The following is a 72089-nucleotide window of genomic DNA, read 5'->3' as shown; positions in this document are numbered from 1 at the left end:
AAAACTTTCCAAAACTAAAAAGCTACCAAATGAAGGAGAGAGATCTCCTATTTATACAAAAAGATGAGAAGTCATCTCATTAATGAGAGTCCATGAATCTCTCCCTATACCTCTAGATTTCTAATCAAAATAGGAAATGATAAGACACATGTCTCCTTAGAGTTTCAATACAAATAGGAAATGTGACACATATCATCATGATCTCGTGATCCTCTCCACTCAAATTCGAATTTGGCCTTAGGGTGCTACATAAAGGTCTTCTAGAAGCCTCCTTTTGACCTACACATGTCAACAATATCAACCCACTTGTTATGTATAAGCATATGCACATTATTTTCTAATTTTTAACCACAAATTCACTTAAAAAGGCTAAGAATTAATAAAGTTTGGAAAAACATAAATGTGACCCAATGATCATGAAAGTGAGATGAATGTAGTGACATGGTAGTGAAATGGAGGTGATATAATGGACATAATAGTGAAAGTTTAATGGAAGTGAATGACAATTTCAAGACCCAACAATCATCTTGTGCTTCTTCAGATTAATCACCCCATTCATGTCAATGGCCCAATCAATTCCTAAGAGCCCGGGGTAGGGATTGTTGTCATCAACAATCTGTATCACTTCAAAGTTTGCCAGTGCGCTTGCTCCCTCAATATCCACAGTGAGTCCCTGCAATCGCCCCATGGGTATTATCTTTTGCTGGTTCTCCATTCGTAGCTGAATAGGAGACCACTTTAGCGTAGGCCTCCCCATGCTCTCCCATGTCTGCTTCAGCAAAAAATTCGTGTCCGATCCTAAATCCGAAATTACTTGGTCCATCTCATATTCTCCAATCTGCGCAGTTAACCTCATTTCTCTTCCCGTCCTTCTCTTATGTTTTCCAATCTTCCGGATTACGCTTGGTTCTCTTGGCGCAGTCCCAGCGCATCTGTTAATGAGTTCTTGTCATCCTTTTACGGCCTTATTGTCATGCAGTAACATCATGCATGTTTCCAGGAATGTCGTAAGCATATATGGGTCCATATCTAGCTCTGGTCTATCTTTGCTTCCTGAAGTGGAGGCATCAGCGAAGCTCTTCTTAGCTTCCATGAAGGTTTCCCAAGTGCACTCCAAATCAAACTCCACTTCTTTCGCTAGAGCTTTGCGCTCCCAAGTACTATCTTCTGGTTATTTTCCCTTATCATCTCCCATCGTGATTCCACTTCGGAGCACAATGTTCATATTTGGATCTTCCTCTCGCAGCTCAGACATCATCATCTGCAGGTTCTCAGTCAGGGGAGGCGATAGCGCTCCTTTGTCACGTATCCTAGCTATCAGCGTAGGACAACATTCCATCTCATGATCAAACAAGTTACAATATAAACATGACGGCCATGTTGGATTCATACAATCATAGACATAATGTCTTGGCCCTCTGCAATTGTAGCATATCATCTGTCCGCAACCTCTTCTAGGTCCTCCTCCACCTCGGCCTCGTTCGCACCCCTGAAATCCTATTCGTGCCACTCCTGCATTCTGGTCTAGAGGCCGTGATTCAGCATGAACTCTATAGGTGGGATTTCTCTCTATCATCAACTCATAGCTCCTACAAGTGTGCTCATCGTGTCCCACTGACCTACAAAAGTTACAGAACAATTGCTGCAAATTTTGTGTATACTTTTGTAACAAATGAAAGTTGTCCATAGCGTGTTTTCCACCTAATTAACAAATCGTGCACCACAAAGTAGGCACCGCGCTAGGTCCAGCTTGTGCTTCTGGCCTTAACAGAATTGGTCCTCCTCCTGTGAGGTAATTTTCAAACACCGAGAAATGGTCCTTATCATGACCCTGACCCTTGCATTTTACGCACCACACCTCTTCGCATACTTCTAGTCGAGTTGTTCTGTCCTGTTTCAGAATCTGCATCTCAAGGCATAAGTTTTTCAACTGCGTGTGGATTTGTTCAACTCCCAAGTTAGGATCCTGCATTGGGGTCTCATGAAGCCTCATTGCGATCTCTAAGGCCTCTGCCTGAGTCGTTAACTTCTGCTGCAATAACACGCTCCTTAAATGTTGTGTTAGTGATGCTACAAACCATTTGTGATGTTTTCCATCTGTCAGATTCATATTAGCTTCGTGAATCGTACACTTCAACCTCTGATCCAAATCCCAAGGAGTCTTGCCTGGTAGCATCATGATTTCTTTAAATCCAATGATCGACTGTGCTTCAGACTTTAGCCTGCTAAATTCTCTATTTAGCACTGCTTGGATATCCGCGATTCCCACATTTGGATTATCATTGGAGTGCTTAATATACCAGGTCAGCGCATGGTCCTGCAAGGTGCTAACTAGTGTCGGTTTCTTTATATTATCATTTGTAACTCCCTACACTCCCATACGGCTCTTACCACGAACCAAAATTGGTCTGGATCCTCATTTCCCAATCCCTTGAAAATAAGCAACTTTATCGTGCTTGCCATATTGACTGGTGGTGGGCTCCAGTATTGTAGCAATAATGCTACAACTCCTGGGACTCCCTTCTTTAATCTTATCAACCCGGTAGTTCGTAACAAACTTGGAAGCGACGGTGCTTTATGCACAAGTACTAGCTCTTGCCGCAGCTGTCACTTGGTCAGCTGGCACAAGTCCGCTAGGGGCTCAAGCCAACTTCTATGAGCTCTTAGAAGAAGCTTTTTAATTGATGGATGAAAGCTACTCAAAGGAAGCTAATCTACTTGCGGAAAGAACCTGAAAGCCAAAAAGAACCACAAACCCTAGCAAGCCCTAATTCTACCAGCTAGTCCTATTGATGCAAAGAGGAGAATGAAAACTACAGAGAGATGCCATTACTTTCTATGAAGGTAAGATACATGTGTCTAGACTACCTCTACCTGAAGAAACTTTTTTTTTTTTTTGTATTTTTGAATAAGTTGTTAGAATTAGCATGCTTGTGCTTTTAACTGGCTTTTTACTGTGCAGAGATGGGTCAAGGAGGAGAAATTCTTGGAAGAGGTCAGGAAGGTTCAGAGAGGGTCTAAGGAGTCCCTAACACCCTTCCATAGAGTTTCACAAAGTTTGGATATCAAGAAACCTCATTTGTGAGCTTCTACAGGAAGTCTGCAGGGGTTCTACAGGATGTTTTAGAATTTCTACAGGATGTTCAGAAATTTCTACAGGATGTTCTACAATTGGATTTTGGATGATGGGTGAGTGAAAGAGGATGCATGAATGGATAGGGAGGTAGGATAGGGGTTTGTAATGACTTAGTGACAAAGAGATGAAGTGATGAGAGGGTGTGGAAAGCTAGCTTGTCTTAAAGAGGGCAGAGGAAATGGAAGGCCAAGAAGGTAGGGTGATGTGGGAAAAAGAGTAGTTGTGAGACAAGGGATCTAACTTGGAGATGAGCAGTTGGCATGGACGAAGCTTAGATGGACGAGAGAGTGATGGAGATGCACCGCACAGTGTAAACTTAACCAAATCAACCACGTCCTGCACATAATCAAAATATTAACTAATCTATCCTAACTGTTAATGGAACCAATGAACAACACATTATTTCTAAAGAGAACCACGTACATTACTGAAACAAAGAAACATCCCAAGAGGTCTGAATGCATGAATAACTCCTACAAATGAAAACACTTCACCGAAGATTGCATGGGTAAGCAAACTAGTGTTTTTGTTGGGCAACACTGTCTGCAATTCCAGCCCCTAGGAAGAGGTGAAAATGAGAGTGCAGGCAACCCTTTTCTGGAGCTTTTATCACTTCTTATCTCATTACTCTATTCTAGATGTCTGAAACAACTCTATTCTTCAACAATGACCTACTTAACCACACAACGAAATCTAACTCAACAAACTGCGTTTCAAATGCATGCAAAGAAAATCATAATGCTGAAAGGAAAGATATCAATACAAAGAAGGAGGCCCTAGGCTCTCAGGTTGGGCCCAACCCCGAGAGCTATGGCTCCTCTAGAAACTCAGAGCTGAGATCAAATCTGACTGCTTCTCATTAAAAAATAATAATCATAAGTCAAGAGGTATGCCAATGATAGCTACAAAAGAGCAAAAATAGAGCTGGCAGCTCTTAGTGCAGAATGTGCAAAAGTTTTTCCAAAAAGTCCTTTTCGAAGGCTGAAGCCTTATCATTTATACATCATGAGGCCCCAAGCTGGCCTCCTAAATCTATGGGACTTGGCTGACCAAACTGGGAGTGAACAACTGCTTCCACAAAATCTGTTTGGCTGCCTTCTAGATTCGGTTTTGGTGGCTTTTGGAGCTCGGAGTTGGGGGTGAAGATCCGAGGAAGGCTATTTAATGCCGTGGACAACCCCCCTATGAATCCTCAATCCCAGCTTGGCTATCTCCTAGCCATTGTCTGCTCGGTTTTGCTCCAACATGTATCAAAAATCCTGAAATGAGCACGTGTTAGCCACCTAGGAATAGTGACTACCCTTATTCGTACAAATGACATAAACATACTAAAAAATGATGCATAAGTTATGAAAAATGAAGGATTGACCAAGGGTAGTTAGGCCCAATGAGCCCAAAATGTTACCAAATTTGGGGCTCATCATCACCCCCCAGCTAAAATGATTGCTCATCCCTGAGCAACTAATCCAGCTTCTTGTCCTTCATTGCTTTCACCACCACTCTCACATCCCAGGCTTCTGAAGTAGTATCCTCCTCACTGGCATGGAACCCAGCCTTCCTTTCCACCTCTTCCCACTGCTTATGCTCTTCTTTTTCTGTGCTGCCTTCCATCAATCCTAAAAACAAAGGTGGGCTTAGCTTGAGGCCAATCCAGCTGGCTTGGAGGTTCTGTATGGACTTCTTGTAGAGGGGCACCCGTACTAGAGTTTCCCTCATTCAAGTTGGAGTGTGATATTCCCTGATTTTGAGGCTGTGGGACAATGTGTTCCATCGACGGGTTCAAGCATGAACACAATTGTCCCCTAATAGTTGCTCCATATCCTCGAAATGTGCTATAGCCTGAGCCTGCCGATCCATGTATTTCAATAAAGCTTGAGAGTCAGTTGCTAAGTGTTGGTGGGCCGATATCAATGCAGTGGGGTCCCCTGGCTCTGCTCTAATCAGCAGTGGCTCATGTAACTCTCGGTTCATGACCTCTTTGACCTCTGTTGCTCTCTTTTCTTCATGGTTCAACCATGAGGCAAATGCCATCAACTGCATATCTCCTACGACTGTGTTGGGATCCCATGAAGTCACATTAGGAAGGGCCAAATTATGGAGATAGAACTCCGATAGCTTGGCCTTGTCCTCTGATGAACTGCTATTGCATAACTCTGTGAACTGCTGGGGGTCTTGGATTTGGGAGATACCCCTCTGTGCTAATGCATTAATTTGGAATTGCAGCCACTGCTCTCGTAGGTATAGGCCATAAGATTTGGCCGGTTGTCTACATTGTATAGCATCCATGGCCCAACTAGCCATGTAGGCCAGTTGTGCCTCTTTTTGTTGTAACTGTTGTTTGAGAGCTTGTATCTCGATTTGTGCTTGCAATTCCCTTTCCTGTAGGTGCTGGTTTAGCTCCCCAAGACCAACTTGCAGTCCTTCTTTGCCTTGAGGTTCTGCTGTAGTGTCCCCTGATGCTGTGCCCCTTTCTTTCCTCTGTTCCTGTAGCTGCAGTTTGAGTTTCTCATTCTCTTCCTGTAGGAATACCCGCTGGCAGTTTCCCACGTGTTTGGCCATAGCTAATTCTCTTCGTGCCTCCTTGAGTTGTTCCTCCAAGGGGCCTATATCTGCCACTCCTTTAGATTTAGCTATCCTCATCCATGTGTGGGTTCTCACTCTTTCTTCCTCCAACGCAAAGAAAAGTGGCACTGTGAATTTCTGTGGAATAATTTTTCCAGCCTCCAAAAAGTTATAGTACGAGCTCAAGATTAGCTGGGGACTAGGTTCCGGAATATGCTCTACCTCTTCTTCCCTCGGTGGCTCTACTCCGTCTTCCCTTGGTGGTGATGTGGCTGCCTCTCCCTCCATTCTTTCGGTTTCCTTGAGCCTGGCCAATGTTTCCTGTAGAACGGCCTCAGCATCCTGTAGAGGGGTTTTTGAAGCCAACCTTTCCATCCTCTCCTTCCAGGCAGTCGTCTTCGGGCTCCCCCGCTCATAAGTGACTGATATTTTTGAGGGGGACCTCTCCCTTGGCGAGGTAGGGGTGTCTTCTATGGTAATTGGGTCGCTGGATGGAGGTTGGGGCCTGCCTATTTTGATTCTGACACTTCTCCTTGCTTTGAAATACAGAGGGGTCTCCCTCTTTCGTTTTTCCTTTGGCTTGGGAGGGGTACTTAGGGTGGCCAGCACAGCTGCTGCCTCCCTAGCAAGGATTTCGGCTGTCTTCCCCTTCTGCGTTCCTTTCTCAGGACTTCCTGTAGAAAGCCTTGTAGCGGCTGATTTCTGGCTTCCTGTAGAAGCCGTTTTTGATTTTCCTGTAGAAAACCCCGCATATACACTACGACGACAATTCTCATGCAGAAGTAAGATGACGCTTGCAAATTCATGCGCAAACTGTAGTTCTAATTTTTTAGGACATCGACTTCGCCACCCTTCGAACCAATTGCATGGGAGGACTAGGTTCAGGCTTACCTCATTCCAACTTGCCACCTTTGACGTGAATAGATTAATTTCCTCCGTAGTGGTGAGCTTCCTGTAGAAGTCGTGCACGAGTTCTGGAGAGCGCGTCAGTGGTTTTGGGCCTTCTATGCAACCACTGGACGTTTGAACAGGCCGAGGACTCGGAGTAACAGTCTTCAGGAAATTTCGGATGCTTACTCGACTGCAAGGCGGTTGAGGATAAATGAGTGGAGTGCCATACGCGATCTAGCCGGTGGATTTGAATTCCTGCGGAACTCGTGGTGCGGGGGTGAGCTGTCCCTGCCGGACCGTTGGACGACGTCACCTGTTATCATTCCACTGTAAGTCTGCCTGACTGCCGAATCATTCCCTGCATATTTACCGCCGCCATTTCTGTTAGATCGCCGCTTCTCCCCGACTGGACGCTTCCCACGTGTCCATTTCCTGTCTTGTTTGACACAACCAACGCTTTCCGAATCGGACGAGACCATCAGACTGGTCGTGGTGGCCAGTTGAATGGCTACTCGACTGGCTCAACCCATTCATTTCCATTCTCGCACACATTTTAGAGCATTGTTCATGTAATTTGACGAAAAAGGGTGAGGCACTTACCTGTGCGGCCGCGACGTTATTTTCATGCTTCAGGACGAGGGTGACGGATCCGCTTGCTGCTGCTTCATGCACAGGCACGGGAGTTCCTTCTTGCCGACTGCTGCTGGTTACGAGACCGGTTACCTGGCTGCAGATGGTGCATGTGCTCGCTCTATGAGTTGCAGGTGCCTTCATGTGTATGTTCTAGCCGGATCAACTGCTACAGGATTCCTGTAGGATATCCTGTAGCCGTTTCTCCTCCTCGGGTGCATGCCGAAACAGTGGAATCACGGTTAGGATTGCAGGGTCCTCGAATTGCTTTGATAAGTAACACATTAGGCCTCTGCATACTTTATTCCATTTGAGAATTGTTCTTCTGAAAATCCAACGTTCTGATTTGACTGTGCAGGTATTTCCATTGCATGGTAGCAGGGGTGGTAGAAGGAGGCGACAACAGTGGGTGATGGAGAAAAACATTGGTTTTCATGCCTCCTTATTGGACTTCGGGCTTCAAATTCTTCCACACAGTCGGTCCTGGGCCGTCCAAAGATTCTACAGGAAGTTTCCTGTAGAAATACAGAACTTCCTGTAACTTCCTGTAGAAGGCTAAACTGTGATCAAATCGTGCCCAGACCTTGGAAGAGATGAGTGTTTCTGGAGGGAGTGCTAGTGAGGTCACCTGGTAGCATAGTAGGGACCCTTGTCCTTGAGTTGAGAGACCTCCTTTTCTGCATGGAATACCTGCAACCTGCATGAATTGTCAAATCTTGAGCCTGTTTTCCTATTTCTGTTTCCTTCTTTTCTGTTTTCCTTTTCTTTGTTTGTTTTTTTTTTCTTTCTTCCTTTCCTTTTTTCGAAAGATAACAGGGGCACCTCAGTGAGGTTTTCACCCTTACCATCTGCCTTGAGCACCTCAGAGAGGTTTTCACCCAAGGGTATTTTTTTTCAAAAATTTTCAGAAAGATAGCAGGGGTGCCTCAATGAGGTTTTCACCCCTACCATCTGCCTTGGGAGCCTCATAAAGGTTTTCACCCAAGGATCTTTTTTTTTTTGTTGAGATGTTCAGGGTATGCCCAAAACAGAGGCAGAACCCTTCTCTATGACCAACACTGATTTTTCCACAGTTTTGATGAATTCTTGCCTTGAAAGAGGTTTCTTGTAGATCTTTAGTCGATGCCCATTGACGAGCATGGGGATGGCTTTCTCATCAATGGTTCGAACAAGAACAGACCCATTGTCATTACACTTCTCCACTGCATATGGTCCCAACCATCTTGTTCTCATCTTCCCCTTAAAATCCTTATGTCTGGAATCGTACAACAGTGCCCAATCTCCCGGCTGGAATTGTTTGTCATTGAGGTGCCGGTCATGCCATACCTTCCTCTGAAGTTGAACCACCTCTGAGTGGAGAAAGGCCTGCATTCGGTGTTCATCCAGCCCATTCAGCTGCAATAACCTTTCTTGTTGGGCATGGCTGAGATCTAGGTCCAGCTGAGCTGCCATCCTCAAGGTGTTGTACTCGAACTCAATTGACAGCAAGACTCTCTTCCCATAGACCAGCTCATAAGGTGTGAAGCCGGTTGTGGTCTTCCAAGTGGTGTTGTAAGCCCAAGTGGCCTCAACCAGGCGATCTGCCCAATATTTTCTACTGCTTCTCACCACCTTAGTCAAGATCCCTTCCAATGCTTTATTGGTGACTTCCACCTGCCCATTTGCTTGAGGATGATAGGGGGTGGAAGTCCTATGCTTTATTTTGTGATGAGCGAGTAGGTCTTCAATTAAGTTGGAGGTGAACTGGCTTCCTTGATCGGTGACTAGCTCTCTCGGGTAGCCAAATTTGTAGAAGATGTTTTCTCTTAAGAACTCGGCCACCTTTTCTTCTGTCGCTGCTTTGATTGCCTTGGTTTCTGCCCACTTTGTCAGGTAGTCTGTGCACACAATGATGTAAGACCTTTGCCTTGAAGGAGGATTGATTGGACCCACAAAATCCATACCCCACTTCTCAAATGGCTCAAGAGTCACTTGAGGTTGGAGAGGCATTTCGTCCCTTGGAGTCGGTTTCCCCATCCTTTGGCAGTGGTCACATTGGCTGATATATCTTCTGACATCTTGATGAAGCGTGGGCCAATAGTAGCCTACCTGTAGGATTTTGAAGGCAGTTCTTTTGGCTGCAAAATGTCCTCCACAAGGCCCGTCATGATAGGTTAGGAGGATATCAAAGACTTCCTCCTCCCTTACACAATGCCTTAAGATCTGATCGGGGCCAAGCTTGAACAGGTTGCCCTCGATCCAAGTGAATGAGGCACTCTTCCTTACGATTCTGCTCTTCTCTCTTGAGGATAGGTGCAGAGGGAACTGTGCTGAGACAAGGTAGTTTGGTATATCAGCAAACCATGGAGAGAGTACTGAGATAGCAAACAGATGTTCATCTGGCATCTGGTCATCCACTGTTCCATCCTCACCTGCAGGTAAATCCAATCTAGACAAGAAGTCAGCAACAACATTTTCTTTACTTGGTTTGTCAACGATAGTGAAATCAAACTGCTGCAACAAAAGTAACCATCTAATAATACGAGCATTCACATCTGGTTTATTCATTAAATATCTAATTGCAGCATGATCAGTATGTACAAATGTTTGATAGCCAGTGATATAATGTTGGAACTTGTTCAGTGCATGGACCACGACCAAGAATTCTTTCTCAGTTACAGTATAATTCAGTTTTGCCTTGGATAAGTTTTTGCTGACAAAGTATATGGCGTATGGAAGTTTTTGTTCAACTTGTCCTAAGGCTGCCCCTATGGCTTTGTTCGAGGCATCAGTGTGGATGTGGAAAGGTAGGGCCCAATTTGGACCTCTCAAGATTGGGGCGGACACCAACTTATCCTTTAATTCATTCAGAGCCTTCTGACAATCGTCAGTCCATTTAAATTCAACATCTTTTGCCAAGAGGCCAAACAATGGCGAGGCTAGCTTACTGAAGTCTTTAATGAATCTCCTATAATACCCTGCTAAACCTAAGAAACTTCGAACATCTCTTACCTTCTGAGGAGGTGGAACCTTTTTGATGAGAGCAATTTTTTTAGGATCCACCTGTAACCCTTGGCGAGAAATGGTATGTCCTAGCACGGTTCCTTCAGTCATCAAGAACTCACATTTTTCAGGACTAAGGGACAGGTTCATCTCAATGCACTTGGTTAGGACTTTTCCCAGATTGGACAATGCTTCCTGGAAGTTGGACCCATAAGGAGTGAAGTCATCCATATAGATTTCCACCGAGTCATGGACCAGCTCAGAAAAGATGCTCAAGACGGCTCTCTGGAAGGTGGCAGGAGCGTTGCATAGTCCAAAGGGAAGAACTCGGTAAGCAAAGGTACCCCAAGGACAAGTGAAAGTGGTCTTATCTTGGTCTTCCGGGCTGATTTGGATCTGATTATACCCTCTAAACCCATCTAGGAAAGAGAAAAACTTCTTTCCCGCCAGTCCATCCAACACTTGATCTATGAAGGGTAGAGGAAAGTGGTCTTTCTTGGTGGCTTTGTTTAGTTCTTGGTAGTCCACACAGATTCTCCACTTCCCGTTTTTCTTGGGAACCAACACCAGAGGGGACACCCACTCGCTATCCGAGATGGGGTAAATGAATCCCGCATCCAACAGTTTTTGCAATTCTTCCTTGACGATGTCCTTAAGGGCTGGATTCATTCTCCTTTGGGGTTGCCTGACCGATTTACAATCTTATTTGATGTAGATGTGATGGGTACAGACCGAAGGATGGACTCCTTTCATCTCCTTATAGCTCCAAGCAAAAACATCTAGATGACTGGCCAACAAACTACACAACTCCTTTTCCTGGGAAGGAGATAGGGAGGAGCTTATCTTTAACGTTCTCTCAGGGCCAAACTCCACATTTTTTACTCTGGGAGTGGTTGGATTGGTCACACAAAGGTCCACTAAGGTGCTGGCTCGGGTATCCTTCACCAATTTCTCTAAGGACGATGCACTGGGAGGTGGATTCTGAATCAAGGTCTCAATCAAATCATCCTCGGTTTGAGGACCTCGCCTGGTGGTTTCTAAGGTGCACAAGGGTGCAGAGTACACCTCATCCTCTTCCCATTCTTCCAACCAAAGCGGTAAGTCATGCTCTAATAGAGGTTGGGCAGGAGGATATAGGACTAGCTGCTTGGACATGGGACCATTTTTAATGGTCATGTTTCCTGCACGGCAGCTTATGTAAGCATCCGCAGTGGCTAACCAAGGCCTTCCCAAAATAAGGGGGTATCCAGTAAGCTTTGCCTTTGGTTGAAGAACCAAGAAGTCTGCAGGGTACTCCCAAGAGTCAACAGAGAACAAGAAATCCTCTACAATCCCTTCGGGAGTCATGGTGGAGCGATCTGCTAGTTGCAGGATTGTCGAGGTCTTTCTCAAGGAACCCTGAAGGTTGAGTTTGAGCATGGTATCTCTGGTCATCACATTAATGGCAGCCCCTAGATCAATCAACGTGTGGGGTATGATGGTGCCATTGATGTGGACATCAACTACAGGACTCCCAAGATCCAAATACTTTGGGCAGATTACTTGCCCCAACATAAGATCAGACAGCTGTCCTATGACGTTGGTGGTTGAGGCTTCTCTTTTTCGCCTGCCTGGGTGTCTGAAACACTTTTCCTTAACCAGTTTGTTGTATATCGGTACATCTTTGATGGCTTGGAGAAGTGGTATTCTCACACACAACTGTTTGAGTTCTCCCAGAAGCTCATCCTCCTCTGGGTTGGGTTGTGTGGTTGCTGTTAGTCTCTCAGGAAAGGGTGGAATGGCTTTTGGTTCACTTTCCTATTTATCTTCCTCGTCCTCTGGGGGAGGAGGTTGGCGATCCGGAAGAGTCTTCCCAGATCGTTGGTTGATCTCCTGGATCTCCAGAGCATAGGTAGGGCATGTTATTTCCGTATATACCTGCTGGGCCTGTCGGTTGTTGGGATTCGGGTTCGGTTGAGCAGGCATTTGGGGTTGTCTTGGAGGAGCAGGAGGTAATGGTTGTGGTTGAGCTGGTGGTGGAGGCAAAATGGCGGGAGGAGTATTGTACTGGGGCCTCCACCCCGGTTGAGGTGCATTCCACTGAGGCTGTGGCTAGGCATGTGAGTGAAACGAATGAGTAGTGGGCTGAGTATGGTACTGAGGTGGGTAAGACCATGGGGGAGGTACAGACTAGGAAGGATGAGCAGGGGGACCCCAGGAAGGCATAGGAGCAGATTTGTTGGGGCTATAATAAGCTTGGGATGTCCCTTGCATCCCCTGCTGGTAAGGTCTCGGTCCATGTGGCCTCCTTTGGTTGAGGAAATAGAGAGGTTCAGTGGGTGCCTCCGTTCCTTGGAACATGGCTTTAAGCCCAGGTAAGGTTGGGCATTGGTTTGTGGGGTGGTCCTCCTCACAAACGAAACATACCTCTACCGAATGTAATGGGCACTCATTCTTAGGGTGCTTCCTTGTACACCTAGGGCAGAAGATAGCCAAAGCCCTCTCAGCTTCCTCTTTCTTCTGCTGGATTTGGAATGTATCAAGTTGCATGGCAATGGTCTGTCTCACCTCACTCTTGAGGTCCTCTAACTGATTTGCAAACTCATGTTTGGAGAAAGGAGTATTAGCTGAGAGGGGGTTTCCTCTACCTCTTTTCCGGGCTGCCCTAGAGTGGTTCCTAAACACAGTCTTTATATCCTCATAAGGTAGTTGGTAAATATCTCCTCTAGCTAGCATGTGAAGGGTATCTAGAAGGTCTTCAGGGACTCCTCGGAGCAGGACCAACTTGAGAGATTCAGGGTCAAGTGTGCACCTGGCCCGTTTATAGCTAAGTTGGAACCCTTCCTTGTAATCTTCTAAAGACTCATCATTCCCCATGGTCATCCGAAAGATTTCTCCCTTGGCTTCCTTGGACCTACAGTAGTCCCGGTATTTGGTATTGAAAGCTTGCTGCATCTGAGCCCAAGTGGTGATACTGTTCCCAGGTAAGCCCATGAACCAGCGTAATGCTGCATCCTTAAGGGTAGAGGGGAAGAGTTTCAGTTTTTGCTCATCTTCGGTATAGTCATAGGTTCGACAAAGGATGGCAAACTCAAACAGGAAGGTATCAGGGTCTTCAGTAGTCAGTCCATGGAAGTGAGGTAAAGTGGAGGGGTTTATGTTTTTCATTTTCATGTCTCCATTGGTCTCTCGGATGGGAAAGGCACCTTCTATTCTCTCATCTTCTCTTCTATTGTCAGCCATGGCTTCAGATGGAGTGTTCTCTAACTCTTCTTCTGTTATAGGATCTTCGTATATCTCAGGAGGCTCGCCTATAGGTTCTTCTGGATCACTGTCACCAAAGAAGAGAGAAGGGTGACTCAGTGACGTGGTGGGGGTGTTGGGTAAGAATTTGCCTGTTTTATCTCGATTTCTACGAGGCATGAAATGGAAAGACTTTTGATTGCTTTTGTTCTTTTTTCTGGTACCTGCAAAACTAAAATAGATTGAACTGCAACTAACTATCTTGCTGAAATGGAAATGCGGAATTGAAATGAAAGCATGAAAGAACTAATCTATTTTGCTCAAATGAAATTGCAGGAATGAAATGCTAATCTACGCTTGCAGAAATGAAATTGCGGAATTGAAATGCTAATCTATGAAAGCAGGAAATGTCTATGCTACTTTTGCGGAAAGGAAATTGCAGAATGGAAATGAAATAAACTACTTAGCAGAAGGCGAGAGTAGGAAAATAGAAGAAAAGCAACAATCACCAATACTCTGACGCTTCCCCGACAACGGCGCCAAAAAGATGGTGGGCTCCAGTATTGTAGCAATAATGCTACAACTCCTGGGACTCCCTTCTTTAATCTTATCAACCCGGTAGTTCGTAACAAACTTGGAAGCGACGGTGCTGTATGCACAAGTACTAGCTCTTGCCGCAACTGTCACTTGGTCAGTTGGCACAAGTTCGCTAGGGGCTCAAGCCAACTTCTATGAGCTCTTAGAAGAAGCTTTTTAATTGATGGATGAAAGCTACTCAAAGGAAGCTAATCTACTTGCGGAAAGAACCTGAAAGCCAAAAAGAACCACAAACCCTAGCAAGCCCTAATTCTACCAGCTAGTCCTATTGATGCAAAGAGGAGAATGAAAACTACAGAGAGATGCCATTACTTTCTATGAAGGTAAGATACATGTGTCTAGACTACCTCTACCTGAAGAAACCTTTTTTTGTATTTTTGAATAAGTTGTTAGAATTAGCATGCTTGTGCTTTTAACTGGCTTTTTACTGTGCAGAGGTGGGTCAAGGAGGAGAAATGCTTGGAACAGGTCGGGAAGGTTCAGAGAGGGTCTAAAGAGTCCCTAACACCCTTCCAGAGAGTTTCACAAAGTTTGGATATCAAGAAACCTCATTTGTGAGCTTCTACAGGAAGTCTGCAGGGGTTCTACAGGATGTTTCAGAATTTCTACAGGATGTTCAGAAATTTCTACAGGATGTTCTACAATTGGATTTTGGATGATGGGTGAGTGAAAGAGAATGCATGAATGGATAGGGAGGTAGGATAGGGGTTTGTAATGACTTAGTGACAAAGAGATGAAGTGATGAGAGGGTGTGGAAAGCTAGCTTGTCTTAAAGAGGGCAGAGGAAATGGAAGGCCAAGAAGGTAGGGTGACGTGGGCAAAAGAGTAGTTGTGAGACAAGGGATCTAACTTGGAGATGAGCAGTTGGCCTGGACGAAGCTTAGATGGACGAGAGAGTGATGGAGATGCACCACACAGTGTAAACTTAACCAAATCAACCACGTCCTGCACATAATCAAAATATTAACTAATCTATCCTAACTGTTAATGGAACCAATGAACAACACATTATTTCTAAAGAGAACCACGTACAGTACTGAAACAAAGAAACATCCCAAGAGGTCTGAACACATGAATAACTCCTACAAATGAAAACACTTCACTGAAGATTGCATGGGTAAGCAAACTAGTGTTTTTGTTGGGCAGCACTGTCTGCAATTCCAGCCCCTAGGAAGAGGTGAAAATGAGAGTGCAGGCAACCCTTTTCTGGAGCTTTTATCACTTCTTATCTCATTACTCTATTCTAGACGTCTGAAACAACTCTATTCTTCAACAATGACCTACTTAACCACACAACGCAATCTAACTCAACAAACTGCGTTTCAAATGCATGCAAAGAAAATCATAATGCTGAAAGGAAAGATATCAATACAAAGAAGGAGGCCCTAGGCTCTCAGGTTGGGCCCAACCCCGAGAGCTATGGCTCCTCTAGAAACTCAGAGCTGAGATCAAATCTGACTGCTTCTCATTAAAAAATAATAATCATAAGTCAAGAGGTATGCCAATGATAGCTACAAAAGAGCAAAAACAGAGCTGGCAGCTCGTAGTGCAGAATGTGCAAAAGTTTTTCCAAAAAGTCCTTTTCGAAGGCTGAAGCCTTATCATTTATACATCACGAGGCCACAAGCTAGCCTCCTAAATCTATGGGACTTGGCTGACCAAACTGGGAGTGAACAACTCCTTCCACAAAATCTGTTTGGCTGCCTTCTAGATCCGGTTTTGGTGGCTTTTGGAGCTCGGAGTTGGGGGTGAAGATCCCGAGGAAGGCTATTTAATGCCGTGGACAACCCCCCTACGAATCCTCAACCCCAGCTTGGCTGTCTCCTAGCCCTTGTCTGCTCGGTTTTGCTCCAACATGTGTCAAAAATCCTGAAATGAGCACGTGTTAGCCACCTAGGAATAATGACTACCCTTATTCGTACAAATGACATAAACATACTAAAAAATGATGCATAAGTTATGAAAATGAAGAATTGAGCAAGGGTAGTTAGGCCCAATGAGCCCAAGATGTTACCAAATTTGGCGCTCATCAACTGGCGGTGGTGGCGAAGGCAGTACAGGTGAAGATGGAGGTGAAGGCAGTGAAGCCGGTGGTGGTGTGGGTGGGGGTGGTATTCGCGGAATTCTTTTCCTTATCAGATGGATCGCACTTCGCGGTGAGACCTTCGTGAGTTCTACCTCGTCGCCTCACGGTGGTGAAACAAGGGGCTAGTTTCTAGTCCCTTATTTCCTTCGTTCCTATAAGTTTTTCCACTTCGCGTAGCCCAGAAAATCAAGGTAATTGCATAACCCTATTTTCACACAATAACATCTTAATCCAAATATTCAAATACTTTACGTACTTACCTCGTGGTCCCTTGAGAAAGTGTCACTCTGCCTCCTTGTAGCTAACTGAGGTGTCAACCATGAACTCAGTAATGAATCCTCCTATAGTTCAATCGAGCCAGTGAATAACGGCACACGCGATCTTATCCTCCAATGCTTCCAACCTTCGCACTAACTCTGGGGTCCACACAATAGGATTGTCGAGTTTCCACCTTCCTTGGCTATCTTCTAGCTTCGCGATCCACTCGTACAACTTGGTAGGAAAAGACGCGCAGAAGATTTCGTGGATATCTGTGTACAGGTAGCAGTGTAACCACTCTTCTTTTGTCAGTCGCGTGTTCCTGTTCTCCTACGTCGCAAACTTGTAAATCCTCCTGTCCAACCAACCTTCAATTTCGTTCTTAGTTGGATTCCAATGATACAACATCAAACATCTCTTTGTAGATTCTAATCTCGACAACGGAACCATTTATTGTCTTGATGGGGCCTGACCCAAGTTCGGAGTTAATTAGCCAAACAAATCCCTACACTACTGGCCCTTTCGGCATCATCCCGCGGTGCACGAACTAAAGTCTCACCTGAAACAGTATGGGGGTATGCTGGAACCAAATTTCCGCACCCTGGAAATGTCTAAGGGGTCAATTTAATCCAACTGTGCCTACCTTCGTGCAAGTCACTTCGCACACTATCTTGACCCGCGAGACCTTCGTGATCTGTTAGGATCACCTTTTGCACAACCCTAACCAGGGGCTAAGATGCTTTCGCGCTGCTAGGGTAGCGATCTGCGCTATTTCCCCAAGTTACACCACATATCTTACTTATCTTCTTATAATTGTTATTTAACATCACGTAAACAAGTACCTTATCTCACATTTACTTAATCAACACAATTAGATATGTTCACGCACCATATAGACAACAGAAATGCAATTTATACCCAATATATTCGATACAAAAAACATGAAATAAATACACAGAATTGATGTAAAAATTCTATTTATTAATGCTTCAATAGTTACAGAATCGACTCACCCTGCGGACTACTAGGCCTCTGCGCACTCAGCTGCAGAGCCTTTTCCTACTCTATGACCCAAAGACTCAACTCTATGCTTAGATCTTCCACTATCCTTCTATTCCATCATCATTCCTTCTAATTCTATTATCTCTCAACTACTTAGAGCCTTGCTCTATTTATTCAATCCCATGGTTCGCGGACCAAGGGTAGATCTCTAAAGCCGACATTACATTACAAAATTGAAGGTGGACAACCCTATGAATCATTTACAACTTCGCGCTCTGTGGCCAGAACATGTGGAGTCTTTACATCGGATTTACAATTTTTAACCAAAAAAATGGGCTTTAAGCCTCAAAACTTCCCTTGGGGGATCCCGTTCCCAACATATGCATGTAACCTTGAGTTGGAATATGGTAGGATGATGGCCATGGTGAGTTTACTTTACCCTTCAAGCTGCAAAAACTTGGTTCTCGCATCCCCCTATAGGTGCCTCGAGTGAGATCTCGCATGTTCCACAGGTGTTTCCATAAGGGACAATACTTAGTGAGGATTTTATTGAGTGCAATACATGAAATAAATGAGGTCGGAAACAAGATAGCACCAACAATACTCAGTCTCCATAGGCATCAACAATAATAATGCAATGAAACTCATTGACCTAGCCACTAAGCTAGAAATCACATGAGCACAGGGGTACTCCAAAATTTTTGTGGAAGGCGATTCTCAGCTAATCATTAACATGCTCTACAAGCTACATAATTCCACCCCTGTTCATAAATACTCTATAATTTAGCATCTATAAGCACTCATCTGCAAGGCCTCATCCCTTATAACACACAACCTGGTCATTATCCCCTCCCACGTCCAATGGATAAGCAAAAAAGTGTGGATATGTTAGCTAACCATGGATGTATAGACTCTCGAAACAGTCTCCTCCACCTTGAAAATATTATTGAATTCCCCCCTTAAAGGCATGTGCTGGAAGCTCATTAAGTAGGATACATCTATCCCATATGGGTTTCTATGTTTCGATGGGGGTGGGGGAGGCTCCCACCCTCCCACTTGGCCAAGCGGATGAGGGGTGTGGTATCATGCCTGTTATAGACATTTTTGGGCACTACAACCCCAAACATAAAATGTCCATAAACCAAGGGCTCCTAAGTCCCTAAAAGTGTTGTTCCAACCCCTAAAGGAACAAGGTCAATTGATTACAGCTTCTCCCAGAACCTCTCCATGAAAAACTACTCAGAACTGGATCATTTCACCTGCTTCGTAGGCAAAGTGCCTTGCATCTCATCTAAATACACACAGTGGGTGTGTTGCATTTGAAAAATCCCTTCTATGGGGTGCGATGGGCGAGAAAGGACAAATGGCAGTGTCAATCCGCAAGGTGGAGAAGCATGGAATCTTCCAGAAACTTCTCCTGTGACACTTGCTCTCTGAATTCGACCAAGGATGAGTAAGAGATCATCAATCTCCAAGTGGAAGCAAGAACTATCAGAGGGAAGACACTAATCAAATCACAAGCTGACTCATCTCCCTTACAGACATATATATATGGATCCCTCATCCCAGAGATCCTGAGGCTGGAATTTTGCATCTTGTAAGGAATTGCTGTTGGTTTCTTGAGGAAACATCATAGTGTTGGGTGATCTAAGCTTTTCATGAGGTGAAGAAGGGCTCACTTGTTGAGAGGATGATGCTAGGTCAGAACAACTGGTTGTAACTCTTTTGGCTCTTTCTTGATTATCAATAAAGCTATTCAAGTTTTCCTCCATACTCTTGTGTCATTTATGTTTTATGCATTTGTATGGTCAATTTACATCTGATCCTAGATTGTTTATGATAATAGATCCATGTTCTCGTATAGTGTTATGCTGCTTTGATTCTATAGGTACTCTGTGAAGCTGGGTATACAAGAAAGCGAGTAGCAAAGGACTATCAGAAGAGAGAGGAATCGAGCAAGAAACCAAGCGCAAGACAGAGGTTGGTCTCCTTTATTCTTCTCTCATCTATCTTTCATAAAGGAAAACGAAAGTAGTTTTACTTTGTTTGTTTCTAAGGTAGCTACCCGCCTTAATGGGATTAGCAGTTCTGCATAGACACTTTTCCCTATTCAGAACTGCTAATCCCACTAAGGCGGGTAGCTACCTTAGAAACAAACAAAGTAAAACTACTTTCGTTTTCCTTTATGAAAGATAGATGAGAGAAGAAAAAAGGAGACCAACCTTTGTCTTGCACTTGGTTCCTTGCTCGATTCCTCTCTCTTCTAATAGTCCTTTGCTAATTGCTTTCTTGTATACCCAGCTTCACAGAGTACCTGTAGAATCAAAGCAGCATAACACTATACGAGAACATGGATCTATTATCATAAACAATCTAGGATCAGATGTAAATTGACCATACAAATGCATAAAACATAAATGACACAAGAGTATGGAGGAAAACTTGAATAGCTTCATTGATAATCAAGAAAGAGCCAAGAGAGTTACAACCAGTTGTTCTGACCCAGCATCATCCTCTCAGCAAGTGAGCCCTTCTTCACCTCATGAAAAGCTTAGATCGCCCAACACTATGATGTTGCCTCAAGAAACCAATAGCAATTCCTTACAAGATGTAAAATTCCAGCCCCCTCGATCTCTGGGATGAGGGATCCATATATAGATGTCTGTAAGGGAGATGAGTCAGCTTGTGATTTGATTAGTGTCTTCCCTATGATATTTCTTGCTTCCACTTGGAGATTGATGATCTCTTACTCATCCCTGGTCGAATTCAGAGAGGCGTCACAGGAGAAGTTTCTGGAAGATTCCATGCTTCTCCACCTCGCTGATTGACACTGCCATTTGTCCATTCTCGCCCATCGCACCCCATAGAAGGGATTTTTGAAATGCAACGCACCCACTGTGTGTATTTAGGTGAGATGCAACGCACTTTGCCTATGGAGCAGGTGAAATGATCCAGTTTTGACTAGTTCTGAGCAGTTTTTCATGGAGAACTTCTGGGAGAAGCTATAATCAGTTGACCTTGTTCATTTAGGGGTTGGAACAACACTTTTAGGGACTTAGGAGCCCTTGGTTTATGGACATTTATGCTTGGGGTTGTATTGCCCAAAAATGTCTATAACAGTTGCCCCCTAAAGCATTAGGTCGTTGATCTTTTTTGATGTCGGGTGAAATGCTTTATCATGAGGATCCGAAGTTCTTTCAAGCTGGAAGGAGACCTGTAATAAGATACAATACAATACATTATCTTCATAATATTTTCATGATCTAGCTGAGTCGGGCATTCCCATGCTCAGCTTTATAAATTCATTTTCATGTACATAGGACAAACAATCGTCTGAGTGTAGACTGATGATTCTGGTAGAGCCATCATCCCTTTGATTGGATGATTATCTGTGCAGCAACGATGTACATTTGATGTCTTTATTTTCCTGAATATATATCGCAACCCGGATGGATGAAACTAGATCCGGGGTCTTCAATCTCGTTTGATCTTCACTCAAAGTACAAGTCGATCCATGTGAGAGATGTTCTGGAGTCGAACATGGAAAGACATCGCCTGATTACTAGCCAATGATGTAAGCTGTTAACAGGCGCGAGAGGAATCACCAATAATGATAATGATCCTCAAGGTACTGCAGTACAATTCACGTGGTGTGAATAAGGGACTTGGCGTCGAACACCATGCAAAATCTTTCGGTCGAAGGCCATTGATGTAAACCTGTCGCCGGAAGTGAGAAACTTGCCATTGAGGCATGCAAGCTTCAAAGTACTGAAATGGGTGTTCCTAGATCGACTTCTTGGATAATGAGTTGATGTCGACAAGAAGCGATTCGTCACAGGAGGGCCTTAATGAATCCCACATCAATGACACGGAATGGAGCAAATGATTTTAATGGAGGTGAAAATGATCTGGTGATATAAGGTTCAGGGTGGCGGTCATGAAAGAATGGAGCGTAAATGTGTTGCAGCGGGTGAGACACAGGTGAATTCTCTGAGTGACTTCTCTTGAACATATCGACGACACTGACATGATGGATTGGTAGCATTAACCCCAAATGTGGATGGTGTGATGTGACCATGGTGATGTGGCCGGTGAATGAAACAACCCAACCCGACTTGGATGCGGAGTGAAAGTGTCATGTTCAAGAGCGACTTGCTACCAACAAAGTTTCTTCAAGTTTTCTTCCCAATTTTTCCCCAGTCGTTGCTGACCAGTACCTCTTTATTTTTGTCAATCTTGAGGAGGATAACATAAGCTTGTTCTATAATTTTCCCTTCGGGCAAACCCATCGCTATGTTTTAACGAGTCTAGCGATAGTGAAACTCGTTCTTGTCTACTATGGACAAGTTCGTCGCTATTAGGTTTTAACGAGTTTAACGACAAAGATAACTCGGTCCTTTTCAATTTTAGAGAGTCTGAAAAGGGACGTAAAGGAAACCCCAAAAATCCTTTTTCGTCATCTAATCCCTTAAGTCCGAAAAAGTATAAAACAATACAGAAGGGATGAATTTTCGATACTTTTAACGAGCCGAACAAAACAAGCGCTCAATCTTTTCGTGTAATAATCCCTCAGGTCCAAAAAGATTAAAATATAAAGGAGGGATAGCACTTCCGGTCCCTTTAACGAGTTGGAGAGGCCAATGGCTCGGCAATCTTTTCATATTTTACGAGTCAGTTGAAAAGAGCTTAAAGGAGACTCGTTTTTTGAGGAATGAGTGATAAATTCAGGTAGCAGTTGATTCGAGGTAAGGTTTGGAATTTCCCAATCACGACAGTGTTACAAGGATGGCTAATAGGATCACTCTTCGCAGTTGTTCCTCAAAAGGGGTAAACAATCAAATGGAGGTGAATGATCGGCCAATACGGAGTGGAGGTGATGATGAGAACACGACCAAGGCTTTAAAGGCTAAAGTACTACATTCACGAAAGTTATTTAACGGAAATTGGTTCATTTTTTATTGAGCTTAAACGTTGGGGGAACATTTGCTCATTGCTTATGTTTATTTTTTAATGAGCATGAAGTCCGCGTTAAAACTACTCGATTAATCCAGTAGCATAACAAGGATGTCTCATATATAAAAACGACAAATTTTCAAATCTTTGCCCCACATCCTTTCTTTATGGAAGTTCGGAAACGACCAATCCTACGAGTTTAAAGGGTTAGAGGACTTACAAATTTAAAAAAAAAATGGTCGCTCTTCGCTTGCACGCCAAAAGGTTTGCATGCCCCCAGGTATAAAATAGAGTTTCAAGGTCACCTCTCAATCTACCGACAAAACATTTGTTTTATCGGGAAAGGTTTACCTCTTTCAGGTTACCAAAGATTGTTTTATCTGCACCACAAACAAAACACTTCTTCGGTGATGCCTACTGAAATAGACAAAGAAAAGTGGCGCAGATGCCTCCACTCACGTAACTTTGACAAGGGAATCTTATTCCAGTCCAACCCTCTTTTCCAATCTTGGACGGAAGTGCCAGACTAGTCATATATCTCTCGCGGAAACCTATCCTATACCTGAAGTTTTCCTACCTAAGCAGACCAGGGTGCATGCCCCCTGGGTTTCAGTCATGTCCCTCGAATCACTCGCGCTCATCAGGTGGATGGACTGGGGATTGATGAGACATTCCTTGTGTGAAAAGACCATTCAGGGATGGTATATGACTATTTTCCATGTGTGAACTGGGAAATGAAAGCTGGTCTACGAGCTTGACCACTCTTCCTTCGTATGGAAAACACATTACTCTAAAGAGTGATGAGACAATGGCTCCCATGCAATAAATATAGTCTCGTCCAAGGAGTAGATTATAATCCAGGGGTCCTTAGACTACCATTACGTTCATTTGAATGGTTTTCCCTCTGAATGTTATGGGCACATTGGGAAGGATCCCTAACAGTCGACTGGTTCCTTTGTCAAAGCCTGTTAGATTTCTCATCTCAGGCAAAAGCGATGGCGAACCAAGCGCTTTCCAAGCAGTCGAGGAAAGGATACTCACAGAAGCCCCTTCATCTATGATGGTACCGGCCATAACCATTCTATATATTTGAGCAATGATTCAGAATGGTACACTAGCCGGTAAACGGGGTTTGCCTAGTTGATTCCAGTCGAAGGAGACAACCAGGTTGCTTGGAGGTGGGACCGAATAGATGGCCGGGTACGACTTTGACGAAATTCCTTCCTGTGGTAAAGGAATGGGTAAATTGCCCCCATGTTCATCGGAGTCTGTGTTTACGAAAAGAATTTGGACGGTGTCATCCTTGTTCTCTTCGGTGACTGTATCATCTGAAGATGGAACCTCTGAAGGCAAGACCGGGTCAACTGTCGCCTCGACCTTTTGACTTTCGTCTGGTATGGGTTCAGATGGTTTATCTTCAATGATAGACACTTCGGCCGACCACCTGGGCAGGTCAGCCAGATTTTCAACTAGTGACGGACTCGGCAAGAGTTTTTTTATATCCAGGAGGAAGTCGTAATGGTGAAACCAGATGATCGTCCAAAACTCTTTTAGCCTCATCTAAGAAGGGACAATGGTGGACGGCGTGGTCGCCTTCACACAGTTTACAAGGAAATTTGCACTTTCCTTTTTGTCCAGGGGCTTCACTTTCATTAGTCGACGGTGTGTTTTCAACATGATCATTAGAGGTTGACGACACCGGGTTGTGCAAACGAGGAGACCAGACCCTTAAGATTCGAGGGATGCAAGGACAATCTCTATGATATTGGTCTTGTTTGCAAATTACACATGGCGATTTAGGCCTGGTTGGTGCAGTGTGTGGATTTTCGCTAGACGACGCTTGGTTGCCCCTTTTCGCCTTTGGCTCCTTCTTCTTCTTCTCTTTCTTCTTCTTTTCCATTTTCTTCTCAGGTACATGATTTTTGGCTTTACCAGCCTCACCAAGCAAAGAGGAAGGAGGATAGGAAGAATTGGACGAAATAGAGGGTTGGGGGTAACTCTGGAATTGTCTAGTTACTGACTCGATTGTTCAGGAATTGCAGTGTTCTGAACGGCAGAGGTTGAGAAAATCCATACGGGCAAGCCGATTGTCAATCCTGGAAGCGACAATGTGGCCATATGGGGTGCACCAACATCTCCCCAAGAGGAGAAGGGACTAGGATTTCCTCCAAGGGGAATTCCTTGGTTGGTGGACTCCATTTTCTCAACCTAAGACCAACGTAGGAAAGGTCATGATTGTTCCGTTTAAAATAAATTTTAGACGCTTTGATACAACTTGTTTTTTCAATTTTAAAGAGTCGAGAAAATACAAAAGATGACTCTAGTCGCCTTCGATTTTTAATGAGCCTGAAGTGACAAGTGCTCAGATGGATCTTTTCCGTTAAGGAGTCTGAAAAGGAACGAAAGGGACTGCTCTGGAAATCTAGGCAGAGGGATTACCAAACCAATCGCAAAACTGCAGAATACTTTTTACGGTACGACAGTCAATCTTCCCGAATGCTGTGTTCAGTGCATTGCGATCGATAGGGCGACAGACACGACTTCCTATGGATAAAGGATTAAGCCTATTTTTGTCTCCCAAAATATACTCGACGGTACGTGGGAGCACAAGTCCATACTGGCACTTATCGTCTCAAAGTGGAGGAATCACCCAACCAACAGTGAGAACAACAGTTACCAGGCTTTACGACACCAGAATACATCTCTAGCCTAGACTTCTAGATGTTGTACGTTAGGTTCCAAAGCGTTGTTAGATTCATTAAATTTATTTTATAGTTGATCTTGCTTAAGAAATTTGCCTTTCAGGTTCACCGCGTGATGTAGATGTACAATTCCTAAAATGCAATCTAAGATGATAAACAATCGTTTTATCGTCTTTGTGCAATGAAAATCCTAGCTACTAAGGAAAGAGAGATAGTATTCTTTCAACAAAGAGCAAAGAGCACACACTATATGCACCGTCCTAAATCAAACCAATCAAACAGTCTAAATGCAAATGCACATGCATGTATTTGTTTTCAGCCTTCTTAATATGTGAATGATAAAAGAAAGCTAATGCGCAAATTTGAATTATTTTTCAAAGCGACAATTACTAACTAGTTTCTTTTCAAAATCAAAATGAAGACAATGACAACACTTTGTGATTTGGAAACGAAAACTTGCTTTTGACACTAGAAAAACTACTAATTCAGATCAAATACAATAGTAACAGGGTAATCGACTATCAAGAACAATCAGATTCTCTTCTATGACTGAAAACGACACTTGCGACACTTACAAATCAAGAAATGACAGTACAATTACGTTACTTCTTTGTAAGGGAGAACTGAAAATGACTCAACAAATACATAAAAACATTTACAGTTCTTTGCACAATGGAGGTGGAATAACAACAAGGAAATGGGTTTCAAACAGAGGTGTACTGACTACAGGCAACAAAACTCCTGAATAGATCTGAAAAGAGTGAACACAGAAACCAAAATTCAGGAACAAGGCCTTGTCTGATCAGCGCACCTGTAACACAGTGAATTTGAAATGCAGCACACCTACTACACTCGGGAAGTGCGCTGAATTTGAGATTCACAGAACAGACAGTGCGCTGGACCAAGGATGAGACTTTGATTGGGTTCTGGGTCACAGTTTGCAGTTCAGTTCAGGGATTTTGGCCGAGCAAGTGGTAATCAGTAAATCAATCATAGGGGTAGATCTAAGGAGATTACTAGAGCCACCACAAGGGAAATTAGAGAGTTCGTAAATCAGTTGTTTAATTCATAAACAAAACCTGGAGATTGACTGAAGCGACATTTATCTACTTTGGATTTGCATAGCAAATGCAGTTCGAAGGCTACCTGGCTCAACTTCAGGCTCCACCTGTAAGTTTATAAAGTAAATAAATGTAGATAAACAAACAACCTAGTCGCTCCCCAGTGGAGTCACCATTTTGTTATAGGGAAAAGTGTCTATGCAGAACTGCTAATCCCACTAAGGCGGGTAGCTACCTTAGAAACAAACAAAGTAAAACTACTTTCGTTTTCCTTTATGAAAGATAGATGAGAGAAGAATAGGAGACCAACCTCTGTCTTGCGCTTGGTTCCTTGCTCGATTCCTCTCTCTTCTGATAGTCCTTTGCTACTCGCTTTCTTGTATACCCAGCTTCATAGAGCACCTGTAGAATCAAAGTAGCATAACACTATACGAGAACATGGATCTATTATCATAAACAATCTAGAATCAGATGTAAATTGACCATACAAATGCATAAAACATAAATGACACAAGAGTATGGAGGAAAACTTGAATAGCTTTATTGATAATCAAGAAAGAGCCAAGAGAGTTACAACCAGTTGTTCTGACCCAGCATCATCCTCTCAGCAGGTGAGCCCTTCTTCACCTCATGAAAAGCTTAGATCACCCAACACTATGATGTTGCCTTAAGAAACCAACAACAATTCCTTACAAGATGCAAAATTCCAACCTCAGGATCTCTGGGATGAGGGATCCATTTATAGATGTCTGTAAGGGAGATGAGTCAACTTGTGATTTGATTAGTGTCTTCCCTCTGATAGTTCTTGCTTCCACTTGGAGATTGATGATATCTTACTCATCCTTGGTCGAATTCAGAGAGGCAAGTGTCACAGGAGAAGTTTATGGAAGATTCCATGCTTCTCCACCTCGTGGATTGACACTACCATTTGTCCCTTCTCGCCCATTGAACCCCATAGAAGGGATTTTTGAAATGCAACACACCCACTGTGTGTATTTAGGTGAGATGCAATGCACCTTGCCTATGGAGCAGGTGAAATGATCCAGTTTTGACCAGTTCTGAGTAGTTTTTCATGGAGAACTTCTGGGAGAAGCTGTAATCAGTTGACCTTGTTCCTTTAGGGGTTGGAACAACACTTTTAGGGACTTAGGAGCCCTTGGTTTATGGAAATTTTATGTTTGGGGTTGCAGTGCCCAAAAATGTCTATAACATTTTCCCCCTAAAGCATGAGGTCGTTTAATCTTTTTGATGTCGGGTGAAATGCTTTATCATGAGGATCCGAAGTTCTTTCAAGCTGGAAGGAGACCTGTAATAAGATACAATACAATACATTATCTTCATAATATTTTCATGATCTAGCTGAGACGGGCATTCCCATGCTCAGCTTTATAAATTCATTTTCATGTACACAGGACAGACAATCGTCTGAGTGTAGACTGATGATTCTGGTAGAGCCATCATCCCTTTGATTGGATGATAATCCGTGCAGAAACGATGTACATTTGATGTCTTTATTTTCCTGAATATATATCTTAACCCGGATGGATGAAACTAGATCCGAGGTCTTCAATCTCATTCGATCTTCACTCAAAGTACAAGTCGATCCATGTGAGAGATGTTCTGGAGTCGAACATGGAAAGACATCGCCTGATTACCAGCCAATGATGTAAGCTGTTAACAGGCGCGAGAGGAATCACCGATAATGATAATGATCCTCGAGGTACTGTAGTACAATTCACGTGGTGTGAATAAGGGACTTGGCATCGAACACCACGCAAAATCTTTCGGTCGAAGGCCATTGATGTAAACCTGTAGCCGGAAGTGAGAAACTTGCCATTGAGGCATGCAAGCTTCAAAGTACTTAAATGGGTGTTCCTAGATTGACTTCTTGGATGATGAGCTGATGTCGAAAAGAAGTGATCCGTCATAGGAGGGCCTTAATGAATCCCACATCAATGACACGGAACGGAGCAAATGATTTTGATGGAGGTGAAAACGATCTGATGATATACGGTTCAGGGTGGCGGTCATGAAAGAATGGAGCGTAAATGTATTGCAGTGGGTGAGACACAGATGAATTCTCTGAGTGACTTCTCTTGAACATATCGGCGACACTGACATGATGGATTGGTAGCATTAACCCCAAATGTGGATGGTGTGATGTGACCATGGTGATGTGGCCGGTGAATGAAACAACCCAACCTGACTTGGATGCGGAGTGAAAGTGTCATGTTCAAGAGCGACTTGCTACCAACAAAGTTTTTTCAAGTTTTCTTCCCAATTTTTCCCCAGTCATTGCTGACCAGTACCTCTTTATTTTTGTCAATCTTGAGGAGGATAACATATGCTTGTTCTATAATTTTCCCTTCGGGCAAACCCATCACTACGTTTTAACGAGTCTAGCGATAGTGAAACTCGTTCTTGTCTGCTATGGACAAGTTTGTCGCTATTAGGTTTTAACGAGTTTAATGACACAGATAACTCAGTCCTTTTCAATTTTAGAGAGTCTGAAAAGGGACGTAAAGGAAACTCCAAAAATCCTTTTTCGTCATCTAATCCCTTAAGTCCGAAAAGGTATAAAACAATATAGAAGGGATGAATTTTTGATACTTTTAATGAGCCAAACAAAACAAGCGCTTGATCTTTTTGTGTAATAATCCCTCAGGTCCAAAAATATTAAAATCTAAAGGAGGGATAGCACTTCCGGTCACTTTAATGAGCTGGAGAGGCCAATGGCTCAACAATCTTTTCATATTTTACGAGTCAGCTGAAAAGAGCTTAAAGGAGACTCGTTTTTTGAGGAACGAGTGATAAATTCGGGTAGCAGCTGATTCTAGGTAAGGTTTGGAATTTCCCAATCACGACAGTGTTACATGGATGGCTAATAGAATCACTCTTCGCAGCTGTTCCTCAAAAGGGGTAAACAATCAAGTGGAGGTGAATGATCGACCAATATAGAGTGGAGGTGATGATGAGATCACGACCAAGGCTTTAAAGGCTAAAGTACTACATTCACGATGGTTATTTACCGGAAATTGGTTCATTTTTTATTGAGCTTAAATGCTGGGGGAAACATTTGCTCATTGCTTATGTTTATTTTTTAACGAACATGAAGTCTGCGTTAAAACTGCTCGATTAATCCAATCACATAATAAGGATGTCTCATATATAGAAACAACAATTTTTCAAAGTTTTGCCCCACATCCTTTCTTTATGCAAGTTAGGAAACGACCAATCCTACGAGTTTAAAGGGTTAGAGGACCTACAAATTTAAAAAAATAAATGGTCGCTCTTCGCTTGCATGCCAAAAGGTTTGCATGCCCCCAGGTATAAAATAGAGTTTCAAGGTCACCTCTCAATCTACCGACAAAACATTTGTTTTATCGGGAAAGGTTTACCTCTTTCAGGTTACCAAAGATTGTTTTATCTGCACTGCAAACAAAACACTTCTTCGGCGATGCCTACCGAAATAGACAAAGGCGAGTGGTGCAGACGCCTCCACCCACATAAATTTGACAAGGGAATCTTATTCCAGTCCAACCCCTTTTTCCAATCACGGACGGGAGTGTCAGACTAGTCATATATCTCTTGCGGAAACCTATCCTATACCTGAAGTTTTCCTGCCCAAGCAGACCAGGGTGCATGCCCCCTGGGTTTCAGTCATGTCCCCTGAATCACTCGCGCTCATCAGGTGGATGGACTGGGGATTGATGAGACATTCCTTGCGTGAAAAGACCATTCAGGGATGGTATATGACTATTTTCCATGTGTGAACCGGGAAATGAAAGCTGGTCTACGAGCTTGACCACTCTTCCTTCATGCGGAAAACACATTACTCTAAAGAGTGATGAGACAATGGCTCCCATGCAATAAATATAGTCTCTTCCAAGGAGTAGATTATAATCCAAGGGTCCTTGGACTACCATTACGTTCATTTGAATGATTTTCCCTCTCAATGTTATGGGCACATTGGGAAGGATCCCTAACGGTCGACTGGTTCCTTTGTCAAAGCCTGTTAGATTTCTCATCTCAGACAAAAGCGATGGCGAACCAAGCGCTTTCCAAGCAGTCGAGGAAAGGATACTCACAGAAGCCCCTTCATCTATGATGGTACCGGCCATAACCATTCTATATATTTGAGCAATGATTCGGAATGGTACACTAGCCGTAAACGGGGTCTGCCTAGTTGATTCCAGTCGAAGGAGACAACCAGGTTGCTTGGAGGTGGGGCCGAATAAACGGCCGGGTACAACTCTGACGAACTTCCTTCCTGCGGTAAAGGAATGGGTAAATTGCCCCCATGTTCATCGGAGTCTGTGTTTACGAAAATAATTTGGACGGTGTCATCCTTGTTCTCTTCGGTGACCGTATCATCTGAAGATGGAACCTCTGAAGGCAAGACCGGGTCAACTGCCGCCTCGACCTTTTGACTTTCATCTGGTATGGGTTCAGATGGTTTATCTTCAATGATAGACGTTTCGGTTGACCACCTGGGCGGGTCAGCCAGACTTTCAACTAGTGACAGACTCGGCAATAGTTTCTTATATCCAGGAGGAAGTCGTAACGGTGAAACGAGACGATTGTCCAAAACTCTTTTAGCCTCGTCTAAGAAGGGACAACGGTGGATGGCGTGATCGTCTTAACATAGTTTACAAGGAAATTTACACTTTCCTTTTTGTCCAGGGGCTTCACTTTCACTAGTCGACGGTGTGTTTTCAACATGATCATCAGAGGTTGACGACACCGGGTTGTGCAAACGAGGAGACCAATCCCTTAAGATCCGCGGGATGCAAGGACAATCTCTATGATAGTGGTTTCCCTTGCAAATGACACATGGCGATTTAGGCCTGGTCGGTGCAGTGTGTGGATTTTTGCTAGACGACGCTTGGTTGCCCCTTTTTGCCTTTGGCTCCTTCTTCTTCTTCTCTTTCTTCTTCTTTTCCTTCTTATTCTCAAGTACTTGATTTTTGGCTTTACCAGCCTTATCAAGCGAAGAGGAAGTAGGAGAGGAAGAATTTGACAAAGTAGAAGGTTGGGGGATAACTTTGGAATTGTCTAGTTTCTAACTTGATTGTTCAAGAATTGCGGTGTTCTGAATGACGGAGGTTGAGAAAAGCCATACGGGCAAGCCGATTTTCAATCCTGGAAGCGACAATGTGGCCATATGGGGTGCACCAACATCTCTCCAAGAGGAGAAAGGACTAGGATTTCCTCCAAGGGGAACTCCTTGGTTGGTGGACTCCATTTTCCTCAACCTAAGACCAACGTAGGAAAGGTGATGATTATTCCGTTTAAAATAAATTTTAGACGCTTTGACACAACTTGTTTTTTCAATTTTTAAGAGCCGAGAAAAAACAAAAGATGACTCTAGTCGCCTTCGATTTTTAATGAGCCTGAAGTGACAAGTGCTCAGATGGACCTTTTCCGTTAAGGGGTCTGAAAAGGAATGAAAGGGACTGCTATGGAAATATAGACAGAGGGATTACCAAACCAATCGCAAAACTGCAGAATAATTTTTATGGTACGACAGTCAATCTTCCCGAATGCTGTGTTCAGTGCATTGCGATTGATAGGGCGGCAGACACGGCTTCCTATGGATAAAGGATTAAGCCTATTGGGGTATCCCAAAATATACTCGACGGTACGTGGGAGCACAAGTTCGTACTGACACTTAACGTCTCAAAGTGGAGGAATCACCCAACCAACAGTGAGAACAACAATTACTAGGCTTTACGACGCTAGAATATGTCTCTAGCCTAGACTTCTAGATGTTGTGCGTTAGGTTCCAAAGCGTTGTTAGATTCATTAAATTTATTTTATAGTTGATCTTGCTTAAGAAATTTTCCTTTCAGGTTCACCGCCTGATGTAGATGTACAATTCCTAAAATGCAATCTGAGATGATAAACAGTCGTTTTATCTTCTTTGTGCAATGAAAATCCTAGCTACTAAGGAAAGAGAGACAATATTCTTTCAACAAAGAGCAAAGAGCACACACTATATGCACCGTCCTAAATCAAACCAATCAAACAGTCTAAATGCAAATGCACATGCAAGTATTTGTTTTCAGCCTTCTTAATATGTGAATGATAAAAGAAAGCTAATGCGCAAATCTGAATTATTTTCCAAAGCGACAATTACTAACAAGTTTCTTTTCAAAATCAAAATGAAGAAAATGACAACACTTTGCGATTTGGAAATGAAAACTTGCTTTCGACACTAGAAAAACTACTAATTCAGATCAAATACAATAGTAACAGGGTAATCGACTATCAAGAAAAATCAGATTCTCTTCTATGACTGAAAACGACACTTGCGACACTTTCAAATCAAGAAACGACAGTACAATTACGTTACTTCTTTGTAAGGGAGAACTGAAAATGACTCAACAAATACATAAAAACATTTACAGTTCTTTGCACAATGGAGGCGGAATAACAACAAGGAAAGGGGTTTCAAACAGAGGTGTACTGACTATAGGCAGCAAAACTCCTGAATAGATCTGAAAGAGTGAACACAGAAACCAAAATTCAAGAACAAGGCCGTGTCTGATCAGCGCACCTGTAACATAGTAAATTTGAAATGCAGCGCACCTACTACACTCGGGAAGTGCGCTGAATTTGAGATTCACAGAACAGACAGTGCGCTGGACCAGGGACGAGACTTTGATTGGGTTCCTGGTCACAGTTTGCAGTTCAGTTCAAGGATTTTGGCCGAGCAAGTGGTAATCAGTAAATAAATCACAGGGGTAGATCTAAGGAGGTTACTAGAGCCACCACAAGGGCAATTAAAGAGTTTGTAAATCAGTTTTTTAATTCATAAACAAAACCCGGAGATTGACTGAAGCAACATTTATCTACTTTGCATTTGCATAGCAAATGCAGTTCGAAGGCTACCTGGCTCAACTTCAGGCTCCGTTTGTAAGTTTATAAAGTAAACAAATGTAGATAAACAAACAACCTAGTCGCTCCCCAGCGGAGTCGCCATTTTGTTACAGGGAAAAGTGTCTATGCAGAACTGCTAATCCCACTAAGGCGGGTAGCTACCTTAGAAACAAACAAAGTAAAACTACTTTCATTTTCCTTTATGAAAGATAGATGAGAGAAGAATAAAGGAGACCAACCTCTTTCTTGTGCTTGGTTCCTTGCTCGATTCCTCTCTCATCTATCTTTCATAAAGGAAAACGAAAGTAGTTTTACTTTGTTTGATTCTAAGGTAGCTACCCGCCTTAGTGGGATTAGCAGTTCTGCATAGACACTTTTCCCTGTAACAATGCCCCCATAAAGTGTCTTTATGGTTGTCAAGTTCTCAAGATATCACCTCAGGCGAGTTCACAATAATACCTCTAATCCAATGCCAGATCATTACCATGTTATTCAGTACCCACCATCTTGTCAGACCTATCACATCTTTGCTTGTGTTACGATTATTTTCATTCTAATGCAACTCAAGGATGTCTCCTTCATAATGTTACTCTCATTCAATGTGGCTAGGTATCAAACTTCCTTGTCTGCAAAATTCCTCTTAGATATCGTCAATATGAACTAAGGGCTTTGGTCAGCCGAATTTTGTAAGCTTTGGCTAGGCTCTGCCTTTCTACTTTAGGTATTCTATGGCTGCTTCAAAATTAACAGGTCTCCCCTCCCCATCTGTTACAGGGAAAAGTGTCTATATAGAACTGCTCTATCCCACTAAGGTGTGACAGCTGCCTTAGAAACAAACAGAGGAAAGATACTTTCGTTTTTCCTTTATGAATTATAGATAGGGAGGAATAGAAAGACCAACCTCTGTCTTGCGCTAATCTCCTGATTTGATTCCTCTCTTCTTTGATAGTCTTTAGCTACCTGCTCCCTTGCACGCCCAACTTCACAAAGTACCTGTAAGATCACAGTAGCATAGCACTATACAAAGACATGGATCTATAATCATAAACAATCTAGGATCAGATGTAAATTGACCATACAAATGTAGCAAACATCAATGACACAAGAGCATGGAGGAAAACTTGAATAGCTTTTATTGATAAAAAAGAATTAGCCAAGAAGAGTTACAATCAGTTGTTCTGACCCAGCATCAACCTCTCAGCAAAGAAGCCCCTCTTCACCTCATACAAAGCTTAGATCACCCAACAATCTGATGTTTGTCTCAAGAAACCAACAACAATTCCTTACAATATGCCAAATTCCAGCCTCTGGATCTCTGGGGTGAGGGATCCATATATAGATATCTGTAATGGAGATGAGTCATCTTATGATTTGATTAGTGTCTTCCCTCTGATAGTTCTTGCTTCCACTTGGAGATTGATGATCTCTTACTCATCCTTGGTTGAATTCAGAGAGGCAAGTGTCACAGGAGAAGATTCTGGATGCTTCCATTGCCTCTCCACCTCGCGGAATGACACTGCCATTTGTCATTTCTCGCCCATCGCACCCCATAGAAGGGATTTTTGAAATGCAACGCACCCACACAGTGTATTTAGGTGAGATGCAACGCACTTGGCCAGTGGAGCAGCTGAAATGATCCTGTTTTGACCAATTATGAGCATTTTTTCATGGAGAACTTCTGGGAGAAGCTGTAATCTGTTGACCTTGTTCCTTTAGGGGTTAGAACAACACTTTTAGGGACTTAGGAGCCCTTGGTTTATGGAAATTTCATGCTTGGGGTTGTAGTGCCCAAAAATGTCTATAACAGTTGCCCCCTAAAGCATGAGGTCGTTAATCTTTTGATGTCGGGTGAAATGCTTTATTATGAGGATCCGAAGTTCTTTCAAGCTGGGAGGAGACCTGTAATAAGATACAATACAATACATTATCTTCATAAGATTCTCATGATCTAACTGAGGCGGGCATTCCCATGGTCAACTCTATAAATTCATTTTTATGTACATAGGACAGACAATCGTTTGAGTGTAGACTGATGATTCTAATAGAGCCATCGTCCTTTTGATTGGATTATTATCTGTGCAACAATGATGTACATTTAATGTCTTTATTTCCCTGAATATATGTCGCAGCCCAGATGGATGAAACTAGATCCGGGGTCTTCAATCTTGTTCGATCTTCACTCGAAGTACAAGTCGATCAATGTGAAAGCTGTTCTAGAGTCGAACATGGAAAGACATCGCCTGATTACCAGCCAATGATGTAAGCTGTTAATAGGCGCGAGAGGAATCATCGATAATGATAATGAACCTCAAGGTACTGCAGTACAATTCACGTGGTGTGAATAAAGGACTTGGCGTCGAACACCACGCAAAATCTTTCGGTTGAAGGCCATTGATGTAAAACTGTTGCCGGAAGTGAGAAACTTGCCATTGAGGCATGCAAGCTTCAAAGTACTGAATGGGGTGTTCCTAGATCAACTTCTTGGATAATGAGCTGATGTCGACAAGAAGCGATCCGTCATAGGACGACCTTAATGAATCCCATATCAATGACACAGAACGGAGAAAATGATTTTAATGGAGGTGAAAACGATATGGTGATATAAGGTTCAGGGTGACGGTCATGAAAGAATGGAGTATAAATGTATGGTAGTGGGTGAGACACAGGTGAATTCTCTGAATGACTTCTCTTGAACATATCGGCGACACTGATGTGATGGATTGGTAGCATTAACCCCAAATGTGGATGGTATGATGGGACCATGGTGATGTGACCGGTGAATGAAACAACCCAACCCGACTCGGACACGGAGTGGAAGTGTCATGTTCAAGAGCGACCTGCTACCAACAAAGTTTCTTCAAGTTTTCTTCCCAATTTTCCCCAGTCATTGCTGACCAGTACCTCTTTATTTTTGTCAAGCTTGAGGAGGATAACATATGCTTGTTCTATAATTTGCCCTTCGGGCAAACCCATCGCTATGTTTTAACGAGCCTAGTGATAGTGAAACTCGTTCTCGTCTATAGACAAGTTTGTCGCTATTAAACTTTTAACGAGTTTAACGACAAAGATAACTCGGTCCTTTTCAATTTTAGAGAGTCTGAAAAGGAACGTAAAGGTAACTCCAAAATTCCTTTTTCGTCATCTAATCCCTTAAGTCCGAAAAAGTATAAAACAATACAGAAGGGATGAATTTTCAATACTTTTAACGAGCTGAACAGAACAATCGCTCGATCTTTTTGTGTAATAATCTCTCAGGTCCAAAAAGATTAAAATTTAGAGGAGTGATAGCACTTCTGGTCCCTTTAACGAGCTGGAGAGGCCAATGGCTCGGAAATCTTTTCATATTTTACGAGTCAATTGAAAAGAGCTTAAAGGAGACTCGTCTTTTGAGGAACGAGTGATAAAATGGGTAGCAACTGATTCCAGGTAAGGTTTGGAATTTTCCAATTACGGCAGTGTTACAAGGATGGCTAGTGAGATCACTCTTCGTAGCTGTTCCTCAAAATGGGTAAACAATCAAATGGAGGTGAATGATCGGCCAATGCAAAAGTGGAGGTGATGGTGCAAACACGACCAAGGCTTTAATGGCTGAAGTACTACATTCACGATGGTTATTTACCGGTGAATAGTTCATTTTTTAATGAGCTTAAACGCGGGGGGAAACATTTGCTCATGTCTTATGTTTATTTTTTAACGAGCTTGAACTATGTGCTAAAACTCCTCGATTGATCCAGTCATGTGATAAGAATGTCTCATATAAAAACGACAACTTTTAGATTTTTGCCCCACATCCTTTCTTTATGCAAGTTAGGAAACGACCAATCCAAAAAACAGATAAATGATCACTCTTTTCTTGCACTCCAAAAGGTTTTCATGCCCCCAGGTATAAAACACAGTTTCAAGGTTACCCCTTCTTTCTTCCGTTAAAACATTTGTTTTACCGAGAGAGGCCTACCTGCTACAGGTTACCAAAGATTGTTCTATTTACAGCGTAAACAAAACACCTCTTCGGCGATGTCTACCGAGATAAACAAAGGTGAGCGGCGATGCCCGCCAACTCACATAACTTTGACAAGAGGATCTTATTCCAGTCCAACTCCCTTTTCCAATCACGGACGGGAGTACGGAGGTCATATACTCTCGCGGAAACCTACCCTATACCCGAAGTTTTCCTGCCGAAGCAGACCAGGGTGCATGCCCCCTGGGTTTCAGTCATGTCCCCCGAATCACTCGCGCTCATCGGGTGGGTGGACTGGGGATTGAGACATTTCTTGCGTGAAAAGACCATTTAGGGATGGTATATGACTATTTGCTATGCGTGAACCGGGGAATGAAAACTAGTCTACGAGCTTGACCACTCTTCCTTCGTGCGGAAAACACATTACTCTAAAGAGTGAGGAGACAATTACTCCCATGCAATAAATATAGTCTCATCCAAGGAGTAGATTGTAATCCAGGGGTCCTTGAACTACCATCACGTTCATGTGAACGGTTTTCCCTCTCAATGTTATGGGCACATTGGGAAGGATCCCTAACGGTCGACTGGTTCCTTTATCAAAGCCTGTTATATTTCTCATCTCAGGCAAAAGCGATGGCAAACCAAGCACTTTCCAAGCAGTTGAGGAAAGGATACTCACAGAAGCCCCTTCATCTATGATGGTACCGGCCATAACCATTCTATATATTTGAACAATGATTCAGAATGGTATACTAGCTGGTAAACGAGGTCTGCCTAGTTGATTCCAGTCAAAGGAGACAACTAAGTTGCTTGGAGGTGGGACCGAATAGACGACCGGGTACGACTCTGACGAACTTCCTTCTTGCAGTAAAGGAACAGGTAACTTACCCCCATGTTCGTTGGAGTCTGTGCTTATGAAAAGAATTTGGATGGTGTCATCCTTGTTGTTTTCGGTGACTGTATCATCTGAAGATGGAACCTCTGAAGGCAAGACCGGGTCAACTGCCGCCTCGACCTTTTGACTTTCGTCTGGTATGGGTTCAGATGGTTTGTCTTCAATGATAGATGCTTCAGCTGACCACTTGAGCGGGCCAGTTGGATTTTCAACTAGTGACGGACTCGACAAGAGTTTTTTATATCCAGGAGGAAGTCGTAACGGTGAAACCGGACGATCGTCCAAAACTCTTTTAGCCTCATCTAAGAAGGTACAATGGTGGACAGCATGATCACCTTCGCAAATTTTACAAGGAAATCTATATGTTCCTTTTTGTCCTGGGGCTTCACTTTCACTAGTTGACGGTGTGTTTTCAACATGATCATCAGAGGTTGACGACACCGGGTTGTGCAAACGAGGAGACCAGTCCCTTAAGATCCGAGGGGTACAAGGACAATCTCTATGATAGTGGTCTCCTTTGCAAATGACACATGGCGATTTAGCCCTGGTTGGTGCAGTGTGTGGATTTTCGCTAGACGACACTCGTTTGCCCCCATTTGCTTTTGGCTCCTTCTTCTTCTTCTCTTTCTTCTTCTTTTCCTTCTTCTCCTTAGGTACTTGACTTTTGGCTTTACCAGCCCCATCAAGCGAAGAGGAAGGAGGAGAGGAAGAATTAGAGGAAGTAGAAGGTTGGTGGGTAACTCTGGACTCGTCTAGTTGCTGATTCGATTGTTCAGGAATTGTGGTGCTCTGAACGACAGAGGTTGAGAAGAGCCATACAGGCAAGCCAATTGTCAGTCCTGGAAGCGACAATGTGGCCATATGGGGTGCACCAACATCTCCCCAAGAAGAGAAAGGACTAGGATTTCCTCCAAGGGGGATTCCTTGGTTTGTGGATTCCATTTTCTCAACCCAAGATCAACGTAGGAAAGGGGTAATGGATATTCCGTTTAAAATAAATTTTAGACGCTTTGACACAACTTGTTTTTTCAATTTTTAAGAGTCGAGAAAAAACAAAAGATGACTCTAGTCTCCTTCAATTTTTAATGAGCCTGAAGTGACAAGTGCTCAGATGGAGCTTTTCTGTTAAGGAGTCTGAAAAGGAATGAAAGGGGCTACTCTAGAAATCTAGGTAGAGGGATTACCAAACCAATCACAAAACTGCAGAATACTTTTTACGGTACGACAATCAATCTTCCTGAATGCTGTGTTCAGTGCATTGCGATCGATAGGGCGGCAGACACGGCTTCCTATGGATAAAGGATTAAGCCTATTGGGGTCTCCCAAAATATACTCGACGGTACGTGGGAGCACAAGTCCGTACTGGCACTTATCGTCTCAAAGTGGAGGAATCACCCAACCATCAGTGAGAACAACAGTTACCAGGCTTTACGACACCGGAATACGTCTCTAGCCTAAACTTCTAAATGTTGTGCGTTAAGTTCCAAAGCGTTGTTAGATTCATTAAATTTATTTTAAGTTGATCTTGTTTATGAAGTTTGCCTTTCAGGTTCACCGCGAGATGTAGATGTAATTCCTAAAATGCAATCTAAGATGATAAACAAACGTTTTATCCTCTTTGTGCAAAGAAAATCCTAGCTACTAAGGAAAAGAAAGACATAATCTTTTCACAAAGAGCAAAGAGCACACTCTAAATGCACTTCCCTAAATCAAGCCAATCAGATTGTCTATATGCAAATGCATATGCATGTATTTGTTTTCGACTTTCTTAGTATATGAATGCTAAAAATAAAGTTGATGCACAAATCTGAATTTCTTTTCAAGCGACAAATATCAACAAGTTTCTTTTCGAAATAAAAAATGGAGACGATCACAACACCTTACGATTTTGAAATGAATACTTGTTCTTGACACTAGAAAATTACAAATTCAGACCAAAAACAACAGTAACAGGATAATCGACCATCAACAGCAACCAAACTCTTTCCTAGGATTGAAATCGACACTTGCGACAATTTCAAATCAAAGGACGACAGTACGATTATGCTACTTTTGCAAAGGAGAACTGAAAATGGCTCAACAAACACACAAAAACATCTACAGTTCTTTTGTACAAAGGAGGCAGAATAACAACAAGGAAAAGGGGTTTCAAACAGACATATACTGATCACAGGCAACAAAATTTAGGAATAGAACTGGAAAGAATGAATCACAGAAACCAAAACTGCACAGAGCCTAGTCTAATCAGCGCACCTGTAACACAAAGAATTTGAAATGCAGCGCACCTTTTCCACTCGGGAAGTGCGCTGAAGTTTAGATTCTCTGAACAGTACCTGCGCTGGGCCAGAAACGAGACTCTGTTTGGGTTCCGGGTCACAGTTTGCAGTTCAGTTCTTGGGTTTTGGCCGAGCAAAAAGCAATCAGTAATGCAACAATCAGGGGTAGATCTAAGGAGGATCTAAGAGCTATCACAAGGGCAATCAGATAGTTTGTGAATCAGTTGTTTAAATCATAAACAGATCCAGTAGATGGATTGAAGTAGCATTTATCTACTTTGCATTTGTTATGGCAAATGCAGTTCGAATGCTACTTGTAAGCTTATGAAACAGACAACAAAGAATGATAAACAAACAAACTAATTCTTCCCCAGTGGAGTCGCCATTTTGTTACAGGGAAAAGTGTCTATATAGAACTTCTCTATCCCAGTAAGGTGTGACAGCTGCCTTAGAAACAAACAAAGAAAAGCTACTTTCGTTTTTCCTTTATGAATTATAGATAGGGAGGAATAGAAAGACCAACCTCTGTCTTGCGCTAATCTCCTGATTTGATTCCTCTCTTCTTTGATAGTCTTTAGCTACCTGCTCCCTTGCACGCCCAACTTCACAAAGTACCTGTAAGATCACAGTAGCATAGCACTATACAAAGACATGGATCTATAATCATAAACAATCTAGGATCAGATGTAAATTGACCATACAAATGTAGCAAACATCAATGACACAAGAGCATGGAGGAAAACTTGAATAGCTTTTATTGATAAACAAGAATGAGCCAAGAAGAGTTACAACCAGTTGTTCTGACCCAACATCAACCTCTCAACAAAGAAGCCCCTCTTCACCTCATACAAAGCTTAGATCACCCAACAATCTGATGTTTGTCTCAAGAAACCAACAACAATTCCTTACAATATGCCAAATTCCAGCCTCTGGATCTCTGGGGTGAGGGATCCATATATAGATATCTGTAATGGAGATGAGTCAGCTTATGATTTGATTAGTGTCTTCCCTCTGATAGTTCTTGCTTCCACTTGGAGATTGATGATCTCTTACTCATCCTTGGTCGAATTCAGAGAGGCAAGTGTCACAGGAGAAGATTCTGGAAGCTTCCATTGCCTCTCCACCTCACGGAATGACACTGCCATTTGTCATTTCTCGCCCATCGCACCCCATAGAAGTGCTTTTTGAAATGAAACGCACCCACACAGTGTATTTAGGTGAGATGCAATGCACTTGGCCAGTGGAGCAGCTGAAATGATCCTGTTTTGACCAATTATGAGCAGTTTTTCATGGAGAACTTCTGGGAGAAGCTGTAATCCGTTGACCTTGTTCCTTTAGGGGTTAGAACAACACTTCTTAGGAGCCCTTGGTTTATGGACATTTCATGCTTGGGGTTGTAGTGGCAAAAAATGTCTTTAACACCATCTGGAGACTCATCGATGCTTTGCAATTGGCACCATAAAGTATCATACCAACTCTGCTATTTCAATCTCGCTACAAAATTGACATGCATGTTATGTCCTTTAACACTAGTTCCCCATGCATGTTGGCTTACAATATTTATGGGAATTGGATGTTTTCAGTGGGAGCTATCCTGATTGTCTTTGGTTTCCATCCCTCTCTTTCCCTATTTTTTTTAATGATTTTGAACTCATTACTGGTATTTCCTTGGCCAAAATTCTTTCTAGACGCTCTCCAATCATTTCCCTGTCTTCTCTTGAGGCTCTATGTTATTTCTCTAGTCTATCTTTCATGGATTATAAATTTCCTGTGCTAGATTCCTCAGTGAGCTTTATGTTTTCCTCTACACTCTCTCCTGAGTTGACCCTGCTTTCCTATGGAAGGATGATTGTTTTCTCCTCTTCAGAATCCTGACTTCCTCTAACATCTCATTACCCATCCCCTTCTCCACCTCACATGCACATATCTCTAGGCTTGCCACTTGTTATCTCACCTCCCTAACAATTTTCTCTCATGTCCTTGTCAGGCCTATCACCATGCTTTGTTAGTGTGCATGTGTCCATTGAGGGGAAACCTACTACCAAGAGAGAGCTTCTTGGGGACATAAACGTGCCCACCACCATCCAGAGGAATTAGCTACCAGGTTTCGGAATATCACCCTAGGCCCCATCCATGAGGAGTTGTCTCATATGGAATGCGAAGGAGCCTCTCAACAACAACAATATTCAGAATTAAGAAAGAAAAAAAAAAACCTCGTTGTTTGGGTGCAATATATTGGACACACAAATAGTGATTTCAACCAATACATGTACACCATCGAGTTATATTTCATTTGAATTTTTGTTGGGTTGTGTTATATTCTTTCCACGACTAGCCCACATAGTTAACCGAGGGGTTAGAGGGGGGACAGAGCCCCCCCCTTCATTGCGCCGATTGCATAGTGGGGGGGTCACAGGGGGTTTGAGGGCTGCAAGTAGCCCCCTCTATGGGGTCCAGGGCAGTGCCCTGGAAAATTTTGTTTTTTGGACCCTATATTAGGTTAGGCAAACCTACTTATGGTTTTGTGCATGATTTTCACACATGGTTTTGGACGCGATGGTTTTCGGTCCATGGTTTTGGACACGATGGTTTTCAGTCCATGGTATTGGATGCTTCGACATGTATAAATATGAATTGTAACATTGAAAGGAACATAATGAAAAATCACGCTGGTAGTCTCGGTTTTGGGATCCAGGGGAAACTCTCTGTGTATATGTGTTATGCTCTCACATTTTTTATTTTCTATATTTTAGAATTCGTATGTAGGTAATTTTTGTACAGGGTTAAAAATTACATTTGGTATTAGAGCTATTTTTGGTTTCAAGAGGATGCCTTTGTTGCTGAGGGTTTTCGCTCGGGCCTGTGGTAGACCGTGTTCAGTGGGAGATCTGCGGGATCGATTCTGGTGGTGAAAGAAGATGTCGAGTAGTGGAAAGATAGAGATTGAGAAATTTAATGGTCAGAGTTTTGAGTTGTGGAAACTCAAGATGGAGGATCTGTTGGTGGATAGTAGATCTGGGTACTAAAGCAACGGAGTGTCTGATGAAGAATAGAAGAAGTTGGATCGAAAGGCAAAGAGCACAATACAATTGTGTGTCTCAGATTCAGTATTGCTGAATGTATCAAGGGAAGCTACGGCGAAGGCTTTGTGGGACAAGTTAGGGACTTTGTACCGATCTAAGTCTCTGGTGAATAAATTGTTCCTGTGGAAAAAGTTGTATAACCTGAGGATGAAAGATGGAGACTCAGTGATAGAGCATCTGAACGCATTTAATACTATGGTAAGTTAGTTATTATCTGTTGATATTAAAATTTCAGATGAAGATAAGTGCATCAGTTTGTTGTGTTCTCTACTAGATTCATGGGATATTCTGGTTATTGCAATAGGTAGCAATGCAACTGCCTTGTAGTTTGATGAAATAGTCTCATCCTTGCTAACGGAGGAGATGAGACGGAAAAATATGGAGAGCTAGAATGGTGATGCCTTGTTTGTATGAGGACAGTCCCAGAACAGAAACAAAAATAAGTCATTGAGTGGGAGATCTAAATCTCCAGGAAAACTTGTAAAGGTGGTGTTCTAGAAATGCAGAAATGAAGGGCACTACAAAAGGGACTGTAAATCTAAAGCTCCTGATAAAGGAAAGGGATCTGATGATGCTCCTTCTGCAGAGGCAAAAACCACCTCAGATGAAGGTGGGGATGTGTACTTGGCTTCTTCAAGTACACATGTAGATCATGAGGCATGGTTGATTGACTCAGGTGCATCCTTTCACTTCACTCCCCATAGAGAGTGGTTCTGCGAGTATGATAAATACCATGGTGGTGATGTATTCTTAGGGGATGATAGGAAGGCTAGAATCGTTGGTTGTGGAAACGTAAAGTTGAAGTTGAAAGGTTGAAGGGTTAGAACACTTCCGAGTGTTCTGCGTATTCCTACATTGGCCAGAAATCTGATTTCTGTAGGTAAGCTGGATGATGCAGGTGTAAAAACAGTGTTTGAGAAGGATACCTGCAAGGTGGTTCAGGGAGCACTATTATTGATGCAGGGAGTTCAGATTGGAATTATGTACAAGCTGCAAGTTAGCATTGTTATTGATGGATGCAACAGCTCTTTGGTTCTTAAAAGTGGAGTAGAAAATCTAGTGGTCTCTGGAGAGAAGAACATGCTGTGGCATCAAAGGCTTGGACATATTGGAGAGAAGGACCTCTGAATACTTCATGGTAAAGGTATGGTAGAAGGTATGAGTAATAGCTCTCTAGATTTTGATTTCTGCGAAAATTGTGTATATGGGAAGCAGAATCAGGTGAGTTTCCCCTCTGGTGGTAAGAGGGCGAAACAGATATTAGAACTTGTGCACGGTGATGTGTTTGGACCTGTGAAGGTTCCATCACTAGGTAAGTCTGTGTACTATGTATCATTTATAGATGACTTCTCAAGGAATACATGGATATATTTCCTTAAGAAGAAATTTGAAGTCTTTGACAGGTTTAAAGAATTTAAAGCTCTGGTGGAAAACCAGACAAAGAAGAAGATAAAGGTGTTGAGGACAGATAACAGTGGAGAGTTTTGCAGTAAGGAATTTGAAGAATTCTGTAAGAAGAGAGGTATAGCACGGTAGAAGACTACTCCATACACGCCTGAGAAAAATGGAGTTGCAGAAAGAATGAACAAGACGTTGATGGAAAGGGCAAGAAGCATGCGCAGTGGTGTTGGGTTAGGACAAGAATTCTGGGCAGAGGCGGTGGAGACAACATGTTACCTAGTCAACAAATCACCTTCATCAACGTTGGAGGATAAGACTCCACAAGAGGTATGGACTGGTAAGAAACCCTCTCTTTCACATCTGAGGGTATTTGGATGTGATGCATATGTACATGTTCCAAAGGAGAAACGAACCAAGTTGGATAGTAAATCTGAAAAGTGCATCTTTATTGGGTATAAGGATGGTTTAAAGAGTTATAAGCTTTGGAACCTAGTAACAAGGAAGGTTGTGTACAACTGAGATGTGGTGTTCAGAGAGGTAAAATATGTTATTAAACATGAATTCCAACCAAAGGAACCTGAGAAGATAGAGTTTGTGCATAAGGAGGAAGAATCAAACTCTACAATGGAGGAGGAGTCAAAAGATGAAGAGCCACAAACTTCGAGTGTGAGAAGATCAGTTCGAGAAAGAAGGTAGCTGGAAAGGTATAGTCCATCTACTTTTTGTTCAATTTTTTCTTTATCTGTTATTGAAGATGATCCCAGAAATGTGAAGGAAGGAGTAGATTCAGAGGATGGAAAACTCTAGAAAGAGGTAATGGTTGATGAAATGGCATATTTGCACAAAAATGAGGCTTGGGATCTGGTGGAGTTACCGGCTGGAAGGAAACCCATTGGCAAAAAATGGGTGTTCAAGAAGAACAAAAATGTAGAAGAAAAGGTGGAGAAACACAAATCTCAATTGGTAGCAAAAGTTTATTCCCAGGTGCCAAGAATTGATTTTGGTGATTTTTTTCTCCTGTTGCCAAGGTGACTTCTATTAGATTACTTTTATTTGTTGCTTTTGCTTTTGATTTTGAGGTAGAACAAATGGATGTGAAGACAACATTTCTTCACGGGGATCTGGAAGAGGAGATCTACATGAAGCAACCTGAAGCCTTTGCAGTGAAGGGTAAGAAAGAACTGGTATGAAAGTTAAAGAAGTCTCTGTATGGGTTAAAACTGTCACCAAGGATGTGGTATCATAAATTTGATACATTTATACGGGGATTTGGCTTCACCAGAAGCAAAGTAGATCACTATGTGTATTTTAAATTAATTGGTGACCGTCTTATTTTTCTGGTCTTGTATGTGGATGATATGTTTCTGGTTGGAAATAACAAAGAAATTATCCAGGATTTGAAGACCCATTTGTCCTCCAAATTCGACATGAAAGATCTTGGTGTTGCAAAATATATTTTGGGCATGGAAGTTAAAAGAGATCGGGCAAAGAGGAAGCTCTGGTTAAACCAAAGGAAGTATGTCGAGACAATATTGCAGAGGTTTAATATGTAGGATAGTAAACCGGTGAAGGTTCATATTCTTGTAGGTGTAAAGTTATCTGTTGAATAGTGTCCCAAGACACAAGAAGAGGAAGAGGACATGTCCCATGTTCCATATGCAAGTGCAGTCGGTAGCTTGATGTATGCGATGGTCTGTACTAGACTAGACATTGCACATGCAGTGGGAGTATTGAGCAGGTTTATGTCAAAACTAGGGAAGGAGCACTGGACAACAGTGAAGCGGGGTTTCAGGTATTTGCGTGGCACTAGTGATTATGGTTTGTGATACCAAGGAAGGCTAGGATTGGACAAAGTGTTGGATATTCATGGCTTTGTTGATGCAGACTGGGTTGGAGATTTAGATCAGAGAAGATCTACAAGTGGGTATGTGTTTAACCTATTTGGAGGGGCAGTCAGTTGGATGAGTAAGAAACAATATGTAGTGGCACTATCAACTATAGAGGCAGAATACATGGCAGCCACTCATGCAAGCAAGGAAGTAGTTTGGTTGCAGAGATTGTGTTCAAGTATGGGGTTAGTACATGGAGCTATAAGGATAGACTATGACAGCCAAAGTGCAATTTTCTTGGCAAAGAACCCTGCATATCAATCAAAGACCAAGCACATTGATGTTCAGTATCACTTTGTGAGGGATATGATAGAAGACAAAAGGGTGTTGCTGGTAAAGGTGGACACTTTGAAGAATATTGCAGATGCATTGAAAAAATCTGTGAGCTCTAAGAAGTTCTCTTAGTGTAGAGAAACAATGGGCTTTTCAGGGTTGGATAAATGACTAAGCTACAACAAGTGGGAGAATTCCTGGTTGTGTTATATTCTTTCCATGACTAGCCCACATAGTTAACCGGGGGGTTAGATGGGGGGCGGAGCCCCCCCATTCATTGCGCCAATTGCATAGTGGGGGGTTCACAGGGGGTTTGAGGGCTGCAGGTAGCTCCCCTCTATGGGGTCCGGGGTAGCGCATTGGAATTTTTTTTTTTGCACCCTATATTAGGTTGGGTGGACCTACCTATGGTTTTGTACTTGATATTCACACATGGTTTTGGACGCAATGGTTTTTGATCCATGGTTTTGGACGTGATGGTTTTCAGTCCATGGTATTGGATGCTTCGGCATGTATAAATATGTATTGTAACATTGAAAGGAACATAATGAAAAATCGAGCTGGCAGTCCCGATTTTGGGATCCAGGGGAAACTTTCTGTGTATATATGTTTTATGTGTTATGCTCTCGCATTGTTTATTTTCTATGTTTTATAATTCGTATGCAGGTAATTTCTGTACAGGGTTAAAACCTACAATTTTATCCTCGACAAAGTTCTAATGGACCAATTTAAACATCAAGTAGACATCCTACAATTTATGGAGCACTTGCATCATTACATGAGGGACCTAGAACAACACTTGGATTTAATTGAGTTGCACCTAGGTATTCCTCCCCCTATAGGAAACACTCCTGGAAATAATGAAGACCCCATTCAATTGGTCACCATTGACTCTAATCCCTCTATTTAGGCTTATGCTATGCTTCAACTTATTTTGTCCTCTGATTTCATAGTTCATGCTAATGGCCAACCCGACTCATTTTTTATTAAATGTATATTTTTAGTCTTTTTGTTGATCCCTGTGTCTCTCTTCGAAGAGTGCACTTTTGGCTATAGCTTGGTCTTCCTAGTGAAAGGCTGTTATGAAGCCAGCTTAAGAAAATATAGAAAAGATAGATCAATGCCTTAGAATTCAGCCTCTTCGAGGGGGCAACCTCCTTTACATTACATAAATGAACAATTCTTCGATGATACAAATGAAAATACCTCCTTTCTATATATAGGAGTCTAAGGGGTCATAACATAATCAGAGCCGACATGACAATAATAATGTAAGGGCACAATAATAACAATAGTGGGCTTCTATGGGGCACAAGAGTAACAATATGGGCACTACATGGGTACATCACTTGATGCTTCTGTATAAAATTCTTGTCCTCCCATGTGGAATCTTCAGCAGGTAGGTTCTTCCACTTGATGAGATACTCTGAAATTGACTGATTTCGTAGCTATCGGGTTCTTGTTTCTGTGACTACTCCAAGTTCCAATATGATTTTTCCTTCCTCTTCAATTTCTGGCAATATTGTTTGAATTGGGATCTTTTGCAACTTTTGAATAAGTGGCCATAATTCTTTATCCTTCTTCCATTCATCCCTTGCTTCGTTTATCCAATTTGGTTGGATAATAGAAATAACACAAAACAATGCTTCCACATCCTCATCCTTGAAGAGTCTTCCCATTCGGTAAGGTCGCCATTTTTTAAGTGCATGTAATATTGCCAACATTTACTTCTCATAAATAGCTTGCTTTAGATGTGGCAGTAAAAATATCCAATCACCTACATCAAAACATTTTTGACTATGATGTTGATCTACCTGTTGTTTCATTTGATTTTGAACCGAAGTGGCATTATCCTTTAGAAGTTGGAGAACTTGTTGTTGATGCTCGATGTGATCTTTCACTGCTTGAACCTTTTTCTTTTTGATATGTCCTTTTATCTTTAGAGTTTGAGGCGTGGTAATTTCTTCCAATCCTTTACAAGATATGGTCGGATTCATTTCCTGACGCTCGATGTGATCTTTCACTTGAACATTTTTCTTCTTGATATGTCCTTCTATCTTGATAGTTTGAGGAGTGGTAATTCCAACCAGTGAATTACAAGATATGGTTGGATTAATTTCTTCTTTCTTGATGTGATCTTTCACTTCTTGCACCTTTTTCTTCTTGATATGTCCTTCTATCTTGAGAGTTTGAGGAGTGGTCATTCTTGCCAGTAGTTTACAAGATATGTTCTGATTCATTTCTTCTTTCTCTGGGGTTGGGTCCTGGCATATATCCTCTTCTTTTGATGTTTCTTGATCCTTTTCTTCCTCCTCTTCATACTCTATGTAAAATAATTTCTTCTCAGCACACTTATGACCTTTATTGCATTTGCTATCACAATTGTAACAAAGCCCTTTTTCTCCCTTTTCTTCCAATTGTTGTGGTGTAACCCTGGTAGGTTGCGGAAGGCTAGGAGAAAAAACACGTCCATCTTTATAGTTGTGAGGGGTAGACTTCCTTGTTGCCATAATTTTATTTTCAAATATGTCACAAAGCCTTTTTACTTTTTCCAATTGTTGTGGTGTTTCTCTTCGTATCCTCATAATGTGCTATCATTTCCTCCGTGAGAATTGACCACGTAACAAGTTGTTTACGAGAACAAAGCCCTTTATACCATAAAAATTGATCCGGTTCTAAATATGAAGATGCATTACATACCTTTTGTAATAGTGGTACACCATGTAGATCAAAATATTGCTCCATCTGAAGTATCCAATTTACCGGATCCTTGCCATCAAACATCCTCATCTTGCCTTTTCTTGATTTTAGGACCTCGATCTTGAAATGACTGTAACTCTGTACTTTCGGATATTTAAGTTCTGAAATTGCTAGCTATAGTAGCCCTCTGTGTCCTATTTCCAATGCCACCAGTCTGATCCAAATTGGATTCTCCAAGAAAGAGTTATGCACAATCTCCCAAGATGACCTGATTATAGACCTTTCCAGAAGAGCGAACTTATATGAAGTGCCACGTCTCAATTTTTTCGACCTTTGGCTCTGAAAAAGATATACAAGAAACTACAGTCCATCCAATTTCTGGACCTTCTTACTAAATTTCAATCCAATGCTCAGAGAGAAAGTTATGACGATTTTCCCCAGGTCGCTTGTTTGGAATGTAATTCAGGAGTCTGCAAAAGACCAACTTCCTCAGATCATATCTCCCCAAATATCGCGCAAAATGCTCTGAAATTCGGATCCAAGGTTTAGCGCGATTTCTTCTCAAATGGGTTTTTTTTGTGACTTCTGAAACATCACAGAAAAAAAGTTATAGCGAAAATTCCACGATGACCTATTTGGAGCAGCGAAACCCTAAAATCGAAAGCTCCGATACCAAATGTTATGAAACCAGCTTAAGAAAAGATAGAAAAGATAGATCAACGCCTTAGAATTCAGCCTCTTCGAGGGGGCAACCTCCTTTACATTACATAAATGAACAATTCTTCGATGATACAAATGAAAATACCTCCTTTCTATATATAGGAGTCTAAGGGGTCATAACATAATCAGAGCCGACATAACAATAATAATGTAAGGGCACAATAATAACAATAGTGGGCATCTATGGGGCACAAGAGTAACAATATGGGCACTACATGGGTACATCAATATAATAAGTGGGTTGTACTAATAACAATAAGGGGTTACACTAGTATTATAGGGGCCTAACAAAGACTAACCTAAGATATCTACCATATTCATGGATATTATAGTTTAGAAGGAAATACAATATTTACCCTATATATATATATATATATATATATATATATATATATTCTATACTAAACCCTAAAATGTTATATATGGTTAATTAATTTACACTTAATACTATAGTTATAAATTTTTTTACTCATTTATATAGAAATTCAATTACAATATATATATATATATATATGGTTGCACATAAAATTTAAGATTTTTAGTATTAATATACACTTTAATACAAAAGAATGGGCTCCTAGCAGGTGGAGGATTTATTCTCCACATGTCTGTTTAGCACTCCCTACATGTAAAAATTGGCCTCAGCAGTGATACCAATAACCGGGTCAAGACATTGGCTTGTAGGTCCTTAATCACTTTCGCTAGGGAGACAGGGTGCGATAGTTTGCAAATTATGGGGGACTCCATGTTGGTGGTTAAGGTGAATGGTGTGAAACAATGCAAGAACATTTATTTTGATAACATTGTGATGGATATCAGAAGGCTATGTCTTGATTTTGTTCATTTCTCTTATAAGCGCATATGGAAATAAAAAAATAGGGAAGCCGACCAACTTTATTAGGAAAGCCTTCTCTTAGACAAGGCCTATGGCAGGTGATCGAACACATTGGTTTGGATCACTATGAGTATTATCACAAACCATATGAGGACATGTTACAAGTTTTTAGGGGGCTTGGGCTAGCCCCATGATGCAGGTCACCTCTTTGTTTTTTTCATCATTGCTGATATTTACCGACTTTAGTCACTTGGATGACTGTTTAGTTCACTTTGACATTGGTCTCCTTGAAATTATGTTTTTTTTTTGCAAATGAATCTTCCCTTGAAGGTCATTACTAGCACAAACACTTGATATGTTTCTAAGCTTTTGTATGGTATTTCTGTTTCAGATGGTTTCTTGTAGTTTCTTGCAAGCTTTTTTTTGGATAGTTTTCGATTTGGGTATGTATATTTCTAGTGTTGGGCATCCACTCATCTACCATTTTCAGTTTGGATCAATTTGGGTAATGCACTAATTTCTTGAAAGGTGCATCTTCTGAATGTAATTTTGTTAATCCTTTCAATGAAATTATTGTTTTGTCCTTGGAAAAGAAAATATACAATTTAACATTATTTTAATATATTAATATTAGTCTACTTGGGGTAACTCAATTGGCAATGGTTTTGGAAATTAAGCCTCACTCAACCAGAATTTTGGGTTCAAATCTTGTGCTATCCCCGATTGGTGTGAGAATTTGGGCATGATAAAGATGGAGTCCTACCAAGCCCACAATATATCTATATATATATATATATATATATATATATATATATATATATTGAAATTCTATAAAATTAATTTAATGTAATCATATTTAAAATATTTAATTTGAATAAAAGTTTGAAGATGCAAAGAGGACTGGTGCGAGGTACATAATTACAACCGCTGATTACTTGACAAGATGGACTAAAGCACAACCAGTAAGGGACTGCAACGTAGAGACTGTTGCAAAGTTTATTTTTGAGTACATATTGTCTAGATTTGGATGTCCGAAGATGCATTGGTTGGGCCCATATGTTATCAAGCATATTAATGATAGAGGCATAGTTTAATTAGAAAAGTAAAATGGAGAATTGGTTCAAGGAAGAGTAAATGCCAGTAGTTTTAAATTGTACAAGGCAATCCTACCCCTACAACTTCGCTCTGAAGAAGAAAAGAAAAAATTCTTAGTGCCGCCTGCAGTTGAAAGTGGGCACTCAACTATAAACTATGCTGAAGAGAGCTTTGACGTAGGAATTTACTTCGCTATAGTCTGAATTATGTCAAAGTTCATAGCAGTTGCGATGTAAGACGAGTTGTTCTCTACACTATAGGATGCGTCGAATTTCACTGGAAAAATATGACCACTGAAAGGGAAAGTTAACGTTAAAACATGCGAAAAGTCACATTTATGAAGACAAATTGACAAGATCTAAGGATAGATATGCAATTAGTGAACACAATATGAGCACAATCTAAACAAAATATAAGCTAATGAAGGGGTTAGAAATTCAAAAGTGTTATAAAAAGTTGCCTCCCACCCAAATTTGGCACTTTTATGAAATGATAATCTGAGTGTTGCTATTGCAGAGAAGTAGCAAAATTTTTTGCTGTCGTATGTCATTTGAGCGTTCTTGGGAAGAAATTGTTCGTAATTTTCATGAGAATGGCTTACCTGGAATCATGGAAGCAGTTGCAACAACCATTGGTATGAGCACAACATCATCTGAGATGCCTGCAGCAACATCATTATAGTAGAGATATCCACAGAAGAAACTGACTAAAGAGCAGAGAACAAAGAAGAAACAAGACAAGAAACCTGTCGAGCCTCAACAAGAAGTTCTACAAGTCAGAGATGATGAGGAATAAGTAGAGCAAGTGGAAATGGAAATAGATTGCACAACATTTACATCGCCTCTGCCCCCATATATTCCACCTAGGAAACTAAATGCCAAACCAGTAAAATAATCAAAGAATGTGAAGTATGGAACCTTCGCACCCCTATTTCTAGAGTCAGTACCATTTACTAGAGAAATCCTTGGCAAAATTCCGCAATTGAAGTTCGCAGGCTGTGATTTCAATGAAAGGAATAAATATCCACAGTTCACACTAGATAGATACTTAAAGCAAGTGAACTACCCCAAAAGTGGTGTGACGAGGTTAGAGCTCCAACAATGGGTAGATGGGTTAGCACAGTCGGGGTTATTGAGCATGTTGAATGTGTCGCACTTCGGCAAAAGTCCAGGGAGCACAACTTGTGTGAGACATATTCTCGTTATGGTGCATGATGGATGCCTATGGATCGGGAAGAGGATTCCTATAGACCAAATGATCATATGGAGAATCATAAGACTACCGCATCAAGGGTGGAATTCAACAAAATAATATTTTGGGAAATATCAAGACCGCACCATAGCTGAAAGCATGAAGAAGAAGTTTAGGCTGAAAAAAGGGAAGCAAGGGTGTGAAATAAAATCAATTAGTGACCAAGGAGTTCACTTCACAACACACATATTGGTCGGGAAGACCATAAGAAAGTGTCGAGCTAATGAAGTCCCTGAATCAATGGTTTCATTAGCTGTGCAGTGCGCTAATGGGGTTTAGTACAACTAGGCCGCATATCTATGCTAGGAGTTTCTGGATGACTGCTACGAGGTTTAGGAGAAAGGTACCACATTTCATTATGCATGGTTTATTTTAATAATTGTGATGCTGACATGGAGAGAGCTAAAGGATTCACAGTTCCCTTCGGTAGCTTCAGATGTTTGTGAAGCCACGCGGTATGCCTCGCTATGGTATACCACTAAACCATCACTAGCACAAGAGAACAGGATGTTCTTTGTATTATATAATATGGACTTATATATGTTAGTGAACCAACATCCTTACCTCTAGCTGACCTTATACAAGCATTATAGCTCTGTTGCAAATTTTAAGGCTGATTTCCACAAGGTTTACATACAGGCTCATAGGGACACAAAGAAGAAATGGCATCCCTTGCCATACTTAGTGATAGAATATAATCTCTTAGTGTAGGTACAACGGTGGCCTGAAAAATGGATGATTGCGTTGGAAATAGAGGAAGAAGATAGTGTGAAAGAGGACAACACATCGCAGCATGGGGAAGCGAGTGGAAAGGACAAGGATAAGGGCCAAGATGAGCACAAGTCAAAAGAAGAGGAGCAACATGACGAGGGTCACCACGATACTCCTAAAGGTGATGAACATAATAAAGAGTATGAAAAGACATAAACAAAACAAGTTTTCACAAAAAAGAGGAAGGCACAGGGTGAAGCTGCCACAAAGAGAAAGAAGAAGTAGAAGGCAGATAAGACAAACGATATCACACAAATGGTCCTGACTGATGGGGACCTAGATCAAATTGGGGATAGGATTCAGGGGGTGACAAAAAAAATTGTGGAATAATTTGGAAGATTGCTATGGCACACTTCTAATAGGTGTGCAGGAGTGCATCACAGAACTCAAAATATTGGTGCAAACAGTTAGACAGTCAGCGCAGGTAGTGGAGAATACTGGAGAAGAAAGGAAAATAGAGCCTACACTTATAGCGCAAATAACATCAATACCTACCGAAGCCCTGCAGTTTGACTCTATCGAGGTTCAACAACAGGCTAAAGAATGGAGGAATGTCAACATGAACATTGCAGCAATACCATCGTAGAGATTACACAAGATGACCTGGAGATAATAGATGATTTGAAGTTGCACAAACAACACTCCTCATAGTTGAACATTCAAGTAGATAGAGAGTGAGATTCACTGTAGAAGAAGCTCGACGAGGTGATCCAAGAGAGGGATCAAGAAGTTCAACAATAGCAAAAGATCAAGGAGGTGGTTGAAGCAACATGCCGAGAGATTCCAAACCTTGATGTTTGAGAAGAAGAGCCAGTGGAGGATAAGGTCGCGAAACTCGACCTTGCAGTTAAATGATACAAGGAGAAAATCACCGCAATACAATTTAAATATCAAATGCATATCAATGAGCTATAAATGAATCTACATCCAACCAAATCGTAGGAAGTAAGAGAGAAGAGGGAGACTGACCTAAAGGCTGCAATGGATGGCATCTCCGCAACAGTGGCAGACTATGGGAAGCTTTTAGATGAGAGTTTACAGATTTGGAATTTGCTGCAGGAAGATCCAAATGTGCAGAAACTACAGGAAGACATTCAGTAGAGGCAACAACATCTAGAAGAGATTCGGGCATCTACGAATACCTTACCAATCTCAGAGAAGCTCACCAAGATCAATGAGGGAAATTCCCTCCAGAAAAAGATTGAGGAACCAAGGAAGGAAGAATAGGTTTTGACAGAGAGGAATCAACCATGGCAGGATGAGGCAATCCAAGTGTCCAAGAAGTTTATGAGGAGCTTCAAAATCTTCAATAAAGGGAGTCCATGATGGTACATATGGCTATAGAACAATGGCAGAAGAACTGCTGGAGGAAGTGCACAACAAAGAAAAGAAAGTCACAAAGATTCTGCAGCAGTTCAACAATGCCTATAACAACATCATAGAAAAAATAAGAGGCAAGATGGTTAAGTGACTCAGGATGAGTCACATGTGAGTGTTGGGGGCCTGTTGGGTGCAACCCAACTTGGCTTAGATTTTGCTAAAGACTCCACATTTTTTGGAGCAAAGTGCACAGTGGAGAATGCAACAGAGCGTGAAGTGGACCGTGAAGTAGAGCAACGGAATGTAAAGTGGACCATAGAGTAAATATATCATGTGGTGTGGGGGCTTCGTGGTGGGTTGAAGCCCCTCATTTTTGTAAAAGAACACAATTTTGTAAGAGATCAATGGTTTTTAGACCATAGTAGCTTGTTTTAAGGAGTCCATGGTATTTGGACCATGGTATTTGATGATGTAACCCTCGATGTAATAGTATATATAGGGTGAAGTAATAAAGAAGAGAATCATCTTTTATGATCCAGATCAGTGTCATGGCTGTATTGTTGTGATCTGTACTTTGGATAGAGGCGAGGCTTTGCATCTGTGTGTGCAGAGGCCTAAGTCTGCAGCTTAGTGCGTATGCATCTTGTATCTTAGTGCTTAGGCCAATAATTGTTTGTTGTACAATATTTATTATTATAAGCAATAGTTCTTGTGGACGTAGCCCCACATTGGGGTGAACCACGGTAAAATTGGTGTCTTCATGTGTATATTTTCTCACTATCTATTGTAGCATAATAGTTTATTACAGTTGCACTTTATTTCAACACAATGATTATTTATGGCTTTATATGATATATTTAAGTGATTAACGTAATGTGGCAAAGTGATTTATGAATGTTAAGAATAAGAAAATATAATAATACCACCTCTCCACATCCTTCAAGGCTGCAAAAACTTGGTTCTGCATCCTCCCATAGTCACTTCAAGTGAGACTGTGATCTTCTTGCAGGTCATTTATGAAAGGTGTAGCGATTGAGGGTTTTATTGGTGTGTAGTATAGGTCGAACCTGGGTCAGCCCAAACCAATCCAATGCTTTATGCACAGTTTTACCTCCAATTGCTAGCTCAAGAACAACAAAACTATTTTGTCAAGCTATCTTCCTATCCAACTCTCTCTCTTGGAATAACTCAAGTGAATCTAGGTCTTTCACACTGTAATGAAACTATCAGAACAACCATTAATACTTTTATGCCATATACCCACATCAAACATCAACACTACCTAACAAATGAACTTGAACTACCAAATAATCTTGCCTACCCATATGACTATTAGCACCAAGACAACTACCTCAACACCCACAACCATAATAACAAATAATGATTATTAAAATGTTATATATATCCATCATATGACCCTTTTACTGGAATATTTCATATCTAAAATGAAATATCTCTCTAGAACCAAACCTTTGAGCCCTAGCAGGGTCGTACGTTGAAGATTCAACAAAACCAACATACCATTGTTGTGTATACTTCATTTTTGTTTCGTCGCTTGCATAATTTTGTGATTTATTACCCTAGTAAAATTGACCTTAAACAAACACCAAGTTCCTAAGATAGACACATGGTGGAAAAATGGTTCAAAAGTGCTAGTGGAATTAAATGATGTTCAAAAGTCTCAAATTAATTTTTAATTGTAATTGATATTGCAATACAACAAAACACTTGCTTGGACTACAAATATCACTTCTATCATTTTTCCTCCTGGTTGTGTTGCTCCTTTGCTTAACTCGAACATAGTAGATCCCATTCCCAAGCTGGTAGTCGAGGTATATGAACTAAGGCCAATCCCCCATAACCTAATAGTGTTGATACAATAGACATTTGGATAAAGAAAAATGACATTTAATCTTGATCTAGAATATATTCATAGGCCAATGGATGTGGATATGAAACGAGTTCAACCTGGAGGATCTGCACCTATCTCTATTTTTGGCCTAGGTGTTACAGGGAAAAGTGCCTATATAGAACTGCTCTATCCCACTAAGGTGTGACAGCTGCCTTAGAAACAAACAAAGAAAAGCTACTTCCGTTTTTCCTTTATGAATTATAGATAGAGAGGAATAGAAAGACCAACCTCTGTCTTGCGCTAATTTCCTGATTTGATTCCTCTCTTCCTTGATAGTCTTTCGCTACTTGTTCCCTTGCACGCCTAGCTTCACAAAGTACCTGTAAGATCACAGTAGCATAGTACTATACAAAGACATGGATCTATAATCATAAACAATCTAGGATCAGATGTAAATTTACCATACAAATGCAGCAAACATTAATGACACAAGAGCATGGAGGAAAACTTGAATAGCTTTTATTGATAAACAAGAAAGAGCCAAGAGGAGTTACAACCAGTTGTTCTGACCCAGCATCAACCTCTCAGCAAGGGAGCCTCTCTTCACCTCATAAAAAGCTTAGATCACCCAACAATCTGATGTTTGTCTCAAGAAACCAACAACAATTCCTTACAATATGCAAAATTCCAGCCTCTAGATCTCTGGGATGAGGGATCCATATATAGATATTTGTAATGGAGATGAGTCAGCTTATGATTTGATTAGTGTCTTCCCTCTGATAGTTCTTGCTTCAAGTGTCACAGGAGAAGATTCTGGAAGCTTCCATTGCCTCTCCACCTCGCAGAATGACACTGCCATTTGTCATTTCTCACCCATCGCACCCCATAGAAGGGCTTTTTGAAATGAAACACACCCACAAAATGTATTTAGGTGAGATGCAACGCACTTGGTCAGTGGAGCAGCTGAAATGATCATGTTTTAACCAATTATGAGCAGTTTTTCATGGAGAACTTCTGTGAGAAGATGTAATATGTTGACCTTGTTCCTTTAGGGGTTAGAACAACACTTTTAGGGACTTAGGAGCCCTTGGTTTATGGACATTTCATGTTTGAGGTTGTAGTGCCCAAAAATGTCTATAACACTAAGGCCTTTAGTTTGATAGTTAAAATGCCAATTTTATTTTCACATGTGTTGAAGATAATTATTAGTCATGGAGCTTCATAGTGCTATTGATAATGTAGGACAATCATGAAGATTCACAATGCTACTGATAATGTATGATATGGGGTTTCTCAAATTACTTTGTTTCTTTACCAGTACCTCACCACTATGGTGATAGTTATTTATTCCAATTCTTGTACATTGAGCTAATCCTTTGCACAACACAACCCTCTCTAACAATATGTGGATATTTTTGTTGGGGAATTAATGCCTATGGGTGCTCTTGGTTGTCTATCCTACCTATACCAGCTAATTCCCTTGCTCCAAGACCTAGGTGTAGTAATTGGTGCGACTAGATCAACAAACTCATCCAAGAATCTATTTTCCATGGTAATAAAAATTATCCCATCCAATTTCCAGCTTCGTCCTACTCTATGGACAAAAATAGAAAGGGAAGTACCTCATGCAAGGGTGTTGTTCTACCTACATAGGTTTATTAGCTCTTCCAAACCTACATTTTCATAAGGGCCGGGGATGGGTGCTCTAAGTTCTGCATAGCCAACCCCGATGGTTCAAGTGAAAATAAAGATTCAAATTTGTAATCATCTAGCATGAACATTATGGAAGAAAGGACATATAGCAAGAATTGTCTATAAATAAAAAATAAATAAAAATAAAACACATAACCTTCTTAATTGGATTGCAATCTTGTGACCCTTGCTATGCACATTTCAACAATAGTGCTCTCAAGGTGTGTATAAGTTTCTACTCCCTGGGAAATTGTTTTGGGCAAAAACAAAATCATTCTTAATAACCTTAAAGTTGCACGGTGTTTGATGTCTAATCCCTAAATTATCTGTTAAACTATTGCTTGCTTGTTATTTGACTAATACATACCAAATTGTTTATTTCTTGTTGGCTGGTACATACCACACCCACGGATCATTTTCTTTTTGTCACCCATCATGCTCACATAGACAACACAATGTGTCTTGCTTGGCCACACAGAACTACTATTTGACATAAGTTGTACACTAGGTTGAACTTCATACCCGCTCATTCTTACCCTCATATGTTTTCTTTCTCTTTAGTTTTTTGTTCAAGGTTATCATTCTTATATTTTGTTTCAAGCAAGCTAGGAAAGCGAACAAGAAAGCCAAGCAATAGGTGGGAGGATATGACTCTCCTCTTATTAGTCTGGAGTTCAAGATCAGGAAGGAGAGAAAAGGCACTCAATATTTAAGGGGCCTTCACCTAAACAAAATGAGGATGTTATGGTCCCTATGTTCTTTCTAGTAATTTTCATGTTATAAAATGGGGTCCATATGTAATAAAGCTTACAATGTGGTGGAAAGTTTAAAATGGTGCAAAGAAGATCAAGTTTGAGGGATACTCACACAAACATTTAATGTTAGAAAACTATTGCTAGCATTAGTTTATTTGTGAATAATTTTGAATGAAATGTAACTTATAACATAAGATATATGGCTTAAAGAATTGGATATCTACCTTGGGAAAAAGCCAAATAAGATCTCAAACTTAAACATAGGTAAAATGTGAAATGCAATGTATATTTTTGACAAAAAATTGGTATAAAACAATGATACATCATCATTTTTTTACCTAATTAATTAACTAACAAGAATTGATTACTATAGTCCCTGTAGCTTGAAAGGAATGGACTAGTAAGGACAAATTAACCATATAACCTACACAAATGTGAATGGATTGCTAAGTAAACATGTTACCATACTATAATGTTCCTCTAATGCAACAAAATTTAGAATATTTACTTCAGAGTAATGTAAATATTGAGTAAAGATGAAACGATTGACCAAGACGTACCAATGATATACATTGGAATATAGAACATGAGTTCCAATTACACAAATAATGGGTACAACTTAATAATATAATTAATACAAATGTGAATAGATTGTTAACTATACATATTAACCATGTGATTGATTGACCATTATTTAATATTTACATTTTAGTAATAATTAATATGGTATTGCTTACGAGGCGTAGAATAAATAATGAAATATTCTTTTGTTAAGGCACTCCATGGTGTAAAGGTCACTAGTTCATAACACCATGGGAAAAAATCCAACCATGATAAGAGATGGTGCAGCACAGGGCAGGTGTGATCCTTGAGTGATTTTGGTAGCTTAGATGTCCCTGAGTTGTAGCTACTTAAGCTATAGGTTAATCATGTAGTCATCTCGAGAGTCACATAAACTACCAAACAAAAAAATAATTAGTATGAATTGACAAGATGTTTAAAAGTTAAAATTTTGCAAAGATATGAATTTAAAGGTTACATTTTAAAGTTATTTTATAACCATATGACTTATGAAACTTTATTAAATATTTAGTGTTAATATTGTAGGAATAATTAATATGATTTTGAGAGGGTGTTGAAAAGTTTAAGTTATACCAGGTGTGTTTTTTTCTAATAATTTAAACTATTGGAATCGTGTGTTTTTAAATAATGTTAATTTGGTTTATTTTAAGTGGTTGAGAGGAATTATTTTTATCTTCCTTGTTTATGTTCAATTCTCACAAATGACATGGTGGACTTCTTGTAATGATTCAAGCCTTGTTGTTGATTCCAAATAATCCATTGAGGACTGAAATAAAATGGTTTAAAATAAACATAAACTTCTAGCTACTTATGATCCCATCACACACCATGGATGGCTAAATATATCTATATTGTTTATATAGAATTTCTTCATAATAAAAAAAAATTATTTCATATAATATGTAAAAATTCAAGTAGAATTAAATTATCAAAATTCATAAGTGAAGTGCAATCTAGATTGTGAAACATTCATTCATTAGTGTTATTACATGTTGTAAAAGAGACAGAGTGCTAAGATAACCAATGTTACATATGGGCATGTTAGATATCCTATCACTATGGTTGGTGAATATGAATCTCCCTTGCATTATGTTGATTTATATATTTACCATGTTGTATATTTCAATTATTTGACCTCAATCTTGAAAATATGTGTGTGTGTGTGGGTGGAAGAGAGAAATGTTGAGTTTATGGTGTTAAATGGTTGATTGCATCATGTGAAGTGTAGAAGAAAATATGATAATAATGATTAATGGATCATATGTCATACATCCTAGACATAGAAATTTTTATTTTTAAATGCATAAGACATTATGATAATGGTGATTGGACACATTTAAAATTTAGTATAGATGAAAATGATGGAACATGGTTTTGTAATCTTAGATTTGGTGCTTTCTCAACTAGAAAATCATTGGGTAGAAAAAATATTAATTCCTCCTCAACTAAACAATTCACTAGAAAAAGGAAAGGCATTAACACTCCTCTAATGGACCACAAATGGTCATGACATTATAATAAAAAACATAGCAATATGTATAAACCAACAATAATGGAACCAATGTTGGAATACATGTGATCACTTCTTTGCATATGGTTTTTGAAGCATACATCTTTCTCTTCTTCCTCATTCATTATTTAAGAGTTAATAAACCTCCATAACATGTATATTCTAATTGTATGAACTCCATAACATGTATAATCTAATTGTATGATACAATAAAAACACCATGGAGGAGTGGTTATAGACAATTAAATCTTTTAACATGAATAACAATTTGGATTATGTATACATAAGTAGGAATATTGGTAATTGTAATATTAGGTGTAAACTAATAGTACATGATCGTTTAGGTTTTAGTATAGAATGATAAAAATACTTAATTTATATATGAACAGTTATGGTTTTTAATATCAATATACTTTAATAAGGGTGGCAGGAGGGGGAGGGGTACTCTCTAGCCTCGAGGGGGACATGGTGTTTAGATACTCATTGGGTCTTAGTCATATGAGTAATAATCAAGCAAAGATATAAGGTATATACCAAGAAATTTTGTTAGCCAAAGAAAATCACCTCGACACACTTACAGTTATGGGAGATTCTCTCCTAATCCTACATCATCTGCTCAAAGGATCCCTCCCAAAGGACAAATCTATGGAAAAAATCATGAAAAGAATCAGGAAAATCGTGGAAGATATCCCATACAAAACATAATTCCATGTTCTAAAAGACTTCAACAGAGAAGAAGACAAGTATGCTAATGATGGGTGTAAATATAAGATAGGTGAATTGAATATTAGTGGCCAAATCAAGCTTACTATAACTCCCTAATTGCGGATGAAATATATTAAGAAAAGCAGTTAAATTGATTGATACAAGAATATATAAAAATGGAAAATTTGGGGGCCTAAGTGACTTCACGGAAACCCCAATGAAACACATGGATGCAAGCAAGCCAACCCTTAAATCCCATAGTATTTTTAAAAAATGGCAATCAAGGTGATGGACATTCAAAGTACGACACACCTAACATTACAAATGCAGTCTCATATTTCTATTATTATGATTTAGGAGGGAGAAATTATGAAGTGATACGTGTAGAAAATCTTTGATAGGTTAACCCGATAATGCAATATAAATCAAAGCATAATACTATAACCTACTTCTACTATCGATTTGTGGAAGCTTAAAGATCGAGCTGAACAATATAACCAGAAGAAGAAGAATTAATGAGACAATACACATGAAAATACTTAGGGGAAAGTCTCAGATAAAAACCCCACACTATTGTATTATCATACATGGTGGAAATACATAAGAATTATACAAATCCTTAGCTCTCACAGCTAGCCAGCTCTCAGTACAATCCTCACATATGCTCACTCGAAATCTTGGCTTCTCTCCAGCCTTCCTCTCTACCCTCCAAGCTCATATTTCCTTGCGTTGTTCCTTGTGGATGATTAGCTCGTTACCAAGTGGAAAATCAAGCCTTCAAAACTGCGCAATCCTCAAGGATGAATCCTTGACTGCATGCATGAGTTTTATCCATGAGAAATGCAACTAATAGTACACTATCCTTGAACATTAATATCCACTGGGTCTTTCTCAGAATAGACATGCATGAGTTTCTGATGAGGGAATCTTCAGTTAACTGGAGTAGCACTAGTTGAGTGCATTAATGCATCAACTTACTGTTAACTCACTATTAGTTCCCCAAACAGTTTGGAACTAATTTAATTGGACTTAACTCAGTAAACTGAGTTAACTAATTACAAGTCAAATATAACTCAATCTTATCTCCTTAATTTAAGGGATAACTCTTGCATGACTTCAGAAAGACTTCTAACTTGAATTTCTCCAACCAATTAATCTAAAAATAAATTAACTAATTATTTCTAAGTAGCTTTTAAGACTAATTTGATTTTAATTCACAACTTAATTCAAGGACAAAATAAATTGGAATATTCTTCTTTCCATATTTCAACACTCCCTCTCAACAAGAAATGGATTATCTACCACCCCGACCTTGTCTCTATGGAACTCGAATTTACACTTTGACAATGCCTTTGTCAAAATGTCAGCATCTTGCTCCTTTATTGAAATATACTGCAGCAACATGATCCTCCTCGCTACACAGTCTCTGAGATGATGATACCAAATGTCTATGTGCTTAGACCTATCATGAAATACTGGATTCTTAGAGAGTTTGATACAACTATGATTATTACAATAGATCACACTTGGATCCATCCTCTGATCAAGCAAACCGACTAGGATTTTCCACATCCATATGGCCTAACATGTTGCCTAACTTGCAGCCATGTATTCCGCCTCTTCCAAGCTAAGTGCAACTGACCTCTGTTTCCTGTTGTACCAAGAAACTTTCGCTGAACCAAGGTTGAAAACCCTTCCTGATGTGCTCTTCCAATTTGATGGACTCCCTGCCCAATCTGCATCAGTGAAGCCCTGTCACTTCACTCCCTCTGTCTGTCTATACCATAATCCATACTAAGATGTGCCTCTAAGGTATCTCAATACATGATTTGCCTCCTTACAAAACATCTTGGTAGGCTAAACCATCACTTGACTCGGCTGGTTCACTGCATAACACAAATTTGGTTGTGTGTTCATTAAGTACATTAGTGAACCCACAAGCTGCCTGTACAATAGTTCTATTCTTCCTCTCGGCCACCCCATTCTACTGTGGTGCCGTCAACTCTCATTTAATTCCTTCTGCTACACAAAAGTCCTTAAACTCTTGAGAGACATATTCTGCACCGTTGTCACTTCTCAAGGCCTTGATCTTCTTCCCTGACTCTTTCTCCACCAAAACTTTGAACTCACAAAACTTTGTGAAGGTTGGGTCCTTCTTCTACATGAAACAAATCCAGCATTTACGAGAATAGTCATCAATGAAAATCACATAATACCTTTGCTTCATTGTGGATTCCGTTGAGAATGGTTCACACAAAGCAGTATGAACTCACTCTAAGATAGCCTCTATTCGACTGTCTCGATCATGAAAGGAAGACTTGGTGTACTTTCCCAAGGTACAACCTTTGCATGTGTCAATTTGCTCAAGTTTACCTTTGGGAAGTCCTGTAGATATTTTTTGCATTATCTTCAAAGCCCCATGATGCAATGGCTCAACCACCTGTGCCATAACTCGCCAATGTCTTGGCTTTGCACCAATTCTTCTTTCGTACTCAATGTTGCACAATCATCTACCTCTAGTTTATAGAGATTCTTCACCCGAATCCTTATCCTCTTGGTCTGACCTATGGCTATGTGTCTTAGGAACGCCTTTCCTTTACTGAACACAACATTGTAGCCTTTTTCTTCCAACATCGTGAACGATACCAATTTCTTCTTCAATCCAGGCACATACATCACATCTGTCAAGGTGAGAGGAGCACCATGGTCCCTCTGAAAAGCAATCGTGCCCACTCCTAAAACACTATACCTTTCGTTTGTTAGTGTCAGTCTTTGAAGCCTTCCATCTGTGATCAAATATGCTCTTACAAAGTGGTTTTAGGATGTCAAAGTCAAATTTTGTCATTTCAGTGAGTCTTCAAGTAAAATTTGGTCACTAGGTATTAGGTCTAGGGTTTGTTTTCACTCCTTTTAAATTTGTCCAAATGTCGGTCCATGTCACCATTCAACTGAGTGTACCATCATTCAGAGAGTTTTCATCATCATTTTAGGTTCCCATGGGTCATTTTACACCTTGTTCGTGCTTCAGTTGTACTTGGGTAAGGCTCATTTCCCTCTCCTAGGGTTTTGAAGGTAATTTCTCTTGGATGGTCAAATCATTAACAAAAATTGTATCCTGATGTTCATATACCTTCCCCTATCCTTACTGTACCTTATTAAACACTTCCCATCACTTATATCCCTCAAATTCATCATTTTCCCACAAACCCTAGCTTCCTGCTACAATTTGACAATTTTCTAGGCTAGCCCTGTGTTTTTCCCTTTTGGACCCCTTCCCCTCACTCAATATTTGAAATTCCACTTTCCCCTATTTCCTAACATCTCTCCATACTTCCCAAAACTTTCTCAAGAATTTATAAGCCCCTTATCCCCTTCATTTCACTTCATTTCGACAAATCCCCTGTTCCACACATCGGGATAGGTTTTACTCAAATGATGATATTGAGTAACAAAAATTGAATTTGGAAAATGTGAGAGAGGTTTTTGTCCACAGTAGTCCAAGGAAGAAAAACCTCCTTCAATTTTTACACAGGTGTCATGGTTGTAGAGAAATGCAAAAAATATAGTTTCCTCAAGAGAATTGCTGCACCTTTGGAGTGACCTTGGGAAAATCAAGATTTCTCCTAGCTTGGTTGGCCAAATGAATTTCTAGATGAGTGAAATGATAACTAAACACAAATATATTTCCAATGAGCTATCATGAGCTCAATTTGGAGTTGAGGAAGACCTTCAAAAGTTGACTGAAATAGCACTCTTCATTTAGGCAGCCTCATTTTTCATATTTTGACTAGTCTTGGGAGATTTGACTTTTGACAGGGAGAATGAACTCCAAATTGAAAAATTCAAAATGTTTTGGAAATAAGACTCAATAATATTTCCAATGAGCTATCCTAAACCCAATTTGGACACCGGGAAGGCCTCCAAAATTGGTCTGCAAAAGGGCGTTGCGCATCAAATCAATGGCGCTGTGCATCAAATTTTGCAACACAGGAAATTTTAGCTGATGCGCAGCGCCGACATTGAGTTGGCTCACTATTTTTCCAAATGGCTTGTAGTTTTGGATTCCTCATGAAAAAACAATGAAACCCAAAAAGTTTCATAAATTTTGGAGAAGATCTGAGTCACCAAAAGGGCAAAAAACACCTAAAAAATGCCCTCTCTGCCACTTTTTGGACCCACAGGAAGCAATATTGGGAGAAATTATTTTTGAAGGGGAAAATCAACTCCAAATCAGAAAATTAATTTTTTCTAGAAAATAGACAGACAGATCTTTCCAACAAGCTATCTTGGGCCTAATTTGGTGAAGTGGAAGGCCTCCAAAAACAACCTTGAAGTGGCACTGCGCATCAGGCTTAGGGCGCCGCACATCAAGCAAATTTTTGCCAATTTTGCCTAAAAACTTAGAATTTCGCCCAATTTGACTATCAGCTGACTTTTTCTCTTTTCCTTCATAAATTTTTACATGGTAAATGATGTGTTTGATGTAAATGTTGATGAAAATCACCTCATAGGGTAGATACATCAAGTTCCGAAGTTTTAGAGGCAAGCTGTTCCACTGCTTATATTCCTGTTCTTAGTTTAGATATGGTTTAAACCACCACTTTTCTCATGGATTCAACCCTACTAGCTAGAATGAGTGGTTTCCTTGCCTATATTATGTAATTTCTTAGTCATTTGTAAAGGTTGGACTCTTGTGGATGCTTTGAGCTTCATTGTAAATCGCTTCTGCAGTTTGGCAAGGAAATGAACCAGGGTTTTGCAACATTTTGTGGGATTCTTCTGGTAATGTGTCTTGGCATTGTTTCTTCCTATGTTATTTCGTTTCTCTTATGTGTATATGTTCTAGCATCTATTTATTTCCTCATAACTAAATGAATCAAGAGAATTAGATAGAATCCATTAATATTCAGTGCTCTGCCTTGAGGATACATTTAGTTCTTAATGTTTTCTGCTGTTTTAAGAGGACTCATGGACTTTGCATGCCCTCTCCAACTCCTCACCAGTATTTAGACTTACCATCACACCCAATTCAAAGTTCCAAAACACTTACCTATCTCGCCCCATAAAAACCTCTGCAAGTCTGAGTTGATTTCCCAAACACAAAGCTGCTTTCCTCATTTGATCCAGCAACCAACCATCAAAATCAAACAAAATCCCCTGACATAATATACCTAGCCTAAAATCACCATCCATTTTAGTCATCTCAAGCCCTAGTTGCACATATCTTAATTGAGATTGACAAGTAGAGAGCCCTCTCCCAACCTGGTAGGGCTAGCTACCAGGTTAAGCGTGGTTTGATGTTACCCTAGACCTGCCTTCCTTCAGCTTGAGGTATATTTAGGCCCTAACATAGTGGTGACCATACTGGGGAATGTATTTTTATGTTCCTCAGCAAAATGTATCAATTTTAGATCTGATTGTTGATGGTGGAAAACGATCAGACACCGGAAGGCTAAAATCATTCACCTGGCGACTCCAGTGTCAAAAAATCCCAAGTTTCAGAATTTTTATGGCAACTCTACTCTTCAAGAACCAATAGCCTGAATAATTTTTTGGTAAATTCATAGTGGTGGTGCGAAAATTCATAGATTAAACATTAAAAAGGACAGTTTTATCCATCAAGAAAGGGTAAAAAGTAATGCTCCTAGCAAGGGTGACAAGGAGGTTTGGGTTGATGATAAATGCAAAAATAATACTCCAGATAACAGAAGCAATCAGGATTCAGTGAACTACAAAGATAGCACGGGAGTCATTAGCAATCAAGAGTTAGACATGAGTTTCCAAAAAGAAAAAAGTAGGTCTTCAGAAAACTCATGTGAGTCCATATCAAAAAGAAAAGTAGTTAACCTATCTTCCCAGGAATTAGACCCGGTAGCCATTAATGTTCTCAGCAAAGGTATGGGGTTTGCAATGGCCCCTAAAAGCCTCCCCATTGAAAAGATGATTTGTAGCATAGAAGATGGGATCAGCAACCTCCCTCTGGAAGACAAAGAAACATTAAGGCAAGAGTTTTCTCTCATCATGAGAAAAGCCAAAACTCCCAAAAGCAACTTGAGTAAGGAAGAACAAAGAGCTTTCAAGTCCTTGCGAAATAATGACAAGGTAGTAGTTCTTAAAGCAGATAAAGGTGGAGCAGCGGTCATCTTGGATAAAGAAGACTATGTACAGAAAATGAATGATCACCTAAGTTGTGGCAGTTATAAGAAGCTGAGCAGTAATCCCATGCCCAAAATCATGAAGGATGTAAAAAAGATAATCTCAGATTCCAACCTTGACGAAAAATTAAAGAAGAGATTAACCCCCTCTTGTGAAACCATCCCTAGAATCTATGGATTACCCAAGATCCATAAGGAAGGGGTCCCCCTTAGACCGATAGTTAATACTATTGGCTCCCCAACCTATGAGCTTGCTAAATACATTGCTAAAATTCTAAAACCCCTGGTCGGAAATACTGATTCCTTCATCAAAGACTCCCAGGACTTTGTGAATCTTATTAAAAATGAAAGGATGGAAAGTGATGACATCCTTGTAAGCTTTGACGTGGTTTCCTTATTCACGAAGATTCCTCTTGATGAGGCCATTCAGGTTATAAAAGATGTTACTGATCCAGAGACTGCAAAGCTGGCTGAAGTTTGCTTAAGGTCAACGGTGTTCACCTTCCAAGGGTCATTTTATGAGCAGACATCCGGTGTAGCAATGGGATCACCCCTCTCGCCAATCGTGGCCAACCTATACATGGAATATTTTGAGAAGAAGGCCCTGGAATCATATCCTTTAAAGCCAGCCTGGTGGAAGCGTTTTGTCGATGACACCAATATAAAATGGACACATGGTAAAGCAGAACTTGACAAGTTTTTCACTCACCTAAATTCCATCTCTCCTGAAATAAAATTCACAATGGAGCTTGAAGAAAACATGAGCATCCCATTCTTGGACATTCTAATCATCAGAAAAGAGGATGGCTCTTTGGGCCATAAGGTTTTCAGGAAGTCTACCCACACAGAAAGTTACCTCCATGCGGATTCCCACCATCACCCAGCCCAAAAGTTTGGTGTTCTGAATACTCTTGCCATTAGAGCCCTTCGAATTTCTGACTCAGAGCATATTAACGAAGAAAAGAGGCATTTAGTTTTAACTTTTAAGAATATTGGCTACAAAGATCATGAGATTAAAAAAGCCATGGAGAAAGCTGAAAGGAAGTTGTCATCTCCCAAACCTAAGGATCAGGACCAACCTCAATGTGGCAAGGTTTTTCTACCTTATATCCATGGGGTTACAGACAAAATCGCTAAAATCCTAAGAAAGAAAAACATTATAACACAATTCTCAGCTCCTGGTACTATCAGGCAAAGTTTGAAGTCTGTTAAAGATGATATTGACAAGCAGCAACTTAAAGGAGTCTATAAAATAGACTGTTCCTGTGGAAAAAGCTACATAGGCGAAACAGGTCGCTCCCTCCAGACAAGACTCAAGGAACATGGCGCTGACATCAGGAATGGAAGATCTCGTACCTCAGCCTTGGCAGAACACTCCTCGAAGACTAAGCACCACATATGCCTGGAAAACGCATCAATTATCGCAAGAGAAGAGCAGCAACAGAGACGAAAGATCAGAGAAGCACTTGAAATTATTAAGCATCCTTGTAATCTGAACAGAGACAGTGGTATGGAGATTAGCGGGAGCTGGCTTCCCCTGATCAGGGAAATCAAAAAGCGTCAACCCATCCCCAGGTAAGCCTTCAAGCAGGTAAGTTTTCCCTCCCTCTCCTATCCTATTATTATTGGTCAGTACTTTTTATCTATATCATAATTAGAATTATTAACATAAAAATACTTTAATATATTAATTTCTACATAACGATTAATTAATATATTAATTATTATATTAATTAATTATAAATATGAATTATTTATAATTGTTAATATAATTTGGTTCATATATTAATTTAATTTATATATAGAAATTGATATATTCCCTAGTATTTCTTTAATAATTAATTTATGTTCCCTTCATTTTATTAAAATAGCTTCTTTAACCTAATGATATATTCCCTAGTAGAAATTGATATATTCCCTAGTTTTTCTATAATAATTAATTTATTATCCCTTCATTTTTAGCTCCTTTAACCTAATAATTAACTTTTTTAATTCTTTAATATAATAATTTCTATATAACTATTAATTAATATATTAATTATTATATTGATAAATTATAAATATTTATTATTTATAATTATTAATATGAATTAATTTAATACATTAAATTAATTTATATAGAAATTAATATATTTTAGTTCAATCTATTATCGAAAAATTTTAGTATCAGTTCTTTTTCCTTTTTAATCTATAGGTTATAAACCTAATTATTAAAATTAAAATTTTTTATAAAAATTTCAATAAAATAAAGGTAATTTATTAAAAATAAAAATAAATTAAAAATAAGAATAAAATTAAAATAATTTCAGATTCAAGCCGACCATGTGTTGTTCCTTAAAAAATTTTGTCCTCTTAAGTATTTATTCTATCCATTCTGCTCTTCTTTTATCATCATTCTCAAACCCTGATGATGGATCCCATTTGGGATATGAAACGTTGGTACAAAAATACTCATACTGTGGATTCTCCGGTCAATGATTCGAAAAGTACAAACCACAGATCTCTTAAATCCAAATTCATTGTTATCTAAATGGATTCGATGGATCGAAGGTATGCTCCCATGAGCCGAGATCACATTCCAGGTTTTCCAAATAAAATTCCTAAGGTAGATTGGAAAAGGAATTTGCCTATGTTTAAAGATGATGATATGAATGATGCTGCTTTAAAATTGGTTAGATTTCACATGCATATTCGCAAGTTGAAGGTTGATTTTCCTGAAGACTTCTTGATGAAGATATTCATGACCACTCTAGAAGGTGAAGCCCGATCTTGGTATGAAAGTTTTCCGCCTGCTAGTATTTACTGTTTGAAGGATTTCCATGCCATGTTCTTTGAAAGGTATAAAGAATCGTATCCATACTTAATATTAGTTCAGAACTGTTGAAAACATGTTTATAGTTTATTGAAAATCTTGAGAGAATTTATGAAGATGATGACTTCATGGACGATGAGATCATGGAAGCCCTGTATGAAAATCCATTTCAGCAACATAAAGAGAGCGATACTTATCAATATGATCAGGAAAATTTGCAGTAGGTTCAAGATCTTAGTACAATTGAAAATGATGAAAGAGAAGGTCTTACTCCTGATCTGCTCATAGCAGAAGACAGTATGCAGGGAAATCAAGTTTCAATTTCATATTGTGTTAAAGTCAAGTTGACTAATTCAGATCATGATGATGAAGAAGATTCAGATTGTGATGATGAGGAAATCATTGAAACCAGTCACTTTGTTACACAAGATCATAATCAACATATAGTAGCTTCTTCTTTGCTTGAAGATGAAGGAATTTTGCATCTTGATAGTCAACAGGAATCATATAAAATGAATCAACAGTATGAGGAAAATTTGTATACTCCTTTGTTTGAAATTAATGAAGACAATCACTGTTTGAGCAAAATAAAACA

This window comes from Pinus tabuliformis, chromosome 4_2 (genome assembly GCF_031772625.1).
Source record: "Pinus tabuliformis cultivar Carrire ecotype Pingquan chromosome 4_2, CPIR1, whole genome shotgun sequence".
Lineage (NCBI taxonomy): Eukaryota > Viridiplantae > Streptophyta > Pinopsida > Pinales > Pinaceae > Pinus > Pinus tabuliformis.
The sequence above is the reverse complement of the archived record's forward strand: the minus strand, read 5'-3'. Positions refer to the sequence as shown.